Source organism: Myodes glareolus, chromosome 5, assembly GCF_982192425.1.
Source record: "Myodes glareolus chromosome 5, mMyoGla1.1, whole genome shotgun sequence".
NCBI lineage: Eukaryota > Metazoa > Chordata > Mammalia > Rodentia > Cricetidae > Myodes > Myodes glareolus.
Genome location: NC_142030.1, coordinates 10,444,938 through 10,516,012, shown reverse-complemented (window position 1 = coordinate 10,516,012; position 71,075 = coordinate 10,444,938). Strand labels below are relative to the sequence as shown.

Below are 71,075 nucleotides of genomic sequence, written 5' to 3'. Positions count from 1 at the left end.
GAAGCTCCTCGGGTGGTAGAGTGCTTGTCCAGTGTGTGTGCAGCCAGTGTTTGTCTCCCAGCACCTCACAAACGGCATGCCTGGAATCCTGAACTAGGCAAGAAGTTTAAGATCATCCTCAGCTACACGGGGAGTTTGAGGCCCAATAAACAAGCAAATTCCCTCTCCAGAAGTTTGTAGGAACAGCCCTTCCCACGTGACAGAGAACACACTTGTGCTTTTTCTGCAATTTTCTCTGCAATTTTCTCCCCAGCTCTTTCAAAACACAGAGCAAGGACTTACATCAAAAAGACGCCCATTCAAACATTTCAGGTTTAGCTCAGGACAGTGAGCAAAGTCCAGAGAACACTGAGCCCCATGATGACCAGAGAGAGAAACAAGCAGCAAATGCTGACGTCGTTTTTAAACAGAAATCAAACACACCGCACTGTCCCAAGCCTTTGCAAAATCAGCACCATCCTCTGGCTCCCCAGGAAGAAGTTCACGGTTCCCCACACCAGAACAGGGCTATGCTTATATTAGCCTTAGGTTGAGTTTGACAAGTTATAGTAAAGCAAAAATTCTACAGCCAGAGATGACATCATCTTGCCTTCTTTCCTCGGCTCAAGATCTTACAGCAAAGTTAGTATCAAAACTATATATATTTGGACTTTTACGTGTGTGTGTGTGTGTGTGTGTGTGTGTGTAAGTTTGAAGGAACTTTAAGAAAAGCAGCAAAACCAAAATTATGTGCAGGGCTTTGAAAGATCTTATGCAAAAAAAGGGACATGGGACTGGAACTTCATTTGATTCCTGATCGTCCTGCCTGTTTCACAATGCTTGAGTTTCCAAGTTGTCTGTTCCAGTGTTCATGCCGATGAAGCCATCAGACACTTGTTAGACACTGAGTGAAGTGGCATGCTGTGTTAAAAATGTTTGTCATTAGTTGGGCCTGATGCCACAGGCCTGCAATCCTTGTCACTTAGGAAGGAATCAGGAGAATCAAAAATTCAAGACCAGTCCAGGCTACAAAGTGGGTCCAAGGCCAGCCTGGGCAACAGAGTGTGTTCAAGGCTAGTCTGGACTACATCTAATACCCAGGGTCCCTATCTCTTCATCTCTGTACCCAGAGATCTGAGCCACAATGCTTTGCCCATAACAGATGACCAAGATTTTACCTTTAACAAATATGAGAAGAAATTAAAGACATTTAAAAGCAAATTGTGTAGATTGCTGGTATGGTCTGAATCCAAACTGTTCATACCCACAGACAGGGGTATGAACACTTGGTCCCCACCTGGAGTTCTGCTTATGGTTGTGGAACCTTTAAGAGGAGGCACATTGCTGGATGGAGTGGGTCACTAGGGGTTGGGGCTTGAAGGTCTACAGCCTGGCCCCACTTCCTGTTCACTCTGTTTCACATGTGCAGACGTGATGAGACCAGCCATCCTCCTGTTCCTGCCACCACGTCATCTCAGCCATGATGGTCTCTATCCCTCCAGAACTATTTGCAAACATAAACCCCTTCTCCTTTAAGGATACTGTATCATAGTGGCAAGCAAGTAACTAAGACAGCAGGACAGCGTCAGCTGACAGACATCTTCTGTGTGTACCACTGTTTTAAGATTGTCAAATTGTGTAGACATAGGCTGTGTAAAGATTTGCCCAAAAGAACCATGGAGACCAACAAATAAGGGCACATTCTACTCACACAAAAGGAAGCACAGCTGAGGTGTTCAAGAGCTTCTCTGGGCGCTAACTGCCTGGGTCCCTAACAGGTATCCTCACCCTAGTTCCAGAGGCGAGTGGCACGCCTTGGGTTGTAATGCCAGCCGTATCCCTCATTCCCTGCGTAGTTGGGGAACCTTTCTAAGCATGTGTACTGTGGGAGCTCCTTCTGCTCCTTCAGCCAATAGCCTTTAAGATACCAGCCCACGTGGGTGTGGTCTCTTATACTAGAAATGCAGCTGTAAAGCCTGTGCTCGCTCCCTTGCTTCTGGCTCTCACTTCCAGCTGCTAGACTCTGCTCCTGTTCCCTGTTTGTGCAGAGAACTGTGATCTAGGACAGTGATCTGTGAGTCTCCCCTAAATAAATAACCCTTTATTATACATAATTCTGAACCAGTGTGGGATTAGTTTGTACCTTCCGCCATCACGTGTCTTTATATAAAGGAAATATTACTGCGGACTTCACAGGGTTGAGGGAGGGCCCCACGTGAAGCCATCAGTCAGTCCCAAGCCTTGCACCCAGCTAACAACACTTGTCCTTGTCAGCCCACTCCTCCCCATGCTCAGAACAACTGCTGGAACTTCTCATGACCAAGCAGCACCCAGCTGTGTGGTGGCAGTGTTCCCCAGCTTCTGATGTAAGTGTCTCTTTGAGGCTGCAGGGAACAGAGGGCGGAATTTCCTGCTGTTGGTCACTGGGAAGGCACAGAGGACTCAGACTACACCAAGCGTTGTCACAGGATGGGACTCTTGTACCTTAGCCTCTATGTGGGAACCCGGGACTGAAATCTTTGAGCACACTCCTGGGAAGTGATGGGAGTGCTGTCCTCTTTGTCTCCCTTTCCTTTCCTTATTCCCAGGGCTACAGGTAGATAGTGCAGTCTTGGCTGCAGGCTGGAGTTTGGTGAACTCTGGAGGCCAGCACCCCCTGGAGGCCAGGAGGTCATTAGCAGCCATAGAGAATCTGAGGGAAGGAGTGGCCCCACCACCAGCCCAGGGGAATCTGGGTCACTGCAGGAGCTTCGTTCAGAGCCAGCAGCTCTGAGGGCAGCACATCTGAGTCTGACGTCTGTGGCAGTGACCCCTTACCTCCTCGAAAGCCTCACAGCCTGACACCACAATGTTTGGCCTGAAGTATTCCATCGTCACTTTCTTCTTCAGCCTGCTGTTGAGATCCACTAAGGAGGCTTCAGAAATCATGTGGATGGGGCTGCAGTCTGGGTAGGCTACCTGTTACAGGACACAGCACAGTCAGGTCTCCCCACTCACTGGCATTGCAGCCCAGAGTTCAGCAGAGCCCAGACAGGAGACCTCTGAAGTGTGGAAGAGAAGAGCTATATTCAGGAGAGGGAATTGGGGCGGTGAGTGGGGGGGGGGGGGGGGCTCATTGACAGGATGTGAACGCTGAAGCATGGCTTCTATCCACACACTCGACAAGTCAGCAGCTTGGGCTGGCTCTTGTTATTCTATTAAATTCTTTATGTATTTATTTGAGACAGGAACCAGGTAGCCCTGGATGTCCTAGAATTTATTAGGTAGACCAAGCTGTGTTTGAACTCACAGAGAGTCACCGCCTCTACCTCAGGAATGCTAAGACTAGAGGTGTGCACCATCACACTGGAGGACTGTTATTCTCCAGCCTGCTTTCCTTTCTCATCACACAAGGAGGAGTCTAATGCCAATAAAGTACATTCTAGCAACAGTTTCATTAGCACCAACCATCTGTCCAAAACCTACTAATCACCAGGAGATACCTGACGCTGTTTTAGGTGAGGAACATTAGTGACAAAGCAAATAAGATTATCACTAATAACATTAATAATAATAATAGATAAGTGTGCCTTGGCTCTGGATGGGAATCCCTGAGGGACCTAGGCTTGCTGTAGCTTTCCCTGGCAGGGCTGCCTTGCTGGCCTCTGGCACAGCTGTCACATGTGCAGGCAGCGAAGGTGGCCTGGAGAAGCCTGCGTCAGGAAAGGCACACTTAGTCCCAACATTTCACTTCCACTTGCAGCCAGGCTTCTTCTCTTTCTTTCCTCTCTGGGCCACGGTCTCACCTTGAGCCCAGGCTGGCCTTAAATTCACAGTGATCCTCCTATCTTAGCCTCCCGAGTGCAGGGCATGAGCCACCACACCCAACTTCCAGCCAGTTTCCCCCGAATCCCATCTCTCCACAAGTCAGCCCCGGCTCTGCCCTCCACACATCTATACCTAACCCTCCTGGGCACCTCGGAAGTCCCAGCACTCAGACAGCCCTCAACCCAAGTCCCTCTCCATCCTTAATGTGTAGGTTGTACCCTGGACCACCCTCCTGAACCACTGCCAAGGTTGTCTAACTGAAGCTTCCCAAGGGGCTCTATGGACAGAGAAGAAAGCACAGAGGGCCCAGGGTAGCGGGCAGAAGGAAGGAAGACCGTCCGCTCACCTCATAATTCTGGAGGTAGCTTTCAGAAGGGTACAGTTTCTTTGTTGTTCTTCCTTTCATGCTGGTATCAAACTGAACCAACCTGTAAGGTTGCGTCTTCAGGTAGTTGGTGAGCCACTGGGCCACCTCATCGCCACAATCTCTGCCTTTAATGTCGAGACCGAATAGCCTGGGAGGGTTGCAAGAGAACACCAGATTACGTGTGTTGGCACACCGAATACACCAGAGAGGGGCCAGGAAAGAGCAGAAGGAGGTCCAGCAAACACTCTGGGGAAGAGCTCTCCAGCTCCCATGTCTACGCATCACCTAGACAGTTGTTCAGACGCAGACTCGGACACTGGGCTGGGGTTAGAACCTGGAACTTTGCATTTCTGACATGTTTCCAGCCACCTACGTGGCCAGCCCCCTAGACCATTAAAAATACCAATGATTTGGGTTTCTTTCAGAAGGGGGGGGGGTGCTGCCTGAAGCAGGTGCACCTTTGGCTGGAAATTCTCAGACCTGGTTCAGATTGGTCTGTTGGCCTTAAGTAAATGTAACACCTGCCTCTCCCTCTGTCTCCCACTGTACAGTGGAGATAAGCGCGTTATGCCTACCTATTGGGAGAGGGGTGAACACAGACGTGATCACACTGTGCTCTGCTGTGCTCCTAGCTTGCTTTAAATTGACTTCTCCACATTAGTTGTTAAAATTGTGTGTCTTTCGCACACAGGTTGATATGTAAATATTTCAATCTACATTTCCTTGAACCATATAACACTGACTTTTAAAATGAGACTATACTTGATTTTTTCAGTGATTTCTAAATGTTATCAGTCTGATATCCACCACTATCCATTTTTAAAATACACAAATAAGATTTTTCTCTAAATAGACCAACTACTGTTGTTATTGTTGCTGTTTTTAAAACACGGTCACTGGTAGCCCAGGCTGGCCTTGAGGAACTTGTTATGTGGTAGAGGCTACCCTTGAACCTTCTACCTCTCAGTGCTGTTCCAACATGCTGATAAATGGTCGAAACACATATGTACATTCAACTTTTCTTACATAATTTTATACTGATATTTGATTATTGATCTCTTAAAGCATTTCTCTTGAACTGATAAAATTTTGTTTCTTAAGGACACATATGTGAAAGAATTTGGGAGAGATTAAAATTATCTTTAAATTTTTGATTTGTAAGTAACTGATTGATTATAATAAAATGGGTATGTTGTAAATTTCTGATGATCTCTAAACATAAAGATAATTTCAGTTGAAATTAACTTATTAATGAACCCTAAGAATTTCCACAAATCTTACATAACTCCAGACAACGCTTAGTATCAATTTATTTCTCCTCACTCCCCTTAAGCAAGGTCTCACGGTGTAGCCAAGTGGTGAGGATTTCACCATGTTGCCCAACCTGGCTCCAAATTCACAATCCTCCTGCTTTCACCTCCCTAGTGAATCACCAAGCACATTTCCTTCCTTTCTTCAATAGCCCTGAGAACAAGGGGCCAAGAATGATAGTTTACACCTCTAACTCCAGAGCTCCAAAGGCTATGGTAGGAGGATAGTGAATTTAAGGATAGCCTGAAATATATAGCAAAACCCTATTCATTGATATTTTTAGGGAAAGGTATTGAGATCGGGTCTCACTATGAAGTCTTGGCTGGCCACGGGCATGCTATGAAGACCAAGGTGGTCTCAAACACACAGAGATCCATTTGTCTTTCCCTCCTGAAAGCTGGAATTAAAGGCATGTGCCACCACACCCAGTTACTTTTTAAATTTTAATATCCATTTGTTTATTTTTATATTTATTTAATTGTTTTGAGAAAAATATGGAACATTTAGCAAATCTGTGTCATTCTTGCACAGGGGCCAGGCTAACTGACTCTACATCATTCCAATTCCAGCAGATGTGTTGCAAAAGGAAGCATAACAAAGTTCTATTTTAAAAACAGCCAACCAAACAAAACAAAACAAAGAAAAGAGGTCTGGCTAGCTCAGTGGTAGAGCACTTACTCAGCGTATACAAGGAATGGGTTCCATTCCTAGCACTATAATGGGGGGTATGAAAAAAATGGTCCCCAAAGGGAGTGGCACAATTAGGAGGCATGGCCTTGGTGAAGTAGGTGTGGCCTTGTTGGAGGAAGTGTGTCACTGTGGGGGTGGCTTTGAGGTCTATTGTGCACAAGCTTTACTCTGTGTGACCGTCAGACACTCCCTGTTGCCTTCTGGTCAAGAAGAAGCCAGCACCACATCTGCCCGCACACTGCCATGCTTCCCACCATGACGATAATGACTGAACCTCTAAAACTGTAAGCCAGCCCCAATGAAATGCTTTCCTTATAGGAGTTGCCCCGCATGGTGTCTCTTCACAGCAACAGAAACCCTAACTAAGATGGGGAGGGGGCTCTGGTGCAAGCTATGGAATTAAGGATCTGAAGAAAAGTTTCCCCTGCCCTCCCATGCCATGAGAACTGCACATGCGCGCGCGCACACACACACACACGCACGCACACACAGAGAGCCTGTGTGAATGCTATGCCTGTACCAATGGGAGGATGCCTGAGTTGATGTGTGCAAAGGGGCTCAACAAACACCCAGAATACTCATTAATAGTTGAACTTCTGAACTCCTGAAGGCTCAGAATACTCCCACTCCCAGAGCTGGGATTACAAGCATTACCACCACAACCCCTGTTGTCAAATCTCAACACCCTTCTGTTAAGGTCCTAGGTTCTCCTAGGGTCCCTTCCTTCTAGCAGAAACCCTTCTTGGAGCACTGTTTGGATCTATACCTCCAGCCATGCTCCTAAAACTGCAACCACTCTACTATTCAAAACAGATCCTATCCGCCATGGAGCAGCACCGAGGTGGCCTCCAGCTCCTTCAGAACACCACCCACACGTAACTGCATGTACTTCCACTCCGTACCGGCCACCGAAACACAAAAAACTGGCACTGACCCTTGGAAAGGGTACCTATCATGGCAAGAGGATGCCGATCAATCAGTGTCCTCCCAGCTGATACCAGGCATTTCTCTACCAGGACTGTGCTTGCTACTGTTGTTGCTGCAAAACAAAACAGCTATGTGGTAAGAACTAATCCCAGGCTTATGCAACGGATCCTACTCTGAGGAGGTACCCTCACTTTAGAAAACATCTTGGCATGTCTAGTGCCTTCTGTTTTGTATATACCTATAATCTAAGCACTGGGGAGTCAGAGGCAGGAGGTTTAAGCATTTGGGCCAGCCTGGGCTACACAGAAAATTCTAGGCCAGTTTGAGCTACACAGCAAGACTCTGTCTTTAAATAAACAAGTAAATAAATAAATGCTACACGTCTACTGGTCTAGATAGCCTATACTTAAAACCCATACCTTGGGGCTGGCAGGATGGCTCAGCAGGTAAGAAGTTTATGAACAAGCTGCACAACCCGAGTTCAATCCCTGGGATCCCACAAGGTAGAAGAGAACTGACCTCACCCAAGTTGCCTCTGGCCACCACACTTTGCACATGCGCTCTCAGAAGACACAATACTAATGGCTGTAAGGGGGCTGGAGATGATTCGGTGGTTAAGAGGGTTTGCTGCTCTCCTGGAGGAGGGTTAGTCAACTCAGCATGGCCTGAAATTCAGCTCCAGGGAACCTGACACACACACACGGGGAATCTATGCTCTCTGAGGGCACCTACACCATACTTACCCACATCACCAAAACTAATAAACAGAAACCTTAAAGAAGCCTCACAGAATATTGTTTCCTATCATATAAGCACGAAGAAAAGAATGAGCGCACGGGTGACCACAGACTTACACAGTGGAAGCCACCCGGTGTTGGAAAATCAGTCCACACAGCGGTTAATGGTAGGAAGCTAAGGGACAATTGTGTGTTGACAGGGGTGACTGATGGCTGGGGGCTCCTAAGCTACCTGAGGCCAGGGGAGCCAACCCCAAGATCAGAGGTCTGGACTCTAGTACCACAATCCCCAACCTAAAAGGAAGGGGCAAAGGGGCAACCTAAAAGGAAGGGGTTGAGTTGATCAATCGTTGATAATTTTTATGAAGGATGCTATGTAATAAAGTTTCCATAAGAGCCGAAAGGACTAGGTTCAAAGAGTTTGCCAACGCTGAACACCTAGAGGTGTGGAAAGGGAGGCACACCCAGAAAGCACACGAGCGTTCAGCTCCCTACCTGTGGGGCTCTGCTCGCCCTTAGCCCTTAGAACATCCTTCACAAGCACTCACGACTCCCAGTTTCTAAGAGGCTCTCTAGCAATGAACAGAACCCAGGGAGGGGGCGGTAGGTCAGAGTCAGGCTGCCGCCCTCACTGGCATCCAAAGCTAGGAATAGACTAATGGGACCAAGCCCTTAACCTGTGAGAGCTGATGCTGACTTCGGGCAGATGGAGTCAGGATGGGTTGCTGACGCTGGCTGGTGTGTGCTGGAGGAGGTTTGCTGGTAGAGGGAAATCCATACTCACTGAGGACGCAGTATTGACTCTGTATTGTGGAGTGAAAAGCACACCTCTTGCCTTCCACGGTGGCTTGAATGAGAACAGCATCCACAGGCTCATATGTTTGATAACATGGTCCCCAGTTGGTGAAACAGTTTGGGAAGAATTAGGAGGAGTGGCCTTGTTGGAAGAGGCTTGTCACTGAGGGTGTGGGCTTTGAGGTTTTAAAAGCCTGCACCAAAAGCCTGCATCAGCCAGGCAGTGGTGGCACATGCCTTTAATCCCAGCACCTGGGAGGCAATGGCAGGTGGATCTCTGTGAGTTCGAGGCCAGCATGGTCTACAAGAGCTGGTTCCAGGATTAAGCTTGGTCCCTCCGCTCTCCCCCCACCTACTGAGCAGAATGCAAACTCTCAGCTATGCTCCCCCACCCCACCATGATGGACTCACCTTCTGACACTGGAAGCCCCAACTAAACACTTTCTTTTATACGTTGCTTTGGGCATGATGTCTCTTCATAACAACAGAAAAATAACTAAGATATCTTCCTATCTCACCAGCTTTTTTTGTTTGGTTTCTCTGTTCAGTTGCAAAAAAATAAAACTTCAGTTGGACTTTGCAAAATTGAAGCTACTATTTTCTTTTTTTATTTTCAGGGAAAAAAAGATGGACAACTGCCACTTCTGCATATAACAATTATACCTACATATACATATATGTCAAATTATATATAAAAATCAAATGTTACTTAGCTAGTCTTTCTTTAAGTCTTTTTTTTAATTTTTATTTATTCTTACAACTTAGTTAGCTTTAAGGCTCGACCTCAAAGGCTTTTTGTTAGACTAAAGATAATTTCTTCCTTCCTCTTCCATTAAAACATACGCATGGGACCAGTAAGATGACTCAATGGTAAAGACGACTGCCACCATGCCGAAAACCTGAGTTCAGTTCCCAGGCCCCATGCGGTAGATGAACCAACTCCCTCAAGAACTGACTGCCAGGGGAGCCTACTCCAAGATCAGAAGTCTGGATTTAGTACCACCTCACTCCCTTTCTCTTGCCTCCAAGGGGCAGAGGCTAAAGATTGAGGTGAGCAATGGCTAATTATTCTTATCAATCACACCTATGTAATAAAAGCCAAATAATTATTTTTATCAATCACACCTATGTAATAAAATCCGAAAGGGCTTGATTCAGAGAACTTCCAGATTGCTTAGCACACAGTGTTGAGCTCACTGTGAAGCTGGCTCGAAGGAGGTGAGCTTCCTGCCCCATTTCAGCCCAGAGTGGCTCAAAGCGCCCTGCGGGGCCCACTGTCCTGGGACATTCCGCCCCCTTCCTCTGTGGTAGCTGGGGAAGAAACAGCCCGTGCCCTTGAAACAGCTTAAGGTAAACCATTCCCAACAACTGCCACTATTGTTTATCTTGCAACATAAAAGTATAGGCAAAGGAGAAACAGCAGGCCCAAATTCAGTCACAGAGAAAACACTCAACTGGGAACTCCAGCTGAATGTCAGAGGTCTCTGCTGGATGTTAGAGGAGCCCATTTGATGATGTCATCTCTGTTTGTTGCTACTTGATCTTGTACTTGAAGCTCCACCTTGGGGAGGTTCTGCTCTGCCTGGGACTCTCTATTGGGAACTCCAACTGATTGTCTTAAAGGGGCTTCCTGAATTGGTATCTGCTGGATGTATGGAGCACCCAATTCGATGATGTTTTATTATTGTCTGTCTATCCGTCTGTCTGCCTCTTGCTATTTATGTATTTATTTTTTTTATTTATTTTACTTTGGCTTGACATATACTTAGTAAACTCACTCATTCAAAATCCAGAGCATGGCTGTCACAGATCATTCTGTGGATGGCACAGAGCATGGTACCTAGAGGGTAGCATGCTCAGAGTACACAGGGGTTCCACTCCCCACACCTGCCCCTACCCACTTCTTCATCTGCCGCCTCCTCCTTAGCCTTGGAGTACCTTTTGCAAACAACTGGCAAGCGTGTTTGCTGAATTCTGTGAGGCATTCCGAGGAACTGAACCCAAGAAGGAGGCTGTGGGAGTCAGGTCACAGTTGGTGGTGGGTCGGAGGCTCAGGTAGCTAACCACTAGCTCTAGCTAGCACAGCTACTGTGTCAGACGTGGGAGGTGTGGGGGCCAGCCATGATAAGCTAAGTATGGGCAGATCACCCAAAGGAAGTTCTTTACTTCCAACCATTATCACCTGCCAGAGTAGTACTCTGGCCATCGATAAATTTAAATGGAGGCCTGAGTCTCAGTAATTTACCCTGAAGCAATACCTGGCTGCAGAAAGAACCACTGAGATTACCTGAGCACCACCAACAACAGACCATCCAAAGAAAATGCCTAGCATTCCAACCGCTAAAGATAGGATCACCTGCCAGCACACACTCACCAGGACACGCCTAGACAAATGTCAGCCAATCAGGGGTCCTGAACCTCAGAAACCCCTCACCCCCACTTTTACTACTATAAAAACCCAATTCTAACTGGGCTTGGGGCTCTCTGTTTGTTCTAATATGTTGGACATGCGGAGAGACCAAGTTTGCAAACTTGCATAAAAAATAAAGGCTCTTTGCGTTTACATATGGGACCCGGTCTCCTTGTTGGCTTTTGCAGGGACTTCTTGGATTTGGGCATAACAGGAGACACTCTCAAGAGACCAGTCCTTACTCTGCTGGAACTGAGGCTATCTCTGGGCAGATGGTGTTAGACTTGGATTGTGGGACACCACCTGGTGTCCGCTGGAGAACTGATTATTGGGGGAAAAAACACTCAAACATCTGGAGCCCAGCTGAAGGATCATGGTCACTGATACACACTACCCACTTTCTTTCCTGTCTCGTGTGACCTTGTTTTCTTTTCCCTTTTCAGACTGGACTGTCTGAATTCAATGTCATTTTTCTTGTTTATTTTTAGGGGGAAAAAAAATCTTAAATACATTTAAGAAGACAACCAATACCTAATTTATCTGTACTTAAATTTCAAGTTAAAATAAACCATTGCTCAGCTAGTCTTTGAAGCTACATCCCAAAGACTATTTGCTACGTCTGAAGTTTTCTTTTTTTCCCCCTCCCTTCAAAGGCTAGAAGCAGGCCCTTTTCATCACGTAGGCCAGGCTGGTCTTGAACTCATGGGCCTTCTGTCCCCACTTCCCAGGTACTGGGATGCGAGCATGTGTCACCACACCCACTTACGTGCGACATTTTCAGGCAATAACCACTCAGAGATCTGCGGTATCGAGAAACACTACTGACCTATAACTGCCCTAAACATTTTAACACTGGTCTGGAGAGAGGGCTCCGTGGGTAAAGGCGCTTGCCGCCAAGCCTGACAACCTGAGTTCAGTCTCTGGGACCGACATGGTGGAAGGAGAAAACTGATCCCCTCAGACTGTCCTCTGACCTCCACACCATCTCTTTCCCACAGGGTCTCTTCTATCCTTGGCTTCCAGGGAGCATCCGAGCGTCCCCAGAGCAATCTGTGTGAACAGGTGAAGACCCTTGGAGAGAAAATCGCTGTGGGTGACAGTGAGCCAGCCCCACCCGGGAACAAACACACCCATCACACACCCACAAGTTCTCAACTGCAATATAAGCAACATGTTGATTTTTCTCTTCAAAACCGGTCATTTGTGGAAACTGCTTCCCCTTCCTGCACACAGGGAATAAAAGAAGACTAGGAGGTGCATGGACTGAACTCGAGTCGCTCACTGATCTGCTCCCCTCCTTCTCTCCCTCCCTCCCACTTCCCACCTCTCTGTGGGATGGGGTGGGGGATCAAAGTCTGCTTTCCTCCTATGTAAGCTGAAACTAGGGATGTCATCTACAGGCTTACTGAGACAACACTGCACTCAGCCAGGAATTGCTTTAGAATTTGGGAAGTTAGGAAGCATGAAGGATGGATTTCAGCTCCAACGTTCTGAACAAACATGAGACTCTTCTATGAACCCAAGCGCCTTTAGATTGTACCTGTTTCCTCGGGGTTGAAAAGCTAGGGTGAGGCACGGTACTGCACCCATTAATCCCAGCACTCAGGAGGTGGAGGCGGGCAGTTCTCTGTGAGTTTGAGACCAGCCTGGTCTACAGAGTTCCAAGCCAGCCAGAGATACACAGTGAGACTCCCTCTCAAAATAGAAAAAAGAAAAGAAAGGAAAGGAAAGCTTGGCTGAAGGCTGAGCGCACCGCTCAAGGGCAGAACGCTCACTTAGTGTGCCCAGAACTCTGGTCTTAATTAACCCCAGCATTCACCTGGTTACCAAGGGACCCACGACATTGCATCATCCCACAGCAAACACCTAAGTTTCTGTGATTTCCCAGCATCAAAGAGCAAAGCCTCCCAGCTTTAATCTTCAGTAGCATGCATGCACGCACATACAAAAAGAAAAAAAAAAATCTGGCAAGACCCAGCAGGACATAGGTCATTGTGAGAGGGCTCACATGCAAACAGATGCCAAGGCCTGAGGCCTCACCCCTGCCTACACACATAACCCGCCCTAAGTCCTCAATCTCAGCGGCACACTTCAGAGACTGGAAAGTTCCAAAGTTCTCCTTAACCAGCTCTGAGCTAAATTAGCAAAGCCTCCAGTAACTTCTCTTGTCTGGATGGCAGCTAAGAAGTCTCAACAACGTCTCTCCAAGGGTCAGTGAGCTGACTCAGTGGGTTAGGGCACTTGCTGTCAAATCTGAAGACCTGAATATGATCCCCAGAACCACAGGGTAGAAGAAAAGAACAGATTCTTATAAGTGGCCCCCTGGTCTCCACACCCATGCTGTTGCATAGGTGGGCATTAGGAAATAAACTATTTTACACTTGGGTCAGCCACATGTTTTGCTTCCTTGTCTTGGAGGCCTTGGAGAAGGAAAAGCCACCCCTATGGCCAGCTAGAGACATATTCCTAGCGACAATAGTCTTGGCTCATGCAAGCATGACCTGCCATCCTTTATTGAGTCCTTACCTACAGGGAACAGTTGTTAGGACTATAAGCCACACAGCTGCTTCGTTCTGAACCCCCCCCACTCCCCCCACTCTCCCATCCCACCCCACCCACTGACCTCTGCTGCCCTAGCCACTGAAGTTATTCTAATCAGTCAACTGAACCTTGCTTATTAACCCCTTGTTTTTTCTCCTTCCTGCCAAAGCCTAAGCAAAGTCCCTGGGCTGCAGTTTCCCCTTCCTCACGATTCCTCTGGCCAGCCCCGAGGCTTCCGTGTTAGTGTTGCCTACTTCTAGACACCCATCGACGTAAGGGATCATTTTCCTGTGTGACAGTCATCTGCAACTCTTTCCGTAGCTCGGCTGGGACGGAACACACAAAGCTCGGTTCGATCCCCAGCACCACACAAACTGAGCATGCTGGTACAGGCTTGTAATCCCAGCAGTCTGGGGTTAAGGCATAACGGTCAAAAGTTCAAAGTCATCCTTGGTTATGTAACAAGTTGGAGGTCAACCTGGAAGGTCAGACAGCCATCTCCAAAGTAAAATAAATAAAAGCTAGTCCTGGGCACCCTTAATGGTCACTCACAGTTGAACCACACCCTATAGACTAACTGTCTTCAGTATTTTCCTGCACCAGAGCCTTGTTCTGCAGTTCTAACAAAAAACATAACACATGGAAGGAAACTGCAGGTCTGCTGCAGCTTCCCCACTGCCCCGGAGCAGCGCACCTGCAGTCGTGGATCTTGTTCGAAGATGGCAGCTTGATAGGCAGAACCATCGGGTCCATGTCTGGGGCTTCGAGGGTCAGGTAGTTGTTCTCCAAGGTGATGGAGACCAGCACGAGGCGAGGCTCCTGGCGGGCAGTGACCATGTGTCCATCTTCCTTAACCACCATCCAAAACCTGCAGAGAGGCAGACAGGCATGCACTCACAAAGTCTTCCCCGACCCTCATGAACTTCCTTTAGCTCTCTCTCACCTCGGAACCATCCACCCTTCCTGCTCGGAGAGCTGATGGCAGGTCCTGCAGGTCTCACCAGATCCTTCTGTTGTCCTCAGAAGGAGGCCCTCCAGCACTTGGGCGATGTCCTTTGTCACCTTATGAGGCAGCAAGAAGCCCTCGTCGGATGCCAATGTGTGATCCTAGATTCAGTAACTCCCAGCACGCCCCATCCCCAGACAAGACTTGGGATGTACTCAAGCAGACACTACAATCTCTAGTCCTTCTCTAGCTGAATCACCTCAGCCCCCATCCACCCAGAACACCCTCTCTGCTTTAGCACTGTGTAATGAGTTGGAAACCAAGGGCTGGTGTTAGAAGTGGGAGGGGATGCTCAGAGGCTTCCTGCTGATTGCTGTGACAGATGCATTGAGAATTCAACCTTGGGTTTGCACAAAACTGGTACAAGTTAAAAGGTTAATGTAGTGGTTGATCTACGGTCCCCTTGACAGGATCTTGAATTGCCTCTGGGCCTACCTGAGGAAATGTCTAAATTAACGGAGGTGCAAAGACTCGTCCTAAATATGGGCGGCATCATTGTATGGGTTGGGTTTCTAGACTGAATAGAAAAGATAAAGCCAGCTGAACACTGGCCTTCATCTCTCTCTGCTTCCTGACTACGGAGGCAACTTGACCAGATGGCTCGCCATCCTGCTACAAACCCTTCTTGTCAAGTACTTTGTCTCAATGATAAGAACAATTCATTAAGACAGCTGCCACATATAACAAACCTCGATCACCTCGCTATCCTGTCAACCTTCAGGGAACTTCTTTTATCTTATGGACATAAATAATTCCCCATGAACAAATGATCTGCTGGGTTCTGCTAAGTCTGAGAGAAAGGATGAGACCAGAGAGTGGGTTTTCACAACCAAGTTACCCCACCTTGGCCTGCGGTAAGCATCAACACCCTCATTTTAGAGTAAAGCATGGCAGATGGATTATTGTCACAGTCCAGGGCTCAGAATCCATGCAGGAAACAACGGGGCCTTGAATGATCAATGTAACAGTGAGGCTGAGCCCAGAGTAAATGAAAAGTCTCTTTCAAGGTAAAAAAAAAAAAAAAAAAAATTAGCCAGCAGCATTGGGGTAGAGGAGGGTGGGAGCAGGAAGGACTGAGTCTGAGAGAGAGGATGTGGCGGGGGGGGGGGGGAGGTGGGAGATGAGAATGGGAACAAGGGGGTCCCCTTTATAAATATGTGATAATTTGTGCAGGGGAAATAGACAGCTGGCTTCAAGGAAGGGTCTGGACAGAGGTGATCAAGTCGCGGTTGGCTGCTTAAGGACATTTACAGGGTCAAGGAAGGAAGCTACTCCCGAAGCAGACAGCCTATGTTAGCATTTTCTGGGAGGACCTTGAACACCTCACAGCTCAGGGAGGTGAGCTAAGGTAAATACGCCCAGAACACTAGCAAACAACTCCAGGAGCTGGAAGCATTGAACAGTACAGAGGAAAATCCAGACACAGATTAAAGAAAGGGGTTCTTCCCCTGCCCCCCAGAAACACCAGTGACTGGGCTCCTCTCAGGGACAGAAAACAAGTCATTAAGCAGAGTTCTGGCTGGCAAACTTGCTTCTGGATATTAATCACTCTTTTGATAAATAACGGCCAGGTTCAACTTTTTTATAAACAAAACTAAGGCGTGGAGAGGTTAAATGCCTTTGCTCAAGGTCCCCTGGTCCTTCTGTTTCTGTACCACACATGAGTTTCACGGAAAGAGTGAGTGCTGCTGTCGCCTAGATCTGAACAGGCTGGGTTTGTGACCCCAGGCGACACATCATCCTATCTAACACTGGTTTCTTAGGTCCGAGGGATGGAGACATTCGTATCTAATGCACAACATCAACCTTCGACGGCTAACTTACAGGATGGATTTAGCCCAATGTCAATCATACATTCATTTCACTGACGTTCCCTCCGCCCAGGGCCATATCATCTTAAGAATGGATTGCTAGTGCTGAGCGTGGTGGTGAGAACCTGGAATCTCAGCACTTAGGACACAGCTGTATCCCTGGGAGCGCAAGGCCAGCCCTGCCTACACAGCAAGTTCAGGCCAGCCATGGATACCTAGTGAGATCCTCTGGAAAAGAAAGAGAGCGAAAGGAAGAAAGAAGCGGGGAGGAAGGAATTTATTGCTCAAAGCAAGAGAAATAATACAGTGCTATTTATTTTATTGACCCCCCTCAGGAAGCAGAAAAGCGAGGAGGGCAGATATATTTTCTCTCTACACTAGCAATATTTACAAGCAAGTCATGGTGCTCTTTATGATGAACACAACATCCTCTGATGAGCTGAAAAACACAGGTTGATAGTGGTTACCCGTGAGGCGCCCGCAAGTTCTTTTAAAAAAAAAAAAAGAAAGAAAAAGAAAAGCCAACAAACTGAGTTTATTTTTGTCACTATATTCTTAGCAACTACCACACTGTCTAACTTGCAATCCCCCTGCCTCAGCCTCCTGAGTCAGCACACAGGGACTTTTGTCACATGGCTGACACTTCACAGCACATGATGTCCTTACCGTTCATCAAGGAATGGAGCTCAGCACTGCACTCGGTTTATTTTGAAATGATTAGTTCCTTAACTAACAATGAAGAAGACAAACTTCAAAAAATTATCAACTTTTAAAATCATCTTCTTTTCAGGAATTTGCTTGTATGAAGAAAAGCAACATATTGGTTTACCATCACAGGACAGTCTCTGGCTTGTGTGAAATTGAGTTTTAAAGAAAATGTTCACATTAACCTATGTTTGAAGACAACTTCAAACCTGACCCTCTTGAAGAGAGACATATGAAGAACCAGGTTAACTTCTTTGGTTTTTTCTTCTCTGCTTCCTCCTTCTCTTTTTTCTATTTCAGTTACCTGCAATTCAATTTGTTTGGCACTAAGCATCTTCAAAGGAAGGAAAACAGCCCGGGCCAGCCTCCTCGGGCCAGCATTCATCAGCACTGAGCTTCAGCACCTCCGGTGAGTTGGATAATATCCAGTCCCCAGTCCCCAAGGTCTTTCCAGCCTCAAGAACAAGTTCTTACCCTACATACTGTAATATGTTCATGCTTTGCAACAGTGGCTGTAAACCCCTTTAATTACAGCAGAGGAATCACCCAGGGGAGATCAACACACTACGAAAGTTGCCTTCATTCTTGGTGATGGGAGTTTATTTGCACCAGAACAGGGCTCTCAGGAAATGAAAGCATTTTATTTTGTTTCAGTGTGCAGGCAGTAAGTTTACAGCCTCGGCTGGCCTTGTTCTACAACAACCTGGGAATGACCTTGAACTTCTGCCCCTGCTGTCTGGAGTGCTACCACGCCTCACTTCTGTGCTGGAGGATAAAATCCAGGGCTACACACACATTAGGGAAACACTCTCTCTTACTGACTGAGCTGCACCCCCAATCCTTCAGTAAAGGATAATTTAAAACAAACAACCCCCAACCCCAGCATTAGAAATTTAGGATGAGAGTGAGGGATAGGAAGGCCCATGAGCAAAGCCCACGTGCAAAACATCCAAATGGTATTTTCCAGTGTATCAGGAGCCAGCATTTCTTTAGGCCAGCAGTCATCACACACAGGTGTCCTGGGAGGAACACCGGGTGGCAGATGGCCTCTGCCATGGGGTTTCTTAAATGACCAATCTGCAAACTCCCTCCTCTGACTAGACATCAGAGCACGACTACCATGTCCGCCACAGAAGACGTCCTAATTATAAGAAGGAGATCTGTGGCTCGGCCTGGTGAAGACCTCCCACCTGTAAGAGAAGGGTACAGAAGCATCATCCCTTCGATAACAAACCAAACCGGCTGTGGCACCAGTGAGGCTAAGGAGCTGCAGATTGGTGGGGTGTCCTGCCACCAGGATCCATGTGACGCTGAATCTGTCTCAGGGAACCACTTTCTTATCCCTAATGATACCTTTTAAGGCTTGAGAAATATCTATGTGCTCAGTTTTGCTCCTTGACCTAGGCTGTCCAAGAGTTCACCCTTAGCCCCAGTAGCAGCTGGACCTGACACAAGCCCAGGCTGGCCCTCCTTCAGCACAGCCCTCACCCAGTCTGGCTGAGCCTGTTTCCTCATTTCTGTGTTTGTTCTGTACCAGGACAAGCTGTTTTTGCTTTTCTTCATTCTAATCTCCTTTATGATGGTCTTACACCCCGACTTGTGACTAGCTCCCTGTCCCTCACAACACTCCCCCCTCAAACACCACCATCTGCTACCTCTTCCCCCACCCGACAAACTATGTAATTCCATTCTTTACTCATTAAAGTGGTCACGAGAACTAGAGGGAAGGAAGGACCCAATATTCTTGGAAACATTCAGCCAATGGCTTTTTGTATTTCTAGTATCCTGCAGTTAGGAGAGCCGCGGGCAGACAACAGGGCTGGTTATGGGACAGAGGAGTCTCTAGTCCAGGGGTCCAGGACTGCCCCAACCCACTTTTCCAAAACTACCTTGGCCAGAAGCATAGACCTCGCAGAAAAAGGATCAAAAGACCAGGGACTTCTGGCAGCAATTCGGGTTTCTCTTGCTAGCTAAGCAATTACCTAGGCTGAAAAGGGTGGGAGCCAAAATCGAGGCGCTCTGCTCCCTTCTAGAGAAAATTTGCATATTGTAAAACTAAAATTCTCCTCCCGGAAGGAAGGCCTCCCCACTACTATCTTTTGAACTTACAAACTACGGTTTCAACTTGAACATGCTCACAAATGTCCCCAGTGTGACAGTTGGTGACAATTCTTTCCCATGTGTGCGCGAGTTTCCCAGACGCAACAAACCGTTGCTTTCTTGGTTTGTGGGGAGAATGCAGCTTGCAATGTGGAACCCTTCTCTCGAATTTCACCATGCTTCCGCACACAAAGTTTGCACTCTCCGATGAGCACCCGGTTCGAGGTCTCACACTTCCAAGCTGGGACAGGCAAGGCCCTACCTCCCTCTCCCATGCCCATATCATTACCTGTCGCGCACTTTGCCGCAGCGCAGTCCCATGTCGGTGCACTCGGTCTCGCACACCGACACCCCCTTGCAGGACTTGATCGGGTAGATCCAAACCTTCGACACGGTCCCCACCTGCTGCAGCTGCCGGCGCCGCCGGGGACGCACGCGGCGCCAGGCCACGGTCCCCAGCGCCACGGCGGCCAGTCCCAGCGCGGCGACGCCGAGCCAGGTGGACCGCGGCTGCCCGGGGAGACCGAGACGAGCCAGAGCGGAGGAGCTAGCGGAACCCATGCTAAATTACCCGGTGCAGGCCTGGGCTTCTGGGTGGCGGTGACAAGGCGGGGCTTAAGGCTCCGGGATGTGTGGGAGGAGCAGAGTTGGCAACGTCTATCGCTGAAGTCGCGACCGGTGGAGCAGCCGGGAATTCAGGGGTGGTAACTCTGATTTTGCTTTTGTTTTCCTCTTCCTCTCTTCCCCTCATCCTATCTCCACCCCCATACCATGTGACCTTCCAGCCCTCTACAATCGTTTACCCTTTTGCTTCTGAAAGGAGTGCACTTAGTTGCAGGAGAAGGTGCACTAAAGAATTCCGCTGGACGGGGAATGGAAGATTTTGAGGGAGCAACTTTGGGGCAAGTCTCTGTAAGATCGCGGAACTTTCTCGAACGCTCGCCTTAAACCTTTGCAGGTAGTGACAAGTCGACTGGAGCATCTTCTAGCAGCTGACCCAGGGTCACAGGCACGTAGGCCACTTAAGACCCATCCTGAGGGAGGCGCCAAAGAAATTTCTAAGCAGGATGTAAAAATCAGGCTGCGGTAGGGGAGAAGCTACGAGTTCAAGACCATCGTGGACTATGATTGCCAGACCCTTAACAGAAACATCAATGATTAACTTAACCGTTGAAAGGGAACCTACAGATTAAGGTGCCAGCTGCCAACACTGAGGACTTGAGTGCAGTCCCTGAGACCACGTGGTAGGGGGCGGGAGGGGGTAAATCTTACACACACACACACACACACACACACACACACACACACACACGCACACATGGGGGATACCTGCAAAAATTAAAATTAGGGTCTGGAAAAATGATTCAGCGGTTAAGAGCAGTGGCAGCTCTTGCAGAGGACCCAGGTTAGACTCCGTTCGCTTGCGTAGCGCCTCACAACTGTCTGTAATTCCGGTTTCAGAGAATCCGACACCCTCTTCTGGCTGCTGCAGATATCGGGAACACTGGTGATGCTCAGGCATGTACATGCAGGCAAAACACCCACACATTAAAATAAAATTTTAAATTCTAAGGACTTAGAACTTTGAAGTATTCTTCTGTCTCTTACACTGTCATCAGACCGTAAGCCTTAAATCTCTTGGCAGGAGTGTGTGGTGCAGTATTATAATGACCTATAGGTCACCCCCATGACCTAGAGCAGTGGTTCTCAACCTTCCTAATGCTGTGACCCTTTGATTCGGTTCCTCATGTTGTGGTTACCCTTGAACCATAAAATTATTTTGTTGCTGTAGTTTGCTTCTGTTAATTATAATGTAAATATCTGATATGCAGTGTATACGATATGTGTGTGACCCCTGTGAAAGGGTCGTTTAATCCCTGAAGGAGGGAGTTGTAACCCACAGAACAGGTGACTGGAATTAGTGGATTTCGTGTGGGGTGGGGAAGGTCATTCCAGGGGCTTCTTGGCCGGTTTGCCCTTTTCACATGCTAATTTTGTGCGGTTTCCCTGGCCTCACTCTGGTACTCTCCAGTAATCCTGTGGCCCAATCCTGAGGAGGGGCAGAGCCCTCCCTGCCCACAAGCTTCTGTCAGAGTTCCCTGACTGTAAGGTCATGGCCCACATTAGAGGTGGGCCTCTTGGTGGGGTAAGTGTCTCTTTATTTCAAACAAACAAACAAACAAATAAATTAAGATGGGTCTCACTGTAGCCTTGACTGACCCAGAACTCAATAGATAGACCAGGTTGGACTCAAGTTCATGGGGCCTGCCTCTGCCTCCCGAGTGCAAGAATTAAAGGTATACACTATGATGCCTGGCAAAATAAAATTGATTTGTTTTTATTTTATGTGTATCAGTGTTTGCTTGTACGTATGTCTGTGTACCATGTGCATGCCTGGTTCCTGGAGAAGCCAAAAGAGGACACCAGTCTCCTAGAACTGGAGTTACAGATGGTTGTGATCTGACGTATGGATGCTAGAAACTGAACCTAGGTCCTCTGTAAGAACAGCCAGTGCTCTTAACCACTGAGCTGTCTGAGCCGGCCCAGTGTCTCTTTCACTTACCTGTTCCTTTCAATATATGCATTGATCATTCACCAGGCTTTTCCTAAGGTTTAAAGTTTAGATGAAGTGCCTGTCCATCTGTGTCACTGACAGCTCCCCTGCAAGTCCATGGGACAGTGACAGAAGCCTGGTCAAGACATGGAGCAAAGGTTTGCATTCTCAAAGGACTTGTATGCGCATGTGCGTGCGTGCGTGTGTGTGTGTGTGTGTGTGTGTGTGTGTGTGTGCCAGAATTAAAGTTATAAGCCATGATGCCTGGCAAAATAAAATTGATTTTTATTTTATGTATATGAGTGTTTGTTTTACGTGCATCAAGTATGCCACAGCTTGAGTGTAGAGGTTCAAGGACAATCTCAACTATTGACCCTTACCTTCCACCTTGAAACAGGGTCTCTTGTTCATGACTATGAAGGCCAGGCTAGCTGGCCCTAGATTTTCTGGCTCATGCCCCAGCACCTGATTTTATTTGGATTCTAGGGATTGGAACTGAGGTCCACAGACTTACATGCAAACGCTTTACCCACTGAGTCTTCTCTTCAGTCCAGGACAGAGCTTTTGAATGGTGATGTAAGCTCTCCAGGAGGAATGGGACAGGGTAGAGAAAAGAATTCTGTACAAGAACAGCACAAGCAATGGCCCAAAGAAGCTGAAGGAGAAAGACTGAGACATGGTCGGGCAGCCACCCTTTGCTCAGCTTCATTAGAATGTTCCAGTGCATTCTGTGATAGGGAAAGTGAAGGCTGAGGGACGTATGGCTTGTCTTGATACCAGGGAAGCCAGGACAGAGGTCACCTGACTGCTCTGGGAATGAACAATTGAAATCCCAGCTCCTGCTGAAGTCATCCCCAGTCAGGGGAAACACTGAGGACAGATGTTGACTAGGTAACAGTCAGGAGACAGAAGTAGCAAGACAAGGTGGCTCCCAGCTCCACAACACAGCGATCTGGGATGGGTGTGGATGAGCCACCATCTTGAGACTGAAAACCTAAGGGGAAAGACTGGTCTGGGGAGAAGATGATGAACCTTGTTGTTGTGAATGAGGCATTTGCAAGTTGTCGGAGAGGAAATAGCTACCTGGACAGGTAAGCTGAACCCTCTGGGCTTCAGTTGCCCCAGCTGTAAAGTGATGGGACACACTGCTAAGGCTTCAGCTATAGATGCTGAGTTTCTCAGATCTAGGCTCCTACTTGACTCCTTGATCAGACCAGGGAGGACCTTCACCATGGAGACTCCCAATTCTTTGCTTTCTGAGCTCACCATTACCCATCATCTGTCCTGCCTAGATCCCTTCGTCCCAGGGCTGGGGACAGTGACATTGGAACAGAGAATCACTCCTATGGACCATGTTTGCCTCTGTTTGTGATGGCAGCTGAGGGGAGGCTGAAGAGCCGCTCGTGGTCTATCTGCTTTTCTCTTCACCTCCTTAGTGGAAATGATGGGGAGAGAATGATCTCCCGTGAGGTATTTACTCACTGGCACTTGGCTTCAGCAAGCGCCTGCATCCCAGCCCAGCTGCAGGCAGGATGCCGGTAGCAGTCCGCAGCAGTGACTGTACAGTCCACCTCACAGGCACTAGTTTTGAAATCGAAACTTTAGGAAATACAATGATAATTTTCCAATGATTTATATTTATTTTACATGCACTGGTGTTTTGCCTACTGGTATTTCTGTGTGAGGGTGTCAAATGACCTGGAACTGGAGTTACAGGCAGTTGTAAGCCACCATATGGGTGCCAGGAATTGAACCTGGGTCCTCTGGAAAAGCAGCCAGTGCTCTTACCTGGGGAGCCATCACTACAGCTCCTTACCATTGCAGAACATTCCTTTACACTGTGTGGAGATGTGTCACCGTGATTGGTATAATAAAGAGCTGAATAGCCAAAAGCCAGGCAGGAAGAGGTTAGGCGGGACTTCTGAGGACAGAGAGGCCCCTGGGAAGAAGAAAGACAGAGTTACCAGTCAAATGCAGAGGAAGCAGGATGGGCTGTACAGAGAAAGGTAAGGCCATGTGGCAGAAAGTAGGTTAATTTAAATGGGTGAGATTAAGTTGTAAGAGCTGGTTGGAAACAAAGCTGAGCTATGACAGAGCCTTCATAATAAGTCTCCCCGTGTTATCTGAGCTGGTGGCCCAAGGGAACTCCAGCTACAGTCTGCAGTGCTAATTTTTAAGAAGGTAGATGGTTGTACCCTATGCTACCACCACAGTATAGCAAAAAGTTTTAACCAAATTGTTGGGGCCTCTTTCCCTATGGTAGGATGCTGTGCTCAGCCTTGATGCAGAGGGGAGGGACTTGGTCCTGCCCCAATTTAATGTGCCAGGCTGTGTCGACTCCCCATGGGAGGCCTTACCCTTTGGGAGCAATGGATAAGGGATGAGCTGGAGTGGGGAGAGGGAGGTGAGGGGGGACAGGAGGAGGGGTGGGAGGGAGAACTGTGGCTGGAATGTAAAATGAATAAAAAAATAAACAAAAAAACCAAAATTGTTGGGGCCTTATCATTCATAGCGGATTTTGTGTTACCTCACAAGCAACTCTGTGTTTAAGAATTTGTCATTAAGAATCTGACAGGCAGTAGTGGCACACACCTTTAATCCCAGCAGGTGGATTTTTGTGAGTTCGAGGCCAGCCTTATCTACAGAGTGAGTTCTGGGACAGCCAGGGCTAGGCAGGGAAACTCTGCCTGGAAAAACGAAACAAAATAATAATAATAATCTGGCCCAAAATGATGATCATGGTGACAAAGGTATCGCACTGGGTTTTATTGCTTAACCATCCGGCATGCAATTATTAACTGAGGCTTTCTATCCTGCCCAGTTCCTACAGTCATTAAGTCTCAAAGAAATCACACAGAGGTCTACATTAACTATAAACTGATAAGCCCATTAGCTCAGGCTTCTTATTAACTCTTATAACTTATATTAGCCCATTATTCTAGTATATGTTAGCCACATGGCTCAGTACCTTTTTCAGTGAGGCAATCACATCTTGTGGCTGGACCAGGACTCCCAAGGAATGGGCTTCCTTCTTCCCAGAATTCTCCTGTTCTCATTGATCCGCCTCTACTTTCTGTCTGGTTGTCCCACCTATACTTCCTGTCTGGTTGTCCCACCTATACTTCCTGCCTGGCTCCTGGCCAATCAGTGTTTATTTAAAATATAATTGACAGAATACAGACCATTCTCCCACACCACTTCCCCCTCTTTTTTTTTCTTAAACAAGGAAAAATATCCATAGTCCATTTTTTTTGGGAATGTGAGCATAGTTTTCCAGGCTACTTCCTGATGGTTGGGGTGCTGATAATCGTATGGGGACCTAAAGAAAATTTATAATTATAATCCAGTCCTGACTGGAATATCCTATGAGGTTTGATCATCTCAGGCAGCATCTTGAACCTGTTCTAGATGTAGAACTCTGACATATGGGCCATCTGTTTGGACCAGATCTCATAATCCTTTGGTTTTATTTTGACTCTTTAAAACTTTTCTTAAGGTATAAATACTATCTTGAAATGTATAAGATTATTATATATATCTAAGCTTTCTGTCATGATTCTAATGGTCATATATAATACTAACTAATTCTAGAAATCTAGCTTCCTGTTGATGATTTCAGGCTTGACTTTGAAATAGGTAACTAGGAACTAAGTTTGTGTACCCTGGATATATTTAACAGATTATGATCTTTTAATCTCTTGGAGATCTGCTGCATGTGACATTAAATTAAGCTTTCTGCAGTGAACCATGACCATCACTAGCAGTGACCTTTGAGGTCTCCTGTAGGGAGCCACCTGGAGAAATCGCCATTATAAGATGGCGCAGGTGGTCCTGCAGCTTGGAGGTAAACAAATCCCTTTGATGTTGCCATGTGGGGCTGAGCACCCTTTGCCCACATTTGCATAATTGAGCCTTGTCCCTAGCCAATCCCGAGGCCCCGGACACCAGCAGAATGGTATTCACCAATCAGGACAGTATCTGAGTCCCTCCTCCCTATAGAAGCAGCTGCCACTTGGGCCTCTTTCTCTTTCGCTTTCTCTCTCTCTTCTTGCTCTCTCTCTCTCTTCTCGTTCTCTCTCGCTTCCTGCTCTCTTTCGCTTCCTGCTCTCCCTTCAACCAAGAGGCTCCAATAAAGTGTGATTTGAGAAGAATCCTCGACTTCGTGGTCGTTCTTCCTTGCTGGTCAAGGGGTGCACCACAGTCTCCAGGAAGATAATGGCACCCTGCAACAACAAATCTACCTGGATTATGGTAATTCCCCTAAACCGACAAACACCACCCAAGATCAGCTTTGGACACACACTGCATCAGGTCAGCTTCAAAGTGGTTAGCTAAGATGGTCAGGTCTCACAAACTCCTCCAGTTGGGACGTCGGATAAGCCCTGCACTTTCCTCTCACACTGAGACTGAACAATAGCTAGCTCTCCCAGGACTTGACCATTACCTAAGTTTTCTCAGGGTCCCTTAAAGGTGCAGTTTTCCCCAGACAACAGGAAGAAATTTTAAGAACATGATGTCCACATTCCCAAAAGGTGGGATGGGTGGGTTTTAGTCCTTTAGTGGATTACGGACGTATATCTTCATTTAAGGAGTTGGTTGCAAGTTGTTTTTGGTCAGAGAGGAAACTAAGCAAAGGAGATTAGATTCAGTAATCTTGTTCTGAAAAGAAAAAGGGAGGGATATAGGAATAATAGGGGAAAAGGTAGATTATTGAATTTTCTTTTTAACCAAAAAAATCTATTAATCTCAAATATTTTACATTGTTGTAAAAGGAGTGGCTGTGTTCCCACCCGGCTCCTGGCCGCCTGGCTAGCTTATAACCTGAAATAACAACACACAAATTGTATTCATTTAAACATTGCCTGGCCAATTAGTTCTAGCCCCTTATTGGCTAACTCTCACATATTAGTTTAACCCATCTCCATTAATGTGTATTGCCACTTGACTGTGGCTTACTGGCATGAGTCTAACAAACATCCATCTCAGAAAGGAGAACCATGGCATCTGCCACACTGCCTTCTTCCACCCAGAATTCTGTTCTGTCTACCACACCCATCTAAGGGCTGTCCTATCAAAAGGCCAAGGCAGTTTTCTTTATTCAACCAATGAAAGCAACACATAGAAAGAAGACCATCCTACACCATTACATTGGTATGGATTTTTGTACAATGATACAAATTTAAGGTTATTTTGTTATACCATATATATGTTTCTGCATATATTTGTTTATATGTAGTTATTTAAAGGTATTGTACCTATGCAACTCATTGAACAATGTAATGTAAAGTTCTAGTCCTTGAAAATTATTATTACTATTTAGGATAATTAAGAAATGAGGGATGTGGCTGGAGAGATGGTTTAGAGGTTAAGAGCATTGGTTGTTCTTCCAGAGGTCCTGAGTTCTATTCCCAGCAACCACATGGTGGCTCAAAACCATCTATATATAATAATATCTGGTGCCCCCTTCTGTTATGTAGGCAGAAAACTGTATACATAATAACTAAGTATTTAAAAAAGGAAATGTAGGTTAAGGCCAGGCAGTAGTGGTGCACATCTTTAATCCCAGCACTCATGAGGCAGAGACAGGTGAATCTCTATGAGTCTGAAGCCAGCCTAGACTACAGAATGAGTTCAAAGACAGGTTCCAAAAGCTACAGAGAAATCCTGTCTTAGTAAATAAATAAATAAATGTGGGTTAGTAGTGAGTCATCTATAACAATCAAATTTGAAGCCATGTTAGGTATGTTTTCAAGGTCAAACAGATATATTTTAGATAGATAAATGATCTTCAAACACTTCAAAGACCTACAGAATATGGCACTTAAAATGTTTCAGTAACATAAGGCTTTTCATGACAGTGAAAAACATCTGCTTCTGGCAGAACCAATTTACTTCAATAAAGGATGATGGTCATCAAAGAACCTTCACATGGAGTTTGCTTTCACTGTGATAAAGTTAGTCACTGGGCAAGAAACTGCCTTTGCTTTGCCTGCTGACAGTATGCTGTCCAAACTGGCTAAGCAGGACACAGAAAAAGGCAATTGTCAAACTTTTCCAAGACAAAGAATAACAGCCTTTCAAAATTCCTGCTTCACAAAAATGTTCTGTTGGGTATTCTAGGTCTGTAAGCTGAGGATGCTGCAACATGGCAGAGGAAACTCGGGTGACTTTCCAGGCAGCCGGCTGCTCCAGCCATTTCTATAGTTTTGTAAGATGTTTGCTTTGTTTGCACTTCCTGTTTACTCAGGTAGTATTTTATCCTTCTCCAGTCTCTGATGAACCTGAAGACAAGATAGTTCTCCTTGTTAACCAAATTCAGAAAAGAAACCCACAAAAGAGGTGTAAAGTGTATAAGTTTGAGAGACATAAAAGCTTAAATAGTTTATCTAAGAAAATGTTTTGAGTTCTAAAAAGAGGGCTTTTGGTTGGTAATACAAGTTAAGATTAAAAAGTGAATTAGGTACAAACTTTAGACTAACCAAGATAGGATAGATAAGAGTGTTTTCTTCAAATTTGCCAAGTACAAATGGACTGGACATTGTGAATATAATTCTTACTTGGCAATTGTTCTTATTGTACATAGTTTTACTGTGTTAGAGTTAAAACCCTTCCTTTTTACTTAGACAAAAATGGGAAATGTTGTGAGATATTGGTTGACACTGACACTTCTAGACTGATAATGAAGTTTACCTTGAACTTCAACAATTGGCTGACTGAAATTACCATAGAGGTTTTGGAGGACTGAGATGAGGATCACAGGAAATAGATGGGAGGGTCTTGGGAAAGATGAGCAGTCTTTTGGATCTGGAAGTGTGGAGAGGCAGGGCCAGCTGATTGTTCCTCCATCACTCTTTGGAGCTATCAGATTTTTTACCCTAATACCTGGATCCTGAGTTTTATTTAGTAATAGAACAATATAAGTAATCACTTCAGTTGTGTTGACCATTGTGTCAAGTTGACAATTCAAACTAACCTCAGACAGAGGAAAGAGAACCCAGGGTCCTGTCTACCAGTTTTATCTTACTGATACTCACTGATACTCACCGATACTCACTGATGCTCACTGGTACTCATTGATACTTGTTGATACTTGCTGATACTCATTGATACTCACTGATAAAAGAATTTTTAAACAGAAGGAAAATTGAAGACAATTTTACCAGATTTTGGCAGAAAGAAAAGAAATAAAGAAAAAAAGCAAGCAGAAAACAGAGCAGATTGGGGAGAGATATCAGTAGTGATTAGGAGGGGATGGAAAAGTTAGAAAAAAATGTCATGATGTCTGAGTTAGAGGCTGGGAACACGAAGCAGGTATGGGGGGAAAGGAGGGTTTCAGAGAAAGGGAGCTACCACCAGTGTCGGGGCTTAGGATTTGGGTAGAAGTTAGAAAAGGGGAGAAAATGTTCCACTTTCTGAGTTACAACTTAGAATGCAGACAGACTTAGTGAGGGGCAGTGAGCAACTGCATGGAGATAGGAGAAGGGTTCCTAAGGCAGATAAGTACATTTCTCACTAAGGGACAGCTAACATGTCCTTGTGACCTGCCTTAGCATGTGGCAAGTTTTTACCATTGACTTTGTAGTTCTCTCAAGGTTGTATAGACAATTTTCTCTTCCAGCGGGTCTTCAGTCTGGCCTGAGCTAAGAAGTTTCTGCTATCTTCTTTGGAGGGCATCATCAAACACGGACCAAGCTATTAGCAAAGGGGTTACTGTCCTTTCACTGTGCTGGTTGTGCCAGAGGAGGTCACAAGTCACAAGTCAGTATTTATGTCTCAGAAGGGTCTGCTGATGTCTGAGGCACCTGCTGGCTTCATGAGGCAGGATCTTGTCAGGCAGGGGTCATGCCATTTCACTGGTTGGAGCTGGCATAGCTCACATTGTATTGCACACGGGGCCTTGGAAGAACTTGGCCGGATATGGCCCTCATTCTTCCTTCCTGCTTTCTCAACATCCATGTGTATCCTCCCATCTCCAGGGGCCAACATCAGCAACAAGCTACTCACCCTGGAGAAGAGCTGGGGGAGAGAGGCCACAGGCACCCATTGCATCAGACTGTGACTTCAGGAGGGGAACTGAGCCGCCCTGGGAGTCCCTCTGCTGGAGAGCAAAGGGAAAGCCAAAAGAAAAGAAAGGCCACAGGAGATAAACAAACACAGGAGAGAGCCACACCATGCGTTGGAATGTGGACTTTATCCAGAGGATATGAAAACACAAGTAAGGCTATTACTTGCCAGTAGAGAAAGCAAAACAAATGACTGGAGACTCGGGAGGAGGGGAGTTTCAATTTCACGTACAAACTCAACCTGATCTCTGAATCAAAACATTGTTATTGGTTCAGATATTCAAAAACAGAAATTATTTTTAAACATGTCTGGGAATGATCCTACCTACCTTAAGTCAGGCCGTCACTGGGCCCCGGGTAAACAAAACAGCAGTAGGCAATCTTACCTGACTCCATATAGCAGGTGTTTTTGAAGTTTCATGGCCGATAATCACCGTAGATTCTCCACGTCAAAAAATGTATAAACAAGCTGGAGAGACCATGCCGTGGCGAACAGTGTCTGCTGCTCTCCCAGAGGACATGGGTTTGATTCCCAGCACTCACATGGTGGTTCACAACCATCTGTATCTCCAGGGCATCTGACTCCATCTTAAGGCCTCTGTGGGCACTAGGCACATGTGGTACACACACATACATATGTGCCAGGAACACACTCACACACCTTAAGTAAACTTCCAAAAAGATATGTAAACAAGTAACTAACTTGTATGTTATAATGACTGTTTTTCTAGAGATTGGCAATTAGGGTCCATGTGGAGGACTGAGTGAGTAGCTTAGGCTGCCTGAAAGATCTAAGGGAGAGAGCATATAAATGGGGTTTTGAAGATTAAAATAGAAGTTTCAAAAATAAAAGCAGAGGTGTCACAACGTATAAAAGTAAAATAGCCAGGTGGTAGTGGAGCACACTTTTAACCCCAGCAGAGTAAGTTCAAGGTCAGCCTGGTCTACAAGAGCTAGTTCCAGGACAGGCTCCAAAGCTACAGAGAAATCCTGTCTCAAAAAGTCAAAAAATAAAAAAGATAAAGAAAAGAAAAGAAAAGAAAGAGAAAGAAAGAGAGAAAGAGAGAAAGGAAGGAAGGAAGGAAGGAAGGAAGAAAGAAAGAAAGAAAGAAAGAAAGAAAGAAAGAAAGAAAGAAAGAAAGACAGACAACTTTCTGGAAAGATCTGAAGTGGGTTTTTGGAGGAGAGCAGTTCTGTTAGGACCAGGGAAGTATTGGGAACAGGAGGGCTTCTAGGGCAGAACCAGGGCCTACTGCGCAGACTTTTCATGTTGCCTGGGGGAACACAAATTTCTAGAATGTTCAAATATTGGTATTTTAGAAGTTACTGAATATATATATATATATATATATACATATATATATATATGTATATATATACACCTTTAGGAAAATTGATTTTGCCCCAAACAGCAGAAAAAAATAGCTTAACAGATATTAGGTTTTCTTTGGTGGTGGGCAGGGGCCTTTTCTTTGAGACTCGGGTCTCCTATATAGTTCAGCATGGTTTCAAACTCACATTAATCCTCCTGCCTCATTGTCCAGAGGATTGGAATCATAGGCTCTGAGTAGAAATTATGTTTTCTATTTTTATTTTTTTTCTTAATTATATGTAAATTTAGGTATTTGTATGTGTATGCAGGTACCTACAGAGGTCTTGGATCCCCCTGGAACTGAAGTTACAGGTTGCGGCAAGTCACTTGCTGTGGGTGCTGGGAATGGGACCTGAATCCTCTGGACCAGCAAGAAGTACTCTTACCCTGTGCCATCTTTCCAGCCCTAAAAGTTTGTTTTAACTGGGAGTTTCTAGCTTGTCTTGAAAACTCACAATATCTGGTTATAGGGAGGTCTGTCTCTATTCTGTCTACCCCGCCACACCCCCAGCAGCCCCTGGGTCCTGGCTCCAGCTCTCCTCCCCATTTAACCAGACTTCCCTGGGCCTTTGGGAGTGAGTAGGGTGAGGCTGCGTTCTCCCAGGCTGTTGCCGCAGGCCTCCACCAAGGCTGTTGCCGCAGGCCTCCACCAGGGGGCACTGTGACCAGGGCTTTGGAGGGAAGGGTGGGGAGGAAGGGTTCGAGCTGTGCCAGGGGGAAGCAAAGGAAATGCTCCTTTCCTTCCTGGCCAGTGAGTGCTAAGGAGCAGTTGCGCCGGATTCCGCCCAGTGAAGTCAGGCCCACGAGGCCTCAGAGAAGTGTTTGGGAAAACCGAGAAGGCTACCGGCTAATACGCCAATGCTCCTGACTCATTAGGGACAGTTTGCGGTCTGTGATGCTCTGTCCCAGAGCGGGGCTGGATGCTCCTTTAGGCAATTTCAGGTCAGAAAGGGAACAATCTCAACAGACATCTGCTCCCACAGCAGCCCGGACACCAATAGCTCCAAGTGTCACCTTGGAGCCCACCCCCCCAAAAAAAAGGGGGGAGGGAGGGAGGACAGGTGCCCTTCAAGGGTGGCTTACTGACGCTCTCCATCTGAGGGGAAAGAGGGCTAAAAGTCAATGCTCAGATTGCCCTGAAGGTATGGCCAGAGGTAGGGAGTGAGGAAGGAGCCAGCAGGTGAGCTAGCAAGGTGCCTTCCTAAGGCAGTGTAAAATTTCAGTTTACATTTGTTAAATAAATGACCCAGAAGTGTGCAGGGGTCGTCACCTGGGTAGCGGAAGGCATTTGTTTTCATTTCATATCCAGCTTGGAGCTGTGGGACTTGGGCTGCTCTGGGTGTCCACTGGGTGTCCCCGAACTCCTTCACCATTGTGGCTGGGCTCTGCCGCTTTGACTGGAGAATGTTATCGGTCAAGGTTCAGAACTCTGCTTCCTCCCTGGCCCACGGCTGCCTTTTCCTGGCTCTGTTTTCTTTGGCTGCTGCTGGGAGTTTGCTGTGAAATGTTTTTTGTCTCAGAGAGAAGCAAGGGGGCTAGGGCAGGATGTCTGGAGAGAAGAGAATCCTCCTGCGGGGGTGCCCTTTCCAAAGCAAGGCATTATAAGCCAATGCCTGTGGTGATTCCCTACAAGCTCTGCCTTCCTGCCTTCATAGCCTTACCCCAAGGAGGAAAAACATATACTATGCTAATATAATACAAAATTGAAAAATATACAAAGCATTAATAATACATGGCTAATCAAAGCACAACTCCTGTTTCCCAGCTCTCATTCATTCTTGTGTTTCTCCTATTAGATCTTCAGTAGGAATGATCAGAAAATAACACAGGTGCAACCCACTCCACAACACTTGGTAACAAGTGTTAGTATCGCCTTAATTTTTTCAAATATTGTTTTTTTGTTTGTTTAGGGTTTTTGAGAATTATTTTTATTTCATGTGTGTGAGTTTTTGCCTGCATGGACGTGTGTACACCATGAGCATGTCATGCCCTTGGAAGATGTTGAATCCCCAGGAACTGGCGTTCCAGATGGTTGTGAGCCATCATGTGGGTGCTGGGAATTGAACCCAGGTCTTTTGGAAGAGCAGCCAGGGCTCTTAACCACTAAGCCATGCTTCCCCTGACATGAACTCCCCCTCTGGAACCATAGCCCAACATAAACGTTTGTCCTTCGACAAGTAGCTCTGCAGGTTATCATATTAAGAGAGAAGGAACTGGAGCAGCGAGTGCCCCAACTCCTGCACCTGTGAATGTGCTCATGTCTGTGGTAAAAACGGGCTCACCAGAGATGCTTACACTGAAGAGACCATGATGGAGAGGACTCTGCTTCATTCAAGTGTCCCGATTTATTAAGAGCTCTCATAATAGAAAGAGGGGGGCAAAAGAATAGGAGCAGAGTCAAAGATGGCAGGGAACATAGGACTGACGAGACCCCTGGGTTTGAAATCGTGGACTTCTATGAGTCAAGGAACATGGACAGCCTGCGAGAGCTGGGAAGGCAGAGTCAGAAATACATATAGGAGAAATATGAAAGAACCCAAAACACCCACTCCTAAATAGCAGCTGGTCAAAGAATAAATCATGAGGGGATTAGAAAATACCGCTCAGCCAATAGGAAACTTGTGGGGTCAAGCCAGTGCAGCGTTGAGACGGAGCTCAGGTTAAAGAAATGAAAGACAAAAGACTGGGCTAGTGAGATAGCTCAGTAGGTAGAGGTGCTTGCTGACAAGCCTGGTGATCTGAATTTGGACCCAGGAGCCAACACAGGGGGGGAAGTTGCCTTTGACTTCCACACATAGAATGTGACACATACATGTGTATGTATGTGCGTGCACACACAACACACACAACCAGGTCTACATAGCGAGACACTGTCTCAATATCTAGAGATCTGTATCTGTCCCAAAGACAGTGTCCTAGTTGGGGTTACTGTTGCTATGGTGAAGCATCATGACCAAAAAGCAAGTTGTGGAGGAAGCAAGTGGCTTACACTTCCACATCAGAGCCCATCACTGAAGGAAGTCAGTACTGGGAACTCTCAAACAGGGCAGCAACCTGGAGGTAGGAGCTGAGGCAGAGGCAGTGGAGCAGTGTCTCTTACTGGCTTGCTCATCATGGTTTACTCAGCCTGCTTCCTTATAGAACCTAAGATGCCAGGCCAGGGATGGCTGGTATCTTATGGGCTGGGCCCTCCCCCACCAGGCACTAATTAAGAATACGCCTTACAGCCCGATTTTATACGGTCATGTTTTCAAATGAGACTCCCTCCTCTCAGATGGTTCTAGCTTGGGTCAAGTTGACAGAAAACTAGCCAGCAAGAGTGATCACTTGTCCACTGGACACACAAATGTCACTGTCAAGCCACAACACTTCCTTTCTTGTTTATCCCCAGTCACACATGAATATCATCATTACAATATAAACATCCCAAATTTTAAAAGTCCCACAGTCTTTAAAAATTCAGTTTCTTTAAAACATTCAGCATCAGGGGCAGGAGAGATGGCTCAGTGGTTAGGAGCACTGACTGTTCTTTCAGAGGTCCTGAATTCCCAGCAACCAAATGGTGGCTCACAACTTCAGTTCCAGGGAACTTGACACCCTCACACAGACAAACATGCAGGTGAAACACCAATGCTCATAAAATAAAAATGAATAAATTAAAAAATGTTCAGCTTCACATGATTTTTTTCCACAGCACTTGTGAGGCAGCTCTCTGTGAGTTTGAGGCCAGCCTGGTCTACAGAGCTAGTTCCAGGGTAGCCAAAGGTACATAGTGAGACCTTGTCTAAAAAAAAAAAACATAAAATAAAAATATAAAATATTCAGTCTCTTAAAATCCAAAGTGTTTGTAAAAATCCAAAATCTTTTTAAAAGTTTGAAGTCATTCAACTGAGGGCTCCTGTAAAATAAAAAATAATTTAAATACTTCCTTACTTCAGGAGGGAAGAATTGGGGCACAGTTAAATCAAAGCAAAGCCAAACTCCAACAGCATAAATAACTCAAAGTCCACTGTCTGGGACCCATTCCCTATCTTCTTGGCTCCTCCAACAGGATTGGGTCACTTCTCCAGCTCTGCCTCTGCAGCACACACAGCTTGTCCACTCCTCCGCTGCTGCTGTTCTGGTGGGCGTCCCATAGTACTGACATCTCCAAAACACCACAGTCTTCTGCTGCAACTGGGCTGCACTTTCACCAACAGCCTCTCCTGGGCTCTCTTCATGGAGCCTCAACTTCTCTACGCGACCACTTCAGTTCTGGGGCTTCAACTGCCACCGAGGCTGCACCTTCTCCAAGGGCCTCTCCCGGCCTCTCACAGTGGCAGGTCTCAGCTGCTCTTTATGATTTCTCATGCCTTCAAAACCAGTCCCACCTGGTGACATTGCCAAGTAAACAACCTTGGCTACCTCTGGAACACAGATTCTGTGTGCGGACTCCAAGGAAACTCTTCCCAGAAGACTTCACCTCAGTGATGCTGGTCTTTTCTTAATCATCTCTAATTTCTTAGGTCTGGCTGACCAATAGCTATTGTCTCGGTGAAGCAAAGGTTTACCTCATTGGTTCTGGTCTCTTGTTAAGCACAGTGCACTCTCCAGTCCCAGCTCAACAGAACCACGGGTCCATAACTCAAAATACGCAACAGCCCCGACAGAGTCTCTGAGCAACTCGGGAACCTCCCAAGGCAGGGCCCCGTCCTCTGCACTGCTGCCAACATTCTTGTCCTAGGCCCCCACAGAACACTCACCAAGCTTTGAACACTCAATGGCCTTTCTACCCAAAGTTCCAAGTCCTTCCACAATCCTCCCCAAAGCAACACGGTCAGGTCTGTCACAGCGAAACCCCACAATCCTGGTACCAATCCCTTCCTAGTTAGGGTTTCTATTGCTGCAGTGAAATGCCATGACCAAAAGCAAGTTGGGAAGGGAAGGATTTTTTGGATTATCCTTCCACTTCGTAGTCCATCACTGAAGGAAGCCAGTACAGGAACTCGAACAGGACAGGAACCCGGAGGCAGGAGCTGATGCAGAGACCGTCGAGGGGTGCTGCCTACTGGCTTGCTCCTCATGGCTTGATCAGCTTGCTTTCTTATAGAACCCAGGACCACCAGCCCAGGGATAACACTACCCACAATGGGCTGGGCCCTCCCCCCATCAGTCACTAATTAAGAAAATGCCTTACAGCTGGTTCTTCTGGAGGCATTTTCTTAATTGAGGCCCTCCCCTGTCGATGACTGGCTCGTGTCAAGTTGACATAAACTAGCCATCACAGTCAGGAACTAATGTTCTAGCTTAAGACATGGGAAAAGGCCAAAAAAGAGCAAAGTAAATCTAAAAGAAGCAGAAAGAAGAAAGTTAGTTATTGAGATTAGAGCAGAGATAAATGAAGTAACAGAGGCTGAAGCATGGTGCTGTACCCAGAGGCTGAAGCATGGTGCTGTACCCAGAGGCTGAAGCAGAAAGATGTCGAGTTCCAGGCTACCTTATCATATCTAGACCCTGGCTCGAAATAAATATTTGTTTACTGTGCATATGCTTGTAAGAGCACACGTGTCTGTGCGTGAAGGCCGTGAGGTTTGTGTAGAGGTCAGAGGGTCAGAGGACAGCTTGTGGGAATGGGTCTCTCCTTCCACCATGTGGACTTCCGGGTACTGAACTCACGATATCAGGTTTAGCAGCAAGTGTCTTTACCTGCTGAACCATTTAGCAGGCGCCCACCAACACTCATTAGTTTCCCCATTTTTCCCTTTTGAAATCTCCTGTGGCCAAATGTTCAAAAAACCTTTATTCTTTATTGTTCATAAAACAAAAACTCAAGCTACACACACACACACACACACACACACACACACACACACACACACACACCTGTGGTGTTAGGAACTGAATGCCCCTGCTGGGTCAGTACTCTGACACTTGACTATGCCACAAGCCCTCTTTTCTTTCCTTTTCATTTGACTTTTGAGAGAAGGCCTTTCCTAGCCCAGGCTGGCCTTGAACTTAACTATGGGGCTGAGGATAGTCTTGAGACCCCATCCTTTTGCCTCTGCCTCCAAGGTGCTGGGCATGCATGTGTGCCCCACCTCATACAGCTATGTAACAGCATTTCCAACACACTTTGGAGAAACAGGCGTGATGGACCCACAGTCTCTCAAACGGGCAACCTGGTGCTGGTTAGGAATGCCAGGGTTAAGTCGTTTAGACAATTCTGTGGAAGGGCAGGCAGCAGAGGTGAAGCCATGATGAGATTGGGGAAGCAGGTGCCTGAGGATCAGAGCAGAGAAAGCCTTCATCTAGGAGGAAGCTGTGGCTCAGAGAATAGGGTGGGAGCTACCTGAGCTCTTCTGGGCTCAACCTCTGCCCACTCCGTCCCTCATTTAAATACTGAAGAAAGTGCGATCTAGTCCCATGAGCTGTCCCGAGGATGAAGACACCAAACACTCAAAGGACCCTCAATTGTTCTGAAGGACACTCATTCCCCAACGAACAAAGGCCCTCCCCACCCCAGGCACTGGGTGTCCCCCTCTGGAGGATTTAGACTGAGCCTTCAAGCAGAATTCAGAGCCAAGAGACACTAGCAGGGAGCTTGTGTGTACAGTCTGCCTCTGCCTCCCTTGGGGAGGCTGAGACCAGGGTCTGGGTCAGTCACGTGACCATCCAGGCTCCAAGAAGACAGCAAGAAGAGAGAAAACACTGCAGCTGCCACAGAAAACCCATGGCCTCCCCTGTTGCGCTTCTGGCCCAGTCTAGAGGCCCTGTGCACATTAAACAAACAGTGGCCATGGACCTCAGCTCAGAGAATGCTCACCCTGTTTCTCCCTACTGCAGCCCTGCGCCTGTCTTGCCCACTACCCAGGACACAGGCCTGTCATTCTCCACACCCCTCCCTCTCTGTCGACCCAGTGTTCTTTTCTATCCCTCCCCAGCTCTGACCCAGACTGTCCTGTATCCATGGCTCGAGGTGGGCCTTCTCAGACCATGTGCTGGATCCTATGGTCACCCCTTCTCTGCTTTAGACCCCGTCAGATGATCCGCTGCCTGCTAACTGATGTCCACATGGAACTTCAATTTCTGCCTGCATTGCAACTCAGGCACTCTGGCTTCTCAATCTAAATGTGGCTGCCATCTGCCCTTTGCCCTCTGCCCTCCGCCGTCTGCCCTCTGCCCTCTGTCCTCCCGGAAGCTTTGCTTCTCTGGCAGCTTGCTGCAGTTCTTGCTTGCCTGGGCACTTTCCCGAGGCTCTCCTATCCTCTGTCACACTTCCCTGCTCTGCACTGGAGACTGGCCTCCCCTATATTGCTTTGTCCATGGTGTCTGTGCTGTCAGCTCTTTGTCATCTGTCACTAGGAAGCAAGGTGTGACCACACTGTGACCTAGGCTACCATGGAGTCATCCCTCCCAACTTGTGGTGGGGTACAAAGTTGTGATACCTGCTTCCCAAGATACAATGTCCCGGGGGTTCTGCAAGAGGTCCTAAGCAGACGCTCTCATATTGGGACATCGGGAAAGCTGAGATTCCCAGCACCTACGGTGGCAGAGGACTCCGCATCTGGTTTGCTAATTTCTCCTCACAAGACTGTCTACACTGCTCGGTCTTTGTTGAAGAGATAGAAAAAAGTAAAAATAGCGATTCCCCTCTCTCTCTCACCCAGCACTGCACACTTCTGACGGCAGATGTGTGCAGTCTTCCAGTGACAACCATAGGTGAAGTCTGTCACTCAGTTCCATTCTGATATTACTGGTGTAGAATTAGCTCCCTCAGGCTAAGGTGTTAGTCTCACCAGCTGGCCCCCAACCTCAGACCCCACTGTAAGTAGTAAGTGGGGTATCAGGCATACTGCTGACTAAGTGGCTATATAAATCAGGGTTCGCATGACCCCGTGAGTTTGAGGAACTTGTTCACTGACTCAGGAAGACACTCCGCTGGGTGGACTATTATCTTAATGAGTGGTGTGGCGAGGCGTGAGTCATCTATTAGGTAGCTGCGTGGAATAAAGTTGGAAGGCTCGGTGCAGGAGTTATGTCCCCAAGGAGTTGGAGGACACCACCCTCTCAACACATGGCCAGGTTCTCCAAGTGCTGCTGTTCGGGGGCTTTTCTACATGCTTGTTCAGTGATTAACTCAGTCTTCAGTCCCTTCCCCAGAGAACAGGGGTTGGCACTGACTCATCCAAGCTTCTAACTGTGCTTTGTCCTTTTCAGGATCAGCCCCCCGCCCTATCCAGGAGCCGACCCAGAATCTCCTCGCTAGGATGTCACATGCTCCAGGCACCCAAGAAGGACCAAGGGATGCAGAATTCTGTGTCAGACACTCAAGTCACCCTGGAAGTCACAAAGGCCTCGGGTGCCAGCATCAGGACCCAGGGTCAAAGGTCAACTATGAGACCTACCGATGTGCTCAGCTCTTCTACGGCTCGGGAAATACGCAGAGTTTCAGAAAGCTGAGACAGGGATTGAGAGCCGAGAGCAGGTATATATTTACAATTACATCATTGCTATAGCGTAAATGTGAACCCTCTAGAATTCTGGTGGCTCCTTTAAGAGGTGATCAGGAGCAAGGTCCTGGCATGGGATCAGATACACACCGGGTTCTGAACAGGTGATCCCTTCCTCCCAACATGTGCCATCTTGGAAGTGGGCTAATGAGGGTCCCTGCCCTTGGGGCTCTGTCATAGTCTGCCAATACTGGGTCCACAGGGTCTGCCAGACTGCCCTTCCCTGATCCCATGACCCTCAGCCCCAGCTCCCATGCTCTCCCTCCTCTACACCCCTGCTATTTCTCCTACATCCCCAGTAGACACCTTGCTGCTGTTGCTGAGTCAGGCCAGACAGCACACAGGACAAATCTTCCAAATTCTCACTGTCAAGGCAAAGAAGGCCAAACATAATTTCCACTTCAGAAGGGTAAGAGAGTTTATTCACATCAAAGTGTCTATGGGGGTGGGAGTGGGAGTCTCAGATGTTATCCAATGGCATTCTTCCTTTTCAGGGTGGCAGAAGCCAGTAGTACGCTAAGTTAATGATACATTTCAAAAGTTTACCTGATACTCAAAAGAATATCAGGTCAGGTGTAGAGGTGAGTGCTAAATTTGTATTAGCCGAACTAAAAATAGCCCAAGAGAATGTTGGGTTTGGATCTGCAACATTCCCACTCTCTACAATCAGGAAGTGGTAATCAGTTTACAAAACCTTCTTCAGGGAACTTAAATCTGTTTGTCTACACCTAGGGCAGTCTATGACCAAATCCTTGAGGTGTAAGCAAAGGCACCTCTGTGCTGTCTAAACCCATTGTGTACACCCCTGGCCAGGGTCCCCTGACGGCAACACAGACATTTAGAATTACTTCTCTAGTGCTGTTAGCAGTGACAGAGAGGGCCTTGCTGGAAGCTGGCAGGATGTTCCCAGGGCTCCCAGAGCCCACCTGCTCTCCTGAATGAAATGGGGGCATGACTGCCCCGTGTTGTTGAGGAGATGGTTTTCATTGTAGATGTGAGGGACAGTCGTAGCAGAGGCATCTGGAATTGTCCAGAGCAGAGAGGAAAAAGCAGTAGACTGAACAGGAAGGCAGCCATGAGAGGAGAGGGCAAAGAGAGAGAGGGAACCTAAAGAGTGTGTGGCCAAAATGACAGTCATGTGGGCATCAGAAGCTGGAGGAAAGGAAGGGATCCCCATGTCCACCCCCACCCCATAGAGTAAGGGGAGGGCTGAGCAGAGCTAAGAGGAGCCACGGGTGCTGAGTGAACCTGGGGGCTGGTGTGAGCTTCAGTACGTCAATAAGCACCTCAGTTATCACTTTGTCCCCAAAACAAATACGGCTTGCGATGTGCCACCAAGCTTCCTTTAAACTAACTCATAATGACTGGAGCTCGGTGGCACCCTACTGTCACCCTAGCTCTTAGGAGGCGGAGGCAGGAGGATCAGGAGTTCAAGGTCATCCTTAGCTTCATAGAGAGGTTAAGGCCAGCCCGGGCTATATAGGACCATCTATCAAAAGAAAAATTAATCCCAGAACTCGGGAGTTGGAGGCAGGTGGAGTTGGAGGCAGGTTTGAGGCCAGCCTGATCTATAGAGCTAGTTCCAGGGCAGCTAGGGCACTAGGGCTGTTATACAGAGAAACCTCGTCTTAAAGACACCCCCCACCCCCGGCCGCCGCTGAAAAAAAGGAAGATGAACCACAAAACAGAGGAAAAGAGTCAAGTTATTAATTTTCTTCCTTCTCTGCACCCCGCCCCACCCCCAGCCAGCTACACAGGAAGACAGGCTGGGGAATAACACCAAGGACAGTGAACTTTAGAGAAGCAAGTATGGAGATGGGTCACACAATGTCACCCCAGGGCAAAGATGGCTTCACAGCAGCCCCGGGAAGGGAGGTTGATCAGATGCAGCGGCCTTCAGTTTGTCCAGAGCCACTGGGGTTTTTGATAGCAATAGAAGCGAATGAGGTGGGATGTGGGGAGGGGCAGGGATAGGGGAGAGGCTGCAGCTTCAGGCAGTCTTCCTGCTTGGGGACTTTGCTCAGGATGAGTGCAGTTGGGAAAACAACAGCCCAGAAAAACAATACAGACACCGCCCCTTGGCCCCTTGGCCCCTTGGTGGGCATAGGCTGCCAAGGACCTGATTCCATTGTTCTGCTTCCTCCCTGGGGCCCAGATGAAAGCAGGCCACTGGCTGCATGATTGTCGCTGTGGCCTTGGGCACATCTTAAGGAGTCAAGAGGGGGCAGAACAGGAAGTGGACACCTAGAAGAGGCAGCAGATAAGCAATGGTGTAGCGTAGCGGAAGCTGGCAAAGCAGCTAGGAGAGGCTGGGTGTTCCGCTTCGGCCCCACTGTTCTACCAGACATGGTACCTGACCAGAGAGGTATAGGGCAGCCAGAGTCACACAGCCCATCCCTCGCAGTGCTCAGATCACGTGCTGAAGCTGAGACCAGGTGGGAATGGGGTTTCTCTTTGGGGGCCAGTTTGCTCAGATTCCCACTCACATGGGACAGCCTGACAAGCGGCCCAGGTGACCCCTCGGCCCAGGGCCCCCCACCCACGGGGCCTCCAGGTCAGGACTATTGTTCCCCCACTCCCTGGCTGCCAAGGCCAAGGTTTTGGAATGAACTTTCCTGTCATCCAATTCCAAGGCTTCAAGGCTGGGGGTGGCTAAAAGAACACACAGAACTGGCCGGAATTACCTCCCATTGCCAAGGTCGGTGCAGAACCCTGGAAAGTCCTGTCCTCTCCCTGCCAGTCCCTGGGCACCTAGTCCAGCCACACCCTTGGACTTCGGCAATGGACTGGAATGTCCCTCCCCACTGCCTAATGGGACAGGGGGGCCTCTCCTGAAGACCCTTGAACCTCATAGATGCACACTCCCCACACTGGACTGTGTAACTGTTACACCAGACAGAAGACTCTGTCCCTGAGGCCCATTGATAATGCCAACACATGTTACAACCCCATTTGTCCGGTAGGCAAACTGACAAAGAAGCTGAATCTCTTGGCCCATCTCCCACAGAGAGGAGTCAGATGTCAGGGCCACTATGAAGTACAGGACAGGGCCACCCACTCTTACGAAGAAGCAAGGGACGCTGTTCAGTGAGAAGGGTCTTATAAGCATTGCTCCAGGGCCTCCCCTACAGAACCTACAGGTTCTTGCCAGAGCAGTTCAGGCATGGACAGCCAGGGTAGGGTGCACGGGCATGGCCAAATCATCTCGATGGCCAACTAACTTCAGGGCTCCCTGTGTGGTGGGCACAACAGCCCATCTCCTTCCCCAGTTCAGTCCTGCTTGCTTCTCCTGGGAGATGGTTTCCTGTGGGCCCCTGAGCTGGAGGGTTTTATGTTGACACAAACTAGTCATTTGAGAGGAGAGAAACTCAATTCATTAAGAGAATACCTCCATTGCCAGGTGGTGATGGTCCACACCTTTAATCCCAGCTCTTGGGAGAAAGAGGCAGACAGAGGCCAGCCTGGTCTTCAGAGTGAGTTCCAGGACAGCCAGGGATACAGAGGGGGTGGGGAAGGATTTCCTCCATAAAGTTGGGCAAACCTGTAGGGCATTTTCTCAATTAGAGATTGATGGGGGAGGGTCCAGCCCATTGTGGGTGGTGCTATCCCTGAGCTGGTGGTCCTGAGTTCTATAAGAAAGCAGGCTGAGCAAGCCAGTAAGCGAAGGCCTCCATGGCCTCTGCATCAGTTTCTGCCTCCGGGATTCTGCCCTGATTTCCTTTGATTGTGATGTGGAAACATACACCAAATAAACCCTTTCCTCCCCAACTTGCTTTTTGGCCATGATGTTTCGTTGTAGCAATAGATAAGCCAGATATGGGTGTATAGAAATAAGGTTAGAGACAAATGAGAATAGGTTTAGGCCAAAGTCGTTCCTCATCTGGGTGCCTAACTGAGACCAACTGCCTCGAACAAACTATCCTGGGGGATTTGAACCTGTCTCCTGCTGTTCTGACCCCTGCCCCTGGTGCTCTGATCCCCACCCTTGCCGCTGTGACCCCCACCCCTGGTGCTGTGACCTCCACCCCTGGTGCTCTGACCCCTGCTCCTGCTTCTCTGACCTCTACCCCTGTTGTTCTGGCACCTCCTTCTCTGTCTGTCTGTCTGTCTGTCTGTCTGTCTGTCTCTCTCTCTCTCTCATACACACACACACACACACACACACACACACACGAACGCGAGCACAGCCCACCTACTGCTGTTCCAGCCTGCATGTTCTCAAGCAAAGAGTTAGCTGGGTCCCCCATCCAGATCATGAACCTGCACCAGACAGGCAGTTTGTCTCCCTCCTCCTTTCTCTTCTGTCCCCTGGCTCTACCTCACCTGCTTGCAGCCCCGTTCCCTCCCTCCCACCGGAGGGGGCAAGTGGAGAGAATACCTGGCTTGGAGAGGCTGCTGAAGGAAAGCACGGTACAATAAGTATATGCTGTATCCTATACACTGTTTTTGTCTATGCATGTGTGCCTGTGTGCCTGTGTATGTGTGTGCGTGCGTGTGTGTGTGTGTGTGTGTGTGCGTAATGCAGGTGTGGATGTTAGAGGAGGATATCCCATGTTCTTGTTCTATCGTGTTCCATCTCATTTATTTGAGACAGGGTCTTTCACTGAAGCTGGAGCTAGACTGGTAGCCAACAAGCTGCAACAAACCTCGTGTCTCGGCCCTCCACGGTGCTGGGTTACAGGCTCCTGTGCAGCAATGCCTAGTTTTTTACATAGGTGTGGGATCTGAACTCAGGTCTGCGTTCTTACACAGCAAACTCCTACCCACTGAGCCTCCACACCAGAGCTGTTGTTGGTTTGCTTTGTTTTTCAGTAGGGAAGAATGGAAGCCAGGGTCTCGAGCAGGCAAGGCAATTCTACTACTGAGCTCTCTCTTTAGTGCCAGGAAATACCCTTCATATTTATCTTTCCCAACAAACCTTGCAAGTAGACACTGTTTACTCTACTTTGCAAAGGAGCCGAAACAAATCCTGAAAGTTGAGGAAGCTGAAGAATGTACAAGATCACTGGCCTTGAAGATTGGAAGCCAAGTTGTCTGGTGCCAGCACCATCCGTCCGGTTACACAGGTGGCTTCTTGCAGTCTTGGGGGCTTGGGTATGAGGCCCCTGGGATGAACAAAGGGAGCAAAACGACCAGTCACAGAGCATCAGTGAAGCCAATTGAATTTCACCCGCTTGGGATCATATACCCCTTCCTTAACCTAGATTCGTGGCTTGCTCTATGCCGGCTGTCAGACAACAGACTATGACAGCCTGGTTAGCAAATCAGTCTTTCCTAGAGACACCCTAACTGCTTGAATAACAGTAATGTGACTGGGGATTTGTTGGGGTGAGACTGCCTCGAAAGCTCCTCTAACTGGCTGTACTGACTCCTTCCTATCTGCAATCTCAGCTCCAGGAAATGAAGGCAAGGGCATCACCACAAGTTTGAGGCCCAGGAGGTCTCCACAGTGAGTTTCAGACCAGCCTGGGTTGCAGTGTAAGACTCCCATCTCAGAAAAAGAAATAAACGCGACAAAGAAACCTCACTTCCGCCGGGTATCTGGAGGCAGCTGGAGCCTCAGTAAAAATGGAAAGGAGAGGCAGCTGTGTCTAAGTCCTGGCTTCAGCCTCGGCGGGTGTTTGCGCCTTTGTCTTCCCAACAGGGACAGCTCCCAGTGCAGAAACATTCAGAGGTGGGTCTCTGGGGAAATGAAGGGTCATGAGGACTGACATCATTGGTGGGTTTAACAACAATGGATACAGTTTGATGGTATTACTGGAGGTGTTGGAGAGTAGGGTGTAGGGTCCTAGGAGGGTGTAACTTGACCCTGTCCTGTGTCTCTTCTCAGCTTTTTGGCTACCTGAGGTAAGTGGGTTTTTTTTCCCCCTGACATTCTTGCCACTGTCCTAAAACTCACATGAGAACTCTGAAGCCAGGAGTCAAAACCAATCTTTATGCCCGTAACTTGTTTTCTTGGATACTTTGTTACAACCACCACCAACCAACCGATCAAAAAACAGAATTGAGCGGCACACGTGGATGCAGCACCGGAGCTGCCTTCCACGAGTTTCTGAGTTTCCCCTTTGCCCATCTATAAACCTTGTATGTGATGCTTGAGGATGAGATTGAGCACCAAGTGAATTACAAACACCCACACGTTCTCAGCACCTCATCTCTGAACTTGGGTTGTACATGAAGCTTAGCTCTCTCCTCTGATTCCTGTACCAGATCTGTGACCAACACAGCAGATGCCAGAGAGGGCCCATGGCCTCCATGGATGGCTTGCACACCCAGTTAAATGAAGACCCAGTTAAATTAAATACCGGAAGACACATTCAAGCCTGATTTTGTTTAGAGGATACTAGTTATAGAGAAAGTTCCTAATTAACTTGTACGCTAGTTTCTCCTCACCATAGCAGTTAAAGAAGATAAATTTGTAAGCATGTTTAATAGACAATTTCCTGCTTAAAATGAATAAATAGCAAATGAGGTGATCTCAACACTGTGAGTTTTTTTTTTTCATTTTTTAAAATTAAGTTTGACAATTTCACACAAGAACATAGTGGTTTCTTCTTTTCTAGACAGGGTCTCTCCACGTAGTTCTGGTTCTCTCTGTAGACCAGGCTGACCTTGAACTCACAGACATCCTCCTGCCTCTGCCTCCCAAGTACTGGGATGAAAGCTGTGCTCCACCAAGCCTGACTCATGACGCTTTCTGATTTCTGTCCTGCTTGGCCTCTATTATTTCCCTCCCACTCGTTACCTCCCCACATTTTCTCACCACGTTCTCCCTTTGAGACAACTCTGGACTTCTTGGAACAAGCCAAAACCAAAAATAAGTTGTTTATCTCAATCAGGAGTGAAGGGAGTGAGTCCCAGGTGGAAATCATTTACCCTGGCTTTGAAGAGCCAGTGAAGGAAGTGTGGCCCTTCAACTTAATTTCCACCCAGTCCTTTGGCTCTGATGTTTATTTAATTAATAATCTACTCAATCTGTTTCTTTACTTATATGTTTACTGCAGTACTGGGGACAGAACTCGAGAATTGTACACACCAGGCGAGCATTCCACTGCTGATCAACACGCCAGTCCTGGCTTAGACTTCGGTCCGCTTTGAACTAGATGCATCTATTTCAAGCCTTGCCACCAGGGACAGAAGAGGAAATCACCTGAGAAAAACCTTTTTAAAAAGCCAAGTCAGTCCTCAAGGTACCAACAAGGCTCCCTCAGGAGCTGGAGATGCAGGTCGGAGCTCCAAGCCCCCCCCCCACAGGGGGGCAGGTTTGGCACCGGCCCTGCCAATAGGCCTTTGTTCTCCTGCCCCGCCCCCTGAGCTCTGCTCTGCCTGGTGTTCCTGCTAGGTTTTGGCACCAGGCCCCATGGGAGATTTTAAGATCTGCCTTCCCTTTGGCTGTGATGTGCAGTGGAGTGATTTGGCTCAAAAACAACTTTGCCTCCAAATTTAAAAACAAAACCCAGGATTTATTCCTCCACCTTTTTCTACAAATGATTAAAGGAGCTAAAGCTTTTTTTCCTCTTATTTGCCTTTTGGGAAAAGCATTGCGTCCCTGAAAGACAGACAGCCTTTACAGCGACATCAAGGGGGTCCTGTCTCCCACTCCTTGGATCTGACCTGTGTCTACATTTGATCCTAAATAAGTTTGTCAGGAAACTCTTAGATAATGTATGTCTTCACTTCTTTGCTTTTCTGCAGAGGCGGAGCCAGGAACAATAGTCAAAAAACAAACTCTGAACTGGGGCTGCCTAATGCAGTTCTCAACCTATGGGTCGTGACCCCTCTGGGGAGTCAAATGACCCTTTCGTGGGGGTCGCCTAGGACCATAAAACACACACACACACACACACACACACACACACAGACACAGACACAGTTACATTATGATTCATAACAGTAGCAAAACTACAGTTATAAAGCAGCAACAAAAACCATTTTATGGCTGGGGTTCACCACAACATGAGGGTCTGTATGTATTAAAGGATCACAGCATTAGGAAGGTTGAGAAGCACTGGCCTAATGGAACATTGAAACATGGTTCCATGGCCACAGGGATCCCTGAAAGCCACCAAAGTCTGAATCCCAGTCTTGCTTCTTGGTCACAGATGTCATTTGGTACTTCTCTGATCAGACACAAGTGCTGGACAGAGAAACATCTTAGGAGGGGGGGGGGATGGGATGGCATTCCAAGGTGGCAAAAGACTCAACTCCGTCACTGCAGGTAAGAAAGAACTCTACTCTAGGTCTATGCCATTCCCAACAGGTAGGCACTTGAACCTGCCTCACCAGATAAGCCGATGGCTACCCAAGTCCAATTGCCTGTTTGCCTATTTGCTTGACCTCTACCATTGCTTCTGTGAGGATTCAGTGAGCAGCCGTGTGTGCCAACATGCCAGCCTGGACTGTCACTTAGGGCCCGCTCTGCTGGCACAGTCTCCCTCCCTGGAGCCCCATTAGCTGAGGCATTTCCCAACCCAGGCAGAGATCAGAAGCATCTTGCTTGTGGAGAGTGCAGCCTTCTGGCTCCACACTGAAGTCAAAGGTTCTGGAAATTTTTCATTTGAAACAGGGCTGTGGCTTCCCCACCCTAGAGTCTGTCCTGGGGGATTCTAAAGAATGAAGCCTTTAACACTGCAGGTGTGTGGGGTCCAGGGTCGATCACCCACTGTTCCGCATTCCCAGGTCCTGCTGGAGCCCCAGGAAAGAGCAAGGGAAGGCACAGTCCTTGACACATAGGAAAACCAGACAATCTGGGGCTTTTATTTACACCACAAGACAAGATAGGGATACAGGAAAAAAAAAATGTTGGATGTCAGTAATGGGAAAGCTAAGCTCTTAAATTCAGTTGCAGTAGGGTGTGGGCCCTGCTGCCAAACAAGGAAACACAGGAAAGCAACAAAGGGCGGCCTACAACATGAACCACGAGTCCCACACATGGGATGAGATCAAACAGTCTGCTCCAGTCGAAGTTCACCTTCCGGCGAGCTGACTAGTCCCAGGACTAGCTTTTGACTTTGGCTGTTTCTGAGTTAATTCTTAGCCAGACTTGGAGAGGCACAGGGCCAGACGTACCTGGCTGTGCTGATTTTCCAATTTGGGAGGTGGGGGGGGGGAAGACTCCCAGGGGAGGGAAGCACCTTTGATTGTTCATCCCGTCCCTGGGTCACACTTCTCCCTACCTAGCAGGATGTCGTGGGCTCCCTGGGACTCTCCACTATCAGGAGGGGGCAGAGGAGGCATCTTGCAAGCTTCCCATTCCTGATTCTTTCCAGTCAGCTGCATTGGCTTTTTCTCCTATTCACCTTTCCATTTTCCATCCTTGGACTACCAGGCAAGCATCATCCCATCACATGTGTGAACCTGCATATAACCTGCTTGTACTACTAGGGATAAAGCAAGACCACCTATTTCCTGGTTCCAGGGACTGGGAATTCAATAGAAGCCTCCAGAGGGGAGGCTGAGTCTAAGTGGGCAACCGCTACTGTCTCCTCCACCTGCTCCTCTTCTGTCTTTCCACCCTCCTCAGCCACCAGTGCCTGATGGTTGGACCCAGTGGGCGAGGCACGAGCATCTTGGCTTTCTTTGTGTCTCCTAGGCTAACAAGCTGATCCTGCAAAGTGGTCCCAAGGACTGCTCTGGATCTTGAATTCTCTAGAAGCAAAGTTGAAATCCTGGCCTGCTGTGGGGTTGCCCAAGGGTCATGGTAAAAGGGATCTTTATGAGCAACTTTAGAAACAGTTGTGAGACCCAGCAGTGCAGCGTCCCAGACATCCTACCCTTTAGAGGGGTTCTTCTCTCGTTCTCGCAGCACCCAATGTAGTCTAGGAACCCCCTCGGCGGGTGTCAAGCCTGGGACTCATGCCTACGTTAACTAATTTTTTTGAATCCAATTGAGATGCTGGCCTAAGAAGTGTTAACCACCATGGTGCCTCTGCTCCCCCAGCTTCCCCTAGTCCTACATACAACCAGCCCAGCCCTCCCAAGGAAATCTCCATCACAAGCATGCGTCCCTGGCTCCACAGCTTCCACTGCCTCTCCAGTGTCGTCCTTGGCTTTTCTTCTTCTTTCTTCACGCCCATTTCTCACTTACTGGTTGCTCCTCTAAATATACCTGTAATCTCTCCTCTCTCTCTCTCTCTCTCTCTCTCTCTCTCTCTCTCTCTCTCCTATCTTTCTCCCCTTTCCTTCTCTCTCTCTCCTCAATCAAATGGTGGAGTCAGGCACCTGTCAGCAGTGAACTAGTGTGGACAGTCACACCTGCAGGAGTCCTGCCCACTCCAAACACAGTAGCTGGACCAGGTTCAGACTCGGAAGACACCTGTTGCAGCCTCCCAGCCTGCTTCTGAACTTGCCCTCCCTTCCTCATTGCCAGGCGTGCAGTTATGAAACACTTATGAAAATGACTCTCTGATCTACTTTCAACAGTCCCCACACAGCTGTGAACACGGGTTTCAAAGGATGGCGGTCTTCAAAGACCGTTTCCGTCTTTCTGTCTTCCCAAACCTGTAATTAAACTCGCGATGACAGCTTGGTAAAGCAGTGATGGGGAGAGAGAGCCATCAGAAACAGCTCCCTCACTGCCCTCAGTGAGGGGATCAAGGAAGGCGTGCCCATCTCGACCTTCCCAGAACCTAACAACTATCCCATTAGAGGTCTGCATCCTCCTCCCTAACAACTCGCCCACAACCCACATGGCTCAGACCCCAGACCTGCCATGAGTCTGCCTACCTGTACCCCAGAAAGGCTCTAGCCGGTACAGGAAGCAAACTAACCAGATTCCCAATTTGTTCTCGGGCTAACTCTCCGCAGAACTGATCCCTGGATTCACCCATGTCCGAGAGAACCCAGTGGCTCAGCGGATGAGTGGGAATGGCTTCTGCCTGACATTCAACCAGTTCAACAATGGAGCATAAAGTAGAGTTCATCTTCAGAGTTCCTGTGAGTGCGAGTCCGAAGTGCTGGTGGGTTCACACTGTCCCCTGGGGCAGAAGCCTTCTGGTGATGCCTGCCCCTGCAGCTCCGGTTAGCGCACAAAGGACACCACGCTGGTGGCCACTCCAAACGGGGAGGAGTAGGCTGCAGCAAATCCATGCAGGCCAATGACAATGTACCGGCATCCTTTGCTTATGGCCTTCCCGAAATTCTATTTTTAGAAAGAGAAAAGCAAAAGTTAGGTGAGGCAACCTGTTGACTCTTCCACGAGTCACTGTGACACACGCAGAGAATTGTTCGCCCTCATGGACCCAGGGCAAACTATGGAGGCCCCGTGTCTTCACATGCGTAGTACCCTGCGTCCCCACCCCTGCTTCACAACAGGCATTCTCCTTGCCAAGTGTGTGCAAGTACAGCATATTTCCAGATAACTCTCAAGCCTTCTTAGAAACAGCACGGAGGCGGCCAGCTCTAGAACTAAAACGCCTTTGTTGTTTTAAACCGAAACTCACCCCGCTTCCCCAGCTGGAAATGTGAGCGCCATCATAGGCGCGGTCAAATTTTCCTTCAGGCATCTTGTTAGACAGCCCACCTGGTCCTTCCTATGCGCCTAGTGCCTACTCTTGTCTGACCCACGTGTTTGTAACTCGGAACTTTTCATCATCTCTGAGTTCTGCATGTGCACAAGCCTTTTGTGTTTCCAGAGCAGTCTTACATTTGTTGAGGGTAAGGACGAGGCAATGCTTTTTGGATGCTGCCTTTCCCCTCCTCCTCCTCCTCCTCCTCCTCTTTGGTGGATGCTGGGACAGGGGACATCAAATGCCAGGAACTCAAGTGGAATTACATCAGAACTTTGAGACCACTAATGGATAACATCTACCGTATTGTGTCCCCAGTATCCCCCTTCCCACCTCCAACTTCTTTTGTTGTTCTCGGTGACTTTGATATCCACGTAACTGACCAGAACCTTCTCTCCCACCCTGTGGCTTTCAGCCCTGTGATTTTTTTTTTTTCTGGCTACAGAATACACAGCCGGGTTCCACTGAAGACCCTTGATTCCAATCCGGAGACTCACCGCGATACCTAGTGTTGCCTGGAGAAGCCACCCCAGCTGCCCAATGGGTTGACCTCTCTAAGATGCAGCCCAACCTTTCCCTCTTCCGACCCCAGCCATCTCTATGAACTGGTAGAGTTCATGTCCTCATTGCTTGAATCACACAGCCTTGGGGACCTGTTCATCTTCTCCTATTGTCCCCAAGCCCAGTGCTCTGGCTCCTGGCTTCCCCTACCCTGCCAGTGTAACCATGGCGAACTGGCTCTTTTTCCCAGTGTCCCACACTGTCCTTCTCCAGCAGCATCCTCATCTTCCTGTCAGCCCATTCCCCAGCTCAGACTACGCCACGTGTCACTTTGGCCATCTCCTGCCCAGTCTCTTTGCTATCCAAGTGAAAAAGCCTCCAGACAGTGACTCCACGCCACACTTCTTCCCTCTCATACTGGTTGCTGCCCACAACCATTCAGGGACTTCCTGGTCAAGGATGCCTAGAACCTCCATGCTGTGTGGCATGGAGGCGTCTGTCTTTTCCCTCCCCAAGCTCTGTGATCACCTGAACCCATCTTCTCCTGGTTCTCCCCTTCTCTATAGGGCACTCCTCCTAAACGCTCTCCATTGGTTCTATTGTCTTGTAGAGTTGGAACCGTTAAGGTCTTCATTCCTCATTGCTAGGTCCTCCTCCGCCCTGCCTAGAACCCCTCGGACTTTGGATGTTTCTTAAATGCTGGCAACTCCAGTTCAGATTAATTCATTCCACTCTCCGCTGGGGGCGTCCACCTTCTGGTGCCCCACAATTCCTCTATGGCATTGTCTCTCCTTGCACGGAGCAAGCTGGCCTAACTTGGGTGACTGATATGTCCTTGATAGCCTTCGCTTAAGGGATCAGCAAGAAGAAATCTCAGAGGCTGGAGAGATGGCTCAGTGGTTAAGAGCATTGGCTGCTCTTCCAGAGGTCCCAGGTTCAATTCCCAGCACCCACATGGCAGCTCACAACTGCCTGTAACTCCAGTTTCAGGGAATCTGGCACCCTCACACAGACATACATGCAGACAGGACACCAATGCACATAAGATAAACATAAATTCTAAAAAAGAAGAAATCACAGGGAAGTTAACATGCCTCTGAGACTGTTCAGCTAGTAACGGGCAGAGCTGAATCTTCCCCGATGAAATCTCACTGCAGAACCAGAAGCCTTCACTCAATGTTAGACCTCTCTCTAATGACAGCAGTCTGTAAGAGACCTTGTGCTCACAGCCTGGAGTGAGTTCTAATCCCATCCTTTCCTCAACATTCCTTGGCCTCAGTTTCCTTGTCTGCATAATGGGGATATGTAGTGGCCCCTTTTGTGTGGTAAAGAGGATGGAGGAGTTTATTCAAGGGACGCGCTGGCAACCGTGCCCAGCACGTGCAGCAGGGCTGGTGACCACAGTGTCAACTCTCGGAAGAAACAGTGACTTCTTTCTGTTACAGAGTAGCTTGGGGTTGTGGTGGCAATTTATCAGCCAGAGAGATTTCTTATTTCTCAGCAAGGTTTCTTTTTTAGAGGCAGGCTCTCACAGGAGCTGAGCTGACATGGCTCGCGCCATGTAAGCCAGGCTGGCCTTCCGCTCATGCTGATCCTCTGTCCCGGCTCTCTCAGTGCTGGGTTGCTGTGCCCACAATGCCTTGCTAGAAACATGTCTAGAGAGACTATGGAGTTGCCTATGAGTTCTGCCTTGAGTTGTCCGTGGTGTGAATGCCAGAGTCCCCACACTATAGTGTGTACCCCCAGTCAGGTACCCCCAGCCTGTAGAGAAAGCCAAGGTCTTTCCCTCAGTCCCTTACTAGGTCATGACAAGCTGTGGGAGAAACTGGTACATCTATGTCTTCTCAAGATACCACCTTATCCATTTCTCAAGGAGACATGTTCATGTGTGTGTGTGTGTGTGTGTGTGTGTGTGTGTCTGTGTGTCCATGTGTGAGAGAAAGAGAGAGGAAAGGATTCTATAAACGTGTTAAAACCCCTGCTTGGAGCAATCGCAACCACCATCAACACTGGACCTTCATGAACAATAGCACCAGAATCAAACCGCTTACCCGAAGCCTGACGTTAGTGATAGTTGTACATTCTCTTTCCCATAGCTCGTCACTTTTTAAAAAGCCACTTATCACTCTGGCTTTACAATTTGAGGAGAGTCTGCTGAGATAGTGCATTAACGGGAACACTGTCAAAGCACAGCTTTGGGTAGCACAAAGCAAAGAGACCAAAGAAGCTAACAAGCACACAGGTGCTATTCAAGGAAAAGGATTTGGGATAAAACAAACCTCTCCTAGGGATGCTGAAGATGGGAAAGCATGGGAAAGGGTGCCAGGCTAGCCCCCAGATTCACACCGCACTTCTCAGAACTCATGACTGGATTCTCTGAAATGGCAAGAGGGACTTTGCCAGTATGAGTCAGCTGAGCCTTCTCCAGATGGGAGGTTCCCTGGGGTCTCCTGCATACTGGTCAAGACTGACTCTACCCCATCTGACTATCCTAATGCAGAAGGATGCAGGGGGAGTCAGGCAGAAGATGGAGGGCAGAGGGGGAAGGAGGGAGTGACGTGGGTGGGGTACACTACTGGCTTTGAAGGGGAGGAAGATGGTTCCTGGAAACAGCAAAGAGCCAGGCAGGAGCAACCCTGGTGATTGTAGCTCAGGAGGCTCGATTGCCTGGGTCTTCTGAGTTCCAGAGCAGGAGAGAAGATGGCAGCCACCCCCAAGTGGGGCTGGGGCTCCATGCTCCTGTGATTTAGAACAGGAAATCACCTCTCCATAGATGTTACTGTCTGACGCCAAAGAGAACCCACCCCTCACAGGGTAGCGGCATATAGTTCTAGAACCTCAGCCAGGTGCCCTGTCATCTAGAACCTTCCACATGGACTAATGTATTGACTTTCGATATGACCAGGTATGTGTGTTGGTCAGATGGGGTGTGTGTAAGAGATCGATACTCAGCGTCTTCCTGAATTTCTCTCCACCTCAGTTATTTGTGTAGAACAAGCTCTCCCTCCGAACCCGAGTTCACAGACTCGTCTACACTGGTCTTCACCTCCGCAGAACTAGGTTTTTAAGTATGTGACAAGCTTTTTACTGAGTTCTCATGCTGACCTGGTATGCACTTCCCCCCAGCCCAGCCCTCATTGTTCTCAGATGGTATAGAGGAAGAGACAGGCAGTGAGAGAAAGCCAGACCATGCGGTTCTCACATTTGGCGGACTGGCTCTTGACCCCTAGTTTAAACATGAGAACATTTCTTCTACTTTTCCCTTCTTTTTGTGGTATGGTCAAACCTAGGTCTTGACATGTGAGCCAGGGTTCCACTCACTATGTTGCCCAGGTTGGCTCTGATCTGTGATCCTCCAACTCAGTTTCCAGAGTGCTGGGATTACAGGCCTGCAACACCACACCTGCCTTACTCCATACTTTCCATTTTACCCTCCAACCCTCTCCTAGCTTCCTGATGAACACAACTTCATTCTTTTCCTTACCACACTTCTCTCTGTGTCTCTCAGGGGTGCCTGCAAGGGCGGCCTATTATTTTCAGCTGAGTCTGAGGCACGTTCCATCCATCTCGCCCACAGATCTGCAGAGGAAGGGGCAAGGCTCCCTCCCGGCTCTTAGGGCTGTCTCATTCTGCAGCTTCATGGCCTCCAACCTCAGCTTCCCAGGGTTGCCGAGGGGACTCAGGCATGGAGCATAAAGAAAGTAGCCGATAGCCAGCCTTCTGACGGAACACCGGCAACTTGGGTTCCTTCCTTTTCCCCCAGTGCCCAGCGGATAGCATTTTAACAGCAATATGTCCGCCACAGGAACGCAATTATTTCTTTCAAATCAGCTGGGAACATTGATCTCTATAAGAGGCCTAGGCACAAAGGCTTCCAGAAGGCTGGGCCAGCACAGTGTGCGGGTTGGCTCCTGGGCAGGACCATGCTGGTGGGGTGGGTGGAGCAGCGGGAGGAGTGAGCCTGCTCTTTCATGTTGCACAAAGGCCAACAACTTTCCTTAAATAGAAGCAGGAAGGGGCTTGGGTGAAGGATCTGAGAAGTTAACAGCGATGGGAACAAAAAGAAAACACATTCCGTAATAGCCAATAATTGGAGCTATTCGTTTCTAAAAGAAAGCCTCGCCTGGCAACGGAGGTGAGCACGGATCCCACCCCCATCTTCTGCAGGAGCCTGGACTATTCTTGTGGCTTTGCAGAAAATGGGGGTTCCTTGGTCCTCTTCCTTCTTGTTGGAGCCTGGTACCTTCTCAGCTGGCCTGAGAAGGCAGAGCCAGGATGGTTCTTGTGACCCCCCTCACTTGGGCTGTGATCTCATCTGGACTTCTTGGGACTACTGAGCTAGTGTGTAACATTCCAGAGCTTTTCCCACATCTCTCCCTCTCTGTTTTGGTCAAGAAAAAAACAAACAAACAACAACACCAAGACAAAACCCTTTTCATGTCAAAATCTCTCTTACATCCTCCACCCCCCAACTCGTGGAACATGAAATCAACCAGTCTAAAGTGGGAGAGTTGGCTCAACAGTTAAGAGCACCGGCTGCTCTTCCAGAGGACCTGGGTTCAGTTCCTAGCACCCACACGGTGACTCACAACCATCTGTAACTCCAGTTCCAGGGGAATCAATGCCCTCTTCTGGCCTCTGTGGGCGTGAGGCAAGTGGTACAAACATACATGAAGGCAAAAACAAACAAACAAGCAAGCAAGCAAACAAACAACCCCAAACACATACATGTTTTTGTTATTTTCTACATCCGTTATTTTGTAAAATGAAAAAGTGAGAGTCATCAAATGCCTTTATGATGTGTAACCACCAGTCCTGTCTGCTTCCAAAACCTTCTCTTCCTAGAAGGAAACCATACACAAAGTCGGCAACCTTCTGCCTGTCGGCCCCTGAAAGCCACCCACCATCATGTTGTCTGGACTCACCTCTCTGGACATTTCATAGAAAGGGAGCCATGGCTTTCCCCACTTACCATCTTGCTGAGCCACACGGCAGCAAATATTAGTCCTTATGGCTATTAAATAATACTACACAATGTGTCTAGCCCATATTTTGTTCATCTACTCATATATATTTGGATTTTTTTCACTTTTTGTCCATTGGTAAATGAGACTTCTGTGAACATGTGTGTAAAATTATTTGCTTCACAAACATTTATAAAGGCAAAACACCCATACACAAGAAAAACTGAAGTAAAAAAATATTTGCTTGAGTACTGTTTAACTCTATTTTTTAAAAAAAGCTAGAATGTCATGTAGCCCAGAAACTCTCAAGGGTAACCAAAAATTACTTTGAATTATTTTCCAAAATTATTAATTACTTTTATCTAGTGTGTTTGGTGTGCATGCGTGCTACAGTGTGTTCGTGGTCAATGAGAACTTGTGGGAGTCAGTTTTCCAAGGTTCTGGGGATTGAACTTGGATTATCAGGTTTGCAGCGAGCACCCGTACCTACACAGCCAGATCCAGAGCGCTGATCTCCTGGTCTCCACTTCCCAAGTGGGGGATTACAAGTGTGTACCACCACACCTGGTTTATATAGCACAAGGGCTCCAGCCAGGTCTTGGTGAATGCTGGGCCAGCACTCAACCCCCTGAGCTATACACCCCCCCAGGCCAGCCTTCAATTCGGTGGGGAACCCTGAGATCGTAAAGTAGGTCTGTGTTCAACTGGGAGAAGTGCCTCCAAGTTGCTTTCCACAGCAGCACACCATCTTACACACTCCAACACCAGTGTGCAAGGCTCAATGTCTCCCACATCCTCACCAACATTATGACTTTATGTTTGGACTTTGACTTTTTTTAGAATAGCCTTCCTAATTAGTGTGATCTGGCTCCTCAGTGTTAGCTGGGGTGAGCTCTTTGTTGATAGGATCTTGTCACATAGATAGCCCAGGCTGGCCTTCCTTTTCAACCATCTAGTCCCTCCCTCCACAGTACCTGGGATTACATGTGTGGGTTTCCTTGTCTTGTCTTCCTGTGGTGAAGCCTTATCTTTTCTTCTGCCTAGAGTCCTTGCCAGGGCGATTTCAAACAGTCCCTGATTTTTGTTGTTGTTGTTGTTGTTTTTCTGAGACAGGGTTTTGCTGTAGCTTTGGAGCCTGTCCTCGAACTAGCTCTTGTAGACTAGGCTGGCCTTGAACTCACAGAGATCCACCTGCCTCTGCCTCCCGAGTGCTGGGATTAAAGGCGTGTGCCACCACTGCTGGCTGCGTCCCTGATTTTATTAGCCTCACCAGGATGAGTAATCTATCACTAAGTTCTCTGCTATGTAGTGAAGGAGCCAGCGCCTGAGCTCTGCCACATCTCCCTGGTGAGCCGTGGGCTCTCTCCAGCCACTGTTAAGATTCATTTTTGTACCTCTAGGGTATGCACAATGCCCAGCACAGAATGGTCACCCCAAAACCTCTCCAAGAGCCAGCCTCCAAGGAGGATCCCGTGTCCTCAATTCACTTTCAAGTAGTTTCTGTATACCCTCAAAGTTCCACTTTACTTCAAGTATTTAATCATTGCCTGCTTGTGAGGGAGCAACGCCATAACATTCAGGAGAATGATAAACTAAAATTCCCAGCAAGAAACTGAATGCCTCAGGTATGGTAAAGGTCACCCACTGAAGGCCACTGATGACTGGACCATAAAATCAGGAGGTCAGTCAAAGAACTTTGACTAGAACACAGTCAATGAGTTTTGTGGTTCCTCTACCTCCGCACCCCAACAAACACACTCCGTAGCCTCTCCTCCAGGCCAAGAGAGTAATTCTACTTCCAGGCAGGGGTACCTGGGAACCAGAACCATTTACCCAGGAAATGAAACTCATTCCATTGCCTATCCATTCCCAGCCTTCCTCTTGCTCACCCACCTCCTCCCACCACCAAAGCAAAAGGCAGGCAGAACATCTGAAGTTCAAAGTGCAGAGATCAGTGATAGGGACAGGGAGATTCCACAGGCACTAGGTATGTACTGGCTGAGTTAGCAGGCCCCGCGGACAACCTGGGCGTCTACGACAGAATCACCTAACATTCTCAAGTCGTCGGGTGGCCTCGGGGAGAGGATGGGAAATCGATGCACCTGGCTTGCAACGTCCCACCAGCGACACGGTTTCCAAGTCACTTAATGGCTTCAACATTCCGTTTCCATCAGCGACAACCGGGAGCAGGGTCCTGTCCGCCTAAGCCTGTGCGCTCAGCGCCACCCTCCAAGTGACTGTCCTGGCAGCGACGGGCACAACTCCATCCAGCGCAACTCCCAGTTCAGTCTGGATCAGGGCGGCCGGACGCTGGGGACTTACCTTGCCGTACTTCTTCAGTTTTCGCCGAAACCTCTTCTTAGGCTTGTCGCCTGGCGAGGTCTCCTCGAGGGGCTCGTAGCGCTCGGGCAGCGCAGCCAGGTGCACTCTGCGCGCGCTTGGGGTCCCCGCGCGTCGCCCGCCCTCCTCGCGCGTATCGTCCTGGCTCGCTGGGTCATCGTCCTCGCCCTCTAGGTGCTCCACGATGACATCCGTCTCCTCGTCCCCGGCGCCGCGAGATCGCCCCAGGGGCCCCCGGCGCGCGAAGCTGCTCGCCGCCTTGCTCCGGAGCCGGGCACCCACCGTCATGATGCCGCGGAGCTGTGGAGAAGATCCTGGGCTTTGAGGACAACCTTTGCTCGGTGCTCCTCCCCGCTCCTGCCCCCGCGGACCGCCCCGGCTTGGTGCGCGAAGGGGACCCGAGGTCGTAGCGCAGCCTCGCGGTGGGGCCCGGGATTGCGGCCGCTGAGACCGGAGAGCTCTTAGCAAGACCGGGTCTGGAGCTAGCCCGAAAACCATGTTGTGGACGCCAGAGCTCAGGAACTGCAAGTTCCACAGTATTGGAAACAGACTCTAAACTGCAGGCCTCCAGTTTCCCGCATTTAAAACTGGCCGGGGTGGTAGCACACGCCTTTAATTCCAGAGGGAGAGGCAGGAGGATCTCTTAAGTTCAAGACCAGCCTGATCTATACAGTGAGTTCCAGGACAGCCAGAGATACAAAACAAACAAAATATTGGCAGAGATGGTATTGATCTTGAAGATTATTGAGTACTGTCTAGAATGTGCTGAAATAGTCATGAAAATATGATTTAAAGCTGGGGGTGTAGTTCAGTTGGGGTAATGCTTGCTTAGCATGCACGAAGTCTTGGGTCCCATCCCCAGAGCTGCATGAACCCCAGCATGGCAGCACACGCTTGTAATCTCAGAATTCCGAAGAGAGGCAGGAGGATCAGAAGTTCAAAGTCATCCTTGGCTACACAGTAAGTTTAGGGTCAGCGAGGGCTACATGATGCCGTGTTTCGAACACATAAAAAAATACAGCATTTGTTTTTTTGTTTTTTAAAATTGAAGTCCCGAGTTTATTTCACACGTGTATTTTTGTCTCCCCACCGTTTTCACGTCTGACCACCAGTATTACTAGGTCTCATCGAAACATTCCACACATACTTACGGTTAAGTAAAGGGTGGAGTTCCACCGTTGAAAACTGAACAGGCGTTTAGACATCACATTCTTGGCGATGGAATGTGGACAACATCTACCAAACACAGCAAGGGAGCTCTCATTTTGCATTATAGGAAGGAGAGCTAGCTATAAACGGTTACAGGAATCAAGTAAGACTCCTGTTGTTTTCAACTCAAACCTTCTCACATTGAATTGCCTCCTTAACATTTTAGGAACATAACAATGTTTTGGTTTGTTTTTGAGACAGTTTTCTCTATGTAGCAATGCCCTGGCTGCCCTGGAACTTGCTTGTAGATCAAGCTGGCCTAGAATTCAGAGGTCCGTTCGCCTGTCTCTGCCTTCAGAATGCTGGGATTAAAAGCACGGGCCACCATAATTGCCACGGGCAAGTTTTTTGGGGAAGAAAAATAATATGTATTTATTTATCCCAGGTGTGGTGTCATAGGCCTTTAATCCCAGCACCAGGGAAGCAGAGGCAGGTGGATCTACGCAGGGAAAGCTTTGACTGGAAAGCTAGGGCTGCCATAGTGAAATGCTGTCATTCATATATATACATATACATACACATATACATACACACACACACACACACACACATGGAGCTCAGAAATGTCATCCATATTTTTCTAGGAGGTTTCTAAAAACACAAGGCCATATGTCTACGGAGCTTATCAAAGTGACACACTGAGAAAGGGAAGCAGCCTCATGGGGACAGGGGAGCTGATTTCTGGAGCGTACATATGACATCAGGAGCACAAGCAGTCCTAAAAGCCAGGATTTGTGCACTAGCGTAGCCAGAGCTGTGGCTCGCAGCCTGAGTGGAATGCCTTGCTTGCTTTTGGTTGGGCTTTGTCTTTTGTTTGTTTTTTGTTTTCGTTGGTGGTGGTTTTTGACACAGGGTCTCACTATGTAGTCCTGACTTACTTGCATTGCAACTCACTGAGTAGACCAGGATTTCCCTGCCTCCAGCTCATAGACAGATTTCCCTGCCTCTGCCTCCTGAGCCCTGCTTGTTTACTCTCTTCTCTTCTCTTCTCTTCTCTTCTCTTCTCTTCTCTTCTCTTCTCTTCTCTTCTCTTCTCTTCTTTCTTTCTTTCTTTCTCTCTCTCCCTCCCTCTTTCTTTCTTTCTTTCTTTCTTTCTTTCTTTCTTTCTTTCTTTCTTTTTTTCTGAGACAGGGTTTCTCTGTGTAACAGTCCTGAAGTTCTGGAACTCGCTTTATAGACAAGGCTGGCCTTGAACTCACAGAGATCCACCTGTCTCTGCCTCCCGAGTGCTGGGATTAAAGGTGTACACCACCCCCGCCCAGTTTGCCTTGTATTTTATGTGTGTTTATCTCTGTGTTCCGAGGAACGCAGAATAAAATATAACACAATAATGCAAGAGAAAGCAAGAAAAAGGGTGCAAAGAGGGAAAAAAGCAGTCAACTGTCACTACTCACAAGTGATTTGCTCCCATGTTTACAAGACCCTGAACGGTCCTTTGGAAAACTCTGGACATGAACCTATAAAGACTGAAACTAAGCCAGGTGGTGGTGGTGCACACCTTTAATTCCAGCACTCAGGAGGCAGAGGCAGGTGGATCTCTGTGAGTTTGAGGCCAGCCTAATCTATAACAGCTAGCTCCAGGACAGGCTCCAAAGCTACAGAGAAATTTTGTCTCAAAAAACCAAAAAATAAATATAAAAAATAAAAAAGTCCAGGGTTGTAGTGTACACCAACTGTCTGTAAGCAGAGGCAGGTAGATCTCTGTGAGTTTGAGGCCAGCCAGGGCTACAAAGTGAGACCATGTCCAGAAGATGAGGAGGGGAGGCAGAGGAGTAGTTTTGACTGTTGTCAGGTGGAAAGAGGTAAAGAAGAAGAGAGAAACCCATTCCTGTTTGATTTAGGTGTAGCCCACAGCCAGTCAAAAAGTAGCCACATGGCAGAAGGGAAAGAGTCAAAAAGTTTAAAGAACCAGAGAAAGCATAGTTAGGTTCTGGCCAGCATCTGAAAGAAAGATACAGAAAAGATGAAAAGGAAAAGAACTCTGAAAAGCAGAGAGACTTCCCAGAGCCGCATGTCACAGAGACTTTACAGTGGAGACTCCTGGGGAAGAGAATCCACTATCTCACTAAGGGCTAATTATTCCGCCCAGCTCTTTAGTAAGGTGGCCATCTTGAGGAATTATCCCCTGGCCAGATGATTGACAAGTGCAGTTGGATTAGCTCTTACACTTTGGGTAGCTTGGAACGTGAGATCTCCTCCCAAGGCCAGAGTTAAGTTCCAGGAGGAAATAGCTTGTCAAGGCTCAGTCAGAGTCCTGGACCAGAGTCTGCAGATTCGGGCTCCCCTCAAACCTGTTGCCCTTGACTTGCAGATGGCTGATTGCTTTCTGTGTTCCCACGTGGCCAGTCCCTGGTGTCTTCCTCTTAAAGGGACACTCACCCTGTTTCTTCAGGGCCCTGCCCCTGTGCTGTCATCGACCCTTGCCTACCCCTTTTCAGGGTCTGCCTCTGAACATAATTGTATTCTTAGGTACTGAGGGGTCTGGCTTTTGTACATGAATCTGGAGGGTACACAGTTGAATTCATGACAACCTTCGGCCTGCACCGGCAAAACTTGGGTACATCTGCCTGTTAGTAGCTTTCCTAGCAGGTATTTCATGATTCTGGCATCTCTAACATCTTGGGTTCTCCAAAGTAATCCAGGTTTTCAACTTCACAGCTTCATACAATGGCTTCTCTTTTAGGCCTCCATCCAGGGTCACCCCTGGCACATGTCTGGCCTCAGTGGCTTTCTTTAGGCACTGAAGTAATTTCCACAACCCATTTCTTCTACCCTTAACTCTAAAGCCAGAATGATGGAGCAAGAGCTGCCAAGTTCTGCTGCTTGCTGGGGCTGGAACATTGCCCCCTCATTCAATTACATCTTCACTGACTTTCTTTCTTTTTGCTTTTTTGTTTTGTTTTGCTTTGCTTTGTTTTTTGTGACAGGGTTTCTCCATGTGGGCTTGGCTATCCTGGAACTCACTCTGTAGACCAGGCTGGCCTTTAACTCATAGAGATCCTCCTGCCTTTGCCTCCTGAGTGCTGGGATTAAAGGTGTGTGCCACCGTCACCTGGTTTAAATCCTCACCAACTTTCTTGCCAAAGTTTGGCTGTCCTGAAACTTGCTCTGTACACCAGGCTGGCCTCAAACTCAGAGATCCACCAGACTCTGCCTTCCAGTACTGGGATTAAAGGTGTGCACCACCAAACCCAATCTAAGATTTTCTTTAGTTTCTTTTCACAAATTGGAAATTTACGTAGGTGGGATCTTGCCCTGAGGTCACCACTTCCTTTATTTTATTTCTTAATTTATTTATCTTCTTGAGCATAGGATTTAGCTCCATTACACTTTTTGATGCTCTTCTAAAAATTTGCATTTTGTAATTTACACTACTTAGCTCGATCCTCTTCATTATAAATCTTCATTTGAGCTACCACTAATATCTACAGGACAGAGTCTATATTAGGCTGTTTTGAGATTTCTTCTGCCAACAGAATTAATTCAAAACACTTTACATTAGCCTCAGGCAGGCTCTTCAGACAAGGGCAAAAGGCAACAACCTCTTTCACCAAAGTATCACTAAGAATGATTTCTAGGCAACATACTAAAGTTCTTCTCTGAAACCGCTCGAGCCAGCTCCTGACATTTCAAATCACTGTCAGCACCATTGTCTTCCATACTCTTACTAGTGTGCCCCATTAAGCAATGTTTAAAGCACTTCACTACTTTCCTAATTCAAAGTACCAAAGTCCATATTACTCCAAACAAAAGCATGGTCAGGCCTATCGCAACAATACCCCACTCCCAACTCCCAATGCCAATTTCTGCCTCAGTCAGAGCTTGTTATTGCTGTGAAGACACACCATGACCACCGCAGCTCTTACAAAGAAACATTTAATTTAATTTCTGATCGTGATTAAGGTATTGTGTTTGTGCAGCTCACTTAAAGATTTAATGTATAATTAAGAAATAGAGGTTAATAGATAATCATCTATAATAGTCAAGCTTGTAGTCATGTTAGTTAGATTTTCTAGATGTACAGAGGTGTATTTCAAATGGATAGATATTATTCAAATCTTTCAGAAACCTTCAGAATATGGCACTTAAAATGTTTTTAAAAACTTAGGACTTTTCAGGACAGTGAGACACATCTGCTCCTGGCAGCACCAGTTACTTCAAGAGGAAAATGGGCATTGGAGAAGTTCCTCAAAGAGTTTGCTAGCCATTTGGGCAAGAAACTGTTCTTGCCTGAACTGCTTGATGCTATGCTGTGTGAACTGGACATGTGGGACCCCCAGAGAGATGACTGATGAACTTGCCTAAAGGTGAGATGGTCCTTTGGAGTTTCTGCTTCATGAAAGAGTCTGCCAGACATTCTGCAGGACACAGAAGAAAGTGACTGACAATATAGGCAAAACTGTCTTTGAAATTTCCTGCTTCGTGGAAAAGTCTGCTAGACACTATGAGTCAGTAGGCTGAAGATGGATGCCCCAACATTACAGAAGAACTTTGGGTGACTGTCCAGTCAACAAGAAGTTTCTGTCAATTCTAGAGTTTTAGAAGTTGCTTATAATGTACTTCCTGTTTACTTAGGTAATATTATATCCTTCTGGAGTCTTTGATGGAGTTTAAAAATTTATAGTTATAGTTTTTCTTAGTTATGATAAAAGATAAAGTAGATATAAATATTGTAACTATAATTCTTGCTTGATACCTGTTTTGTTATATATAATTTTATTGTGTTAAAGCTAAAACCTTCCTTTTTGTTTAAACAGAAAAGGTGAGGTGGTGTGGGAGGTCCTTCTGTCTATGTGTTGTTTTTTTGGTTAATGAATAAAGAAACTGGCTTGGCCTATAGTAAATTAGACTTAGGTGGGGAAAGCTAGGCTGAATGGAGAAAGAGGGTGGAGTCAAAGAAAAGCCATGGAGCTGCTGTTGGAGACAGATGTGCCGAAACTTTGTTGGTAGGCCACAACCTCGCGGTGATGCACAGATTAATGGAAATAGGTTAAATTAATATGTAAGAGTTAGCCAATAAGAAGCTAGAGCTAATGGGCCAAGCAGTGATTTAAATAATATAATTTCTGTGTGATTATTTTGGGTCTGAACTGCTGGGTGGCTGGGAAACAAACAGGAGGCCCTCCTTACAACATTGGAGAGCTTGCTTACAGTTTCAGAGGTTCAGTTTATTATCATCATTGCGGGGAGCATGGTGGCATGCAGGCAGACATGGTGCTGGAGCTGAGAGCCCTACATCTTGACTCAGAGGTAACAGGAAGTGGACTGACTGTCACACTGAGGGAAGCTTGAGAAAAGAGACCCCAAAACCCACCCCCACAGTGACACACTTCCTCCAACAAGGACACACCTCCTAACAGTGCCACTCTCTTTGGGGACCATTTTCTTTCAAACCACCACAACAACTGAGCCAGTTGCTTTTTTCTTATTTACTGTAAGCAAATATTTGAGAAACATCTTAAAGAAGGAATGATGGAGAGATGGTGCAGTGGTTAAGGGCACTGACTGCTTGTCCAGACTCACATGACAGCTTTCATATGTCTGTAACTCCACTTCCAGGGAATCCAGCTCCCTCTTCTGGCCTATGAGGGACCAGATATGAATGAAGTGTGCATACATACATGCAGGCAAAACACTCATACACAGAGAAGCAAAGGAGATAGGGTTTATTTTGGCAGTTCATTGGCAGACAGACACACATCATGGCAGGCAAGGCAAGGAGGCAGGCATGTGAGGCAGCTGATCACCTTGTATCTGCAGTCAGGAAACAGGGAAGATGAATGCTGGTGGCTGCTCACTTTCTCCTTTTCATTCAGTCTGGCTCTGGCTCCCAGACCATGGAATGGTGCTGCCCATGTTTTTGGTGGGTGAGTCTTCCTGTCTTAACTAACCAAATCTAGAAACTCCCTCCAAGATGTTCCCTGAGGCTTGTCTCTTAGGTAATTAAAAAGTAACTTCCTTACTTTTTAATCTGATAATACTAAATAAGCATATGTTTGATGGGAGTGTGTACATGCCACAGTATATGTTTGGAGGTCAGAGGACAAAAAATAATGTAGAAGATTGTGGAGGAATGACACTCACGGTTGACCTTTGACCTCCATATGCATATGTTCACACACACCTGCACATATGTGCACCCACCTGCATGTTATCACACACACAATAAAAGGAGACTATATGCATAGAAGACAATTTTTTGGATATATTTTAAAAATACCAAAAGTTTTTCTGCCCTCCTGATACAGTACAAAAAAAGTAGAATTCCAAGTTTGAAAGAATTTATAAAAACATTACATTTGAATTTAAGAGATCCGTGGAATGTTTTAAATGCCTTGGTACCCAATGGAAAGACACTTACATCTCAAAAGTGAATTTAGAAAGCACAGAATCCACACAAAGACAGGATAGACTTCAGCCACAACTTTTAAGACAACAAGGAGAAATGTATTATTTGGGGGAAGTGTGGGCCCCAAGACCAAGTGATTTTGTGAGGCCTTGCAGTGTTTGTCAAGAAGACTGAGCCACAAGGTTCCAGTTGCTGTGGGCGGCAGTACAGGGCCTTCTCAGACCTCCCAATAATAGCAGGAAGTGATGATGTCAGCTGTGTTCACAGAATGTCAGAAGTGAGGGCTGGAGAGATGGCTCCACCAGCAAAGGCAGCAAGAAAGCCCCATGACCTGAGTCCAACCCTCAGAACGTACGGAGCGGTGGTGGAGAGACTCGGCTCTGACCTTCACGTACCTGCCAAGGTATCCATGCGCACATCACTCACACCAATGAGAATAAGTATTACAAGAAGGGGTGCGTCCTTCTGTGCTGTGAGCTTGCCAGCAGTGTGGGGTAGAGCCACAGCCCCACCCTGTCACCCTCAGTAGCCTGAGGAGTTCTCCTAACATTTTAAGGTCCTTCACTCAAGCCAAACTGGGATTCATGGCTTGGATGCAGACAAGGATTTCAGGAGCGGCCTGAAGCAGAGTTGGGAACTAGTTAAAGACATTTTAATCTAGACTTTAAGCTTGAGAGTTAGGAGAAAGAGAGGCACTCGGGAGGAAGACATACTAAGGCGTGGGTACCTGCTCCTCAGTGGAGAGCTGAGCTTGTCCTGGCTCTAGCCGTATGTGTCATTTTGGTGGCTCTCAAGTTGCGTTTTAAAAGATTGCTAAGGACCTCTCTCTCCTTTTGTGTCCGCTGATAAATGAGATTACAAGGTGGCCTCCATGAAGCCATGGGTGAAAATGAAAGATAATGCGAATGCAGGGATAGCTGAGTTGCTGAGAGGTTGAGGGCATGTCTTCCTGGCCAGTGGGATTTCTGGTAAGGTTCCTAGAGAAATAGGCTGACGGCTGGGAAGGAGAAAGGGCCTTAACCAGTTGTTAATTGTGCTTCTCTGTGGTGACTGACTCCTTTCCCGTCTCCTGATCCTACAATAGTCCTTGTCTTCCCACTCAGACTGGAACTGTCCCCACTCATTGGCCCAGCAGGCTCTTCACACAGACCGGACTCTGATTGACACATGAGCTGTTATTTGCACGTGGTTTGATGAAACCAACCTGTCTGAAATTGGGATCACACGAAGTCTGTTGGGTGGTGGTTGAAAGAGGCAGAAAGAGGCAGCAGCAGAGGAATTGAGGATCCAGAACCAGGGCTAAGACCATGTTGACCAAGACTTTGGCCCTATCTGATCACATCGTCTTTGAATCCACTCTCTATAAAGCAGAGAGGTTTGGAATGAAACAGTGTTTTAGGCCTCTGTCCAAACACCCCAAGAACAGAAAATCTATCCTCGGTCTAGACCCGTTTATTCCCCACAGTGTAATCCTTTGACAAACAGAATTACTCTCTTAAAATAAGCAACTAAAGAGACACCACAACTCAAGTTTTAGATCCCATTTTGTTCCTAACAGCTGAAGCAAAAGTACACAGATTAGCCCTAAACTCTGCAAACAGATGAGGAGGGAAAAATGGGGCTAGAGATAGCTCAGCAGAGATGGCTGCTCTTGCAGGGGACCCAGATTCAACGCCTCACATCTGCATGGTAGCTCACAACCACATGCAGCTCCAGTTCCAGGGGATCTGACACCCTCTTCTGACACCAGGCACACACAGGATGCACAAACACACATAAAGCAAAACACTCGCATATATAAAGCAAGAGCACAGTCTTTAAAGAAATGTCTGTCCTGTTCTTGTCGTGAGGGCATCCAATTTTCAAATAACAACATTGACAGGGTCAACAGAGAGAGAGCTGCTCGGACAGTCAGAGGACAGTCCCTGTCCCCAGTGACTGTCTTTTCTTTGACACTGGGGAAACACCTGCTATCCCATTTGCCCCCACTGGACTGCTCGCCCACCTTCACTTCCCTCCTCCTCCTCTTCTTGAGACAGCTACTTACGGTGTAGCCCAGACTGGTCTTGAACTTCATAATCCTTCTGCCTCAGTCTCTAGAACAGCCAGTTTTACAGGCCTTTACCACCAGACACAGCGTCTTCTAGTGATCCTTGATGTCCTGTTTATTCTATCTGGTCTGGAGTGAAAGAATGGTTGGTCTTCCCTGAGGAAGGATAGATCTGTGGCTCACCCCCTAAAGTGCTCTGGATGCTCCTGGTGTGTTCCAGAGGGCACGAGAGGACAGTGCCTCTCAGCGGTGCACCACAGAGTTAGAGGAAGAGGGGCTCTGCTTCTGACATTCTGATCTACTGACTCTGGACCCCACTTCTGGAAGAGCTGGGAGGACTATGTGTTCTGCGCAATATGCACTATGACCTGGGGGTACCAGGTGAGTCCCACAAAAGGGCGCAGCTAGCAGGTGGGCAGGAATGGCTGCACTAGAGGGAGATGTGCCAAGCCGCCATCTCCAGGAGGAGACGCCTGCCCAGTTATCAACAAATCTGTGCACATTCTCTGAGAGTTTGGTGCAAAGAGAAGCAATCAATCGATGTCTGTAAACAGCACAGCTCAGATAGAGCACACACATGTCTGAGAAACTGCTTGAGTGGGAGAACACGGGAGCGGCTAGGACAGAAGGGGCCCAGTTTGTGGCCACCTGGGTCAGTTCAGTCTCCTGCCCATGGTCTTGCTCTTACCCCACCCCAGGAGGCTGACAGCTGACGACCACTCTTACACTTAGCTTTGGCTGGGATAGCTATTTTCGAGGCCCTGCCTGCCGTTGGCCTGTGCCACTCCTGGAAAGCAGCGCTGTCTTCCTATTTTCACATAGTATGGCTACCACAGTGTCAGTGGGAAAGAGCTGAGGCGGGTGAGGAAAAAAGTACATTTTATGATTAAAAACGGCAAGTTAAATTTTTAGGACTTAAGTGTATGATTATTTGGTCTGTATGTATGTACGTGTACTGCATGTGTAGCCAGAGCCGTTTCTCCAGCTCCAACTTCTCTCTCTCTCTCTCTCTCTCTCTCTCTCTCTCTCTCTCTCTCTTTCTCTTCCCCCGAGTTGGTGGCAGGGTCTCATTATGCTGCCCTAGCTGGCCTCAAACTCCCAGCGATCCCCCTGTCTCTGCCTCCCAAGTGCTCCGGGTAAGGCTGTGTATCATAACATCCTGGCAGTATTTTCATTTAGGGAAAGACGATCGTTTAAGAGAGAGGACTGAAAGGCTGTGCAGAAAAAGTGGGGAAAGGTAGAACAGACACTATATTGACTCAGGCCACACCAGGTGTCACCCAAGAGTCTCCGGCGGTGTCTTTCTGAGTGTGTTGGCACTTCTCCCCAAGCAGCAGAATCGAAAGGCAGGACAGGAAACAGTAAGGTTAGTTACACAGAAACGCAGGTGCGGGTCACAGGACAACTTGTGGGGCTTACTTCTCCTACCACGTGGTTCCCTAGGATTGAACTCAAATCACCAGGCTTGGCAGTAAGCACTTTTATCCACTGAGCCCGGTTTCAGGTGATAAAAGACTGTTTCTGGGTTAAAGGTTGCCCCTAGGTTGTTACTGCAGTGACACAGTCTGGGGCTTAGTTTAGGGTTGCTGGGGGCAGACTCAGCATCCTCCTGCACCTGACTGCTTTCAGTATCGTCCAAACACATCTCTAGGTACATATTTTATATTTTAGAGTCTGGTTGCTTTGCATAATTTGTAAAACTACCCAACTTCTTCTAACCATAGGTAAGACAAAGCCTGGGGTTCTGAAGAGACCCCACATGGACGCTGCCCTTTGGAGCTCTGATCCAGTCTCTCCACAGAAGCCCCTTCTCCCATTCTCCGTAGGCAGAGAAATCCCCTTGCCCTGTCTCCCTCTGGTTGGAGGTCCTGGCATTTTCTGGAAGGCCTTCCGCTGGGAGGGTTCTCTATGGCAGCTCGCCAGACTGCATCCGAATCCTTTGTGCATGCTGCTCTACTGCCCCCTACTGCCTTTCTCTGAGCAGTCCCCAGCCTTCAGACTCAACAGGAACACACAGGGCCTTCCACAGAAAATGTTGAAGCAGTGGTTTCTGGGAAGTGAGATCCCCATCTTTGATAGTTCTATCACAGTTTATTTACATATTCGTTTGTTTGTGTGGGTCTGTATGAGCCACAGCATGCATGTGGCGGCCAGAGGACAACCTGGAGGGGTCAGTTCTCTCCTACCACGTGGGGTCTGGGGGGGACTCAGGCCATCGGGTTTGGCAGCAAGTGGCCTTACTCACCAAGCCCTCTCGCCAGCCCTGAGGTGCCTGGCTTTTATTTTCTCATTTGGTGCACTTCATTTGACACAAACAGGCTCTCCTTCATTCTGCAGGGCAGAACCGTAATCCACTCTGTATGCACACGTCCTTTTCTGCATCTCGTTATGCCAAGGGAGGCTAGGTTGATTGACTATTGTGAATAATACTAACATGGATGCAGAATGCAGGTATCATTTCAACATATTGATTTCCTGTCACTTGGACACA

General features: G+C 47.7%; 2 protein-coding genes, 1 long non-coding RNA gene and 1 other non-coding gene across 4 annotated transcripts in view; 1 reads left to right on the top strand and 3 right to left on the bottom strand.

The window, feature by feature from the left end:
* Mtarc2 (mitochondrial amidoxime reducing component 2) overlaps positions 1–19,766 on the bottom strand; it is a 37,408-nt gene extending 17,642 nt beyond the window's left edge. The window contains exons 1-4 of the mRNA XM_048439512.3: positions 19,476–19,766; positions 14,259–14,432; positions 4,133–4,301; positions 2,797–2,937 (exon numbers count right to left, since the gene is read on the bottom strand). Of these exons, the coding sequence (XP_048295469.3) occupies positions 2,797–2,937; positions 4,133–4,301; positions 14,259–14,432; positions 19,476–19,747 (756 nt within the window). The 5' untranslated portion in view covers positions 19,748–19,766. The remainder of the gene's footprint in view (positions 1–2,796; positions 2,938–4,132; positions 4,302–14,258; positions 14,433–19,475) is intronic.
* Positions 5,953–6,057, bottom strand: LOC125403893 (U6 spliceosomal RNA). The gene has a single exon (XR_007233115.3). It is a non-coding gene; the product is annotated as a U6 spliceosomal RNA (small nuclear RNA).
* A 19,603-nt stretch (positions 19,767–39,369) lies between the features above and the next one.
* Positions 39,370–47,185, top strand: LOC146894809 (uncharacterized). Its single transcript, XR_015001225.2, has 2 exons — positions 39,370–39,639; positions 46,669–47,185. It is a non-coding gene; the product is annotated as an uncharacterized LOC146894809 (long non-coding RNA).
* Positions 47,186–48,386: 1,201 nt separating this feature from the next.
* Positions 48,387–59,315, bottom strand: C5H1orf115 (chromosome 5 C1orf115 homolog). The gene is made up of 2 exons (XM_048439509.3): positions 58,959–59,315; positions 48,387–50,804 (listed from the first exon to the last, which is right to left on the bottom strand). Exons 1-2 carry the CDS (start codon positions 59,262–59,264, stop codon positions 50,685–50,687), a joined length of 426 nt encoding a protein of 141 aa, XP_048295466.1. The 5' UTR covers positions 59,265–59,315; the 3' UTR covers positions 48,387–50,684.
* Between the last annotated feature and the right edge of the window lie 11,760 nt (positions 59,316–71,075).

Bases quoted from the DNA above. Each gene is read 5' to 3' on its own strand.
- C5H1orf115 (XM_048439509.3), bottom strand. From the start codon at position 59,264: ATGACGGTGGGTGCCCGGCTCCGGAGCAAGGCGGCGAGCAGCTTCGCG. The intron at 50,805-58,958 runs GTAAGTCCCCAG...TTCTAAAAATAG, and splicing joins AACTGAAGAAGTACGGCAAG to AATTTCGGGAAGGCCATAAG.